The following is a 52,661-nucleotide window of genomic DNA, read 5'->3' as shown; positions in this document are numbered from 1 at the left end:
TAACTGTGGGTGAAATCGAGTTAGCTCTCCACTGCCGTCAGATTACCTCCTCCATAATTGTCTTGCCTTAAAGAAAAATTTACTGTAAAACTTCAAATTAGGTGCATTACTGTACTGTACTTTATGGTTTTCTCCAGAAATGCTGTTCTCGATGGGTACCTAGACGGCAGGTATGCCAAAGGTAACTCAGCATTACGCAGATCCAACGTTAGGCCAATATAAGAAGGCGCAAGCGTCTGTATGTCCACTGTTAGCTACAGTAACACCCCTACTTCTATCGATAAATGCCTTCCTTCCGTCGGTGGATGCAGTGTTGCGCCATCTGGCTGCATGCCTTCCATCTAATCCAGTTCAGGAGCAATTAATCATATACTGTATGATAATGTTGTATTTATGCTAGCGAACCCAATATTAAGTAAAACGATTAGTCGAGATTCGGCGATTTCCTCTTATTTTTTTGGGAAAGAACACATTCGAAAGGCAACTGATTTGTGTACGCATTAGTCCCTATGCAGGGGACTGAACACATTAACTAATCACCGCAAACTAATCAAAACTGAATAGAGCCACTATTTTCCCCGTAGGCACGTATGGCAAGTATGCATATGCGGTGAGAGCTCTGATCTACCGAACGACACAAAGCTAGCCGGAACGATATCTTTTCCGCGATTGCCTTACTGCTAAGTGCTAATTGCCGCCTGTTACTGTCGGTCGGCCAGTTTAAGACGTCCTCCTGTCCTCGTACGCATCGTACATGGAGCTCTGTGAAATGCCATTAATTACGAAATTATATGAATCGCTTGGCAACACCAGCGAATACCGCAAGCATGTGCTATAACAGTGTATAGTGGATGCGTGTACGGAGGGCTCCGCGAAATGTCGACGCCGAACATTTAGTTTAATGGACATTCTGTCTAAGTACAACTCGTTTTGTGGCAAATAATCATATGACTGGTGTCATAAAACAGTTGATAAGTTTTCGACTCCCCAAAAGGATGTCACACAACAAAACGACTGCAAAACGAGTTGTCCCACAATAAATTAGCCGCTGCGACGAAAAACGTTTTAAGTTTTATCAATGTGGCGTACGAGTGTTGTGCTATCTGCTCTGTTTTCCGTTTTACCCCCACATCCTGTTTTCCTAGCGCCAGCATGGCACCGATCGTTGTTAGAGACTTAGAGTTCACCGCTGCTTGTACTGCAAATCATTTCTGTTTTGCCAAGCTAGCGTGCAGTTGCAAACTTTTCTTTACCATCCGCCACATCCGACTTGTTAGTGGATTTTGTTATTTGTCTAAGCCAAATAAAGGGGGTTTGAGGTGCAGGGAAAGGAAACCGGCAAGCGCGCACACACCAGGGGCGCAGCCGGAGCTTCACCGATTCCCAACCCAGAACTTCCACATGCCCCCTTTGCTCTTCAGCCACGGTAAAAGATTTACGAGTAGCAACACATTAAAACGGCTGCAGAACGAGTTGTCCCACAATAAATTAGCCGCTGCGACGAAAAAAACGTATGGCGAAATGTCCCGCGACGAAATGTCCCGCGACCACTTGGGCTGTCACGGTACGAAGGTTAGCCTTGGTTGTTGTATAATTACTGTGTAGCGACATGCTGTACTGATTGTAAGAGGTGGTTGCTCCCATGTTATTGTTTTACTACATATTAATTTTTTTGTAAAAATTTCAGAGGCTGTTCCTGTAGACCCATGTCATCCTGACAGTATCATCACCACTATTGCTTTGCATTGTGATTGCTTATAGTCTCCCTCGTACTAACTTAAAGTACATAGTACTTTAAGTTAGTAAGTACGTATCAGACTTGGGCAGTTAATTTTAACTATTTAACTTAACGCGAGTTATTTTCGAGTTATAACTTAACTCTTTAGCGTAATTCGCTCAGAAGTTACGCTAAAGAGTTAACTCTAGCTTAACTTTCATAAAAACACTAAGTATATATTGTCTATGGTGGCGTAACTCGCGGTGCACATAACTCGAAACTCGGTTTTCCTGCATGAATAACTTAACTCTTAGCGTAACCCGCACGCTCCCTGTAACTCGCTCCCTGTATCTCCCGCACGCTCCCTGTAACTCTAGCGGTGGGTCAGTTTTCTATAACTGCCCAGGTCTGGTACGTATACCATCCACCAGTGGTACTATGTACTTTAAGATTTAAGTAAGTACGAGGGAGACTGGTTCGGCTCGACTCTGGTCCACTTTGACCTGCTTTGCCTTGTCTGGGTCACTGCACTTGCTGCGACGAAAGATGGCGTCCAACACGGAACTGGGTGAATTCCATTGCTTCTGCTGTACGGAAAGGTCATGTTTTGACGAAAATCGGGAAGGGGTTTGTGGCATTGGAACGCTGGTGACCCTGCAAACACCAGAATACGATTCTTCGGTGGGAAAATTCCTCTGCATCCGTCCGGGAAAGTTCGTCATTCCAGGTAAAACGGGCAGGGGTTTGGGGCATTCAGACACTAGTGACCCTGTGGGGCAGCTCACTGGTACTTCTGCGATGGCAGGGTTCACGTGGGCTTCGGTGAATGGCAGTCCTTGAGCTGCTACGGACTGGAGTTGGCCTTGTCGTCGCTGGCTGCTGCTGACATCATCCTTCACGTCCTTCTTCACCCTCTCCATCACCGCGCTTCACGGTGTGATATTCCTCCGGCCTCCGGCGGGGGTCATTCCTCCCATCCATCGTCGTATCCGGGCTGCCACTTCGGCAAAGTGAACTTTCACTGGGGCGTCAGACGTCGCACTTGGGGCTCGAAAGGGTGCACATGGTTCTTCCGAGATCTGCTACCATCTAACAGGGGATGAACGGCTAGTTCACCCCTGTGCGCGAACAGAAACGGAAACTGAACGCCAACACACTGCACACTTTATCGCTCTCTCATACAACACATCAAAGGCCACCGCAGCACCTTGCTGCGGGGCAAAAAGGAAAAAGCATCCAGCTCAGACGACGAAATCTAGCAACTGAAGAATCTACCAGATTTAGAATCTGGTAGATGGAGAAAAACACGGCAAAAACATCAAAACAACCTAGCAGCCGCCTGTGCGGAGAGGCCACTCCTCCTTACATATGTATACGAATTTTTTGGCTTCAAAAATCATAAAGCAATGCAGAAAAGTGATTGGGAGTGCGCGACAGCGAGAGTTGCCGTGTATGTATATGAATTTGGTGCTATACCGGGAAATGATCTCCATTGATCTTTTCACATGTAGCCGTCAATACAGCTTTACAAACGGATAAATTATTTCGGTAAAATCCTTTGCAAGTGTTTGAAAACGGTTACAGTTACAGCTGAATTTTGTTTTGTTTAAAGAGGTGGAGAGCTTTTACGTTTTAATTTTTTGTTTGCGCTCATCACAATTCTGTGGTATCGAATTATTCATTGTTCGTGTACCTGCAAGTAAATTTTCAACCACCCTGCGTAAACTTTCTATATTTTGTTTTCCTACGAACTGAGAAAAAGAGCTGCTTACTAATAAGAACCGAGGTGAAAACTGAAGCAGTCATGGACATCGCACTAGATGACCAAAACAAGGTGCACTTTAATATAATGTACAGAAGCTATTTTAATACCGCACGCATAACTTGTAATATCGTAATATATTCGCTAATATTTTAATGATAGTGCAACTGTGTGAATAATCAAGGACTGCGTGCATAGCAGATACCGGTACGTAAAAACTTAGAACGGGCAGTCATTAACGAAGAGACATTAACGGCAGATGTCATACCCCATGACGGTATCAATTTACACAGATAACGCTATTTCTGGGAATCTGGGGTTCCGTGACGGACGAAAGTGAACACAGTACAGGCAGTGAACAAGGTTGACACTCGCTTCGCTCCGCTCAATAAAAACGCTGAAAGTTGGAAACATCTCTACCACACTTTAATTCGCGGGTTCATCGGGGATCCCAGCGAACAATGAAATCTGCACTAAAATTTGCGTTATTCATGTACGAACCCATCACAACGAATCTGGACGGTGCGTGTAGTCCGTCGTACGATGTTGAATCATGGGTGCACCATGCCTGAAAATAATGGCTATGGCTATTTTACCCCAGTATTCTGCAGTGTGGCAAAATAGCCTTTTGCTATTTTGCCCCACACTGAGTTCAAATAGTCTTTAGCTATTTTGCCCCAGTATAGTCGGCAGAATAGCCTTTAGCCACTTTGCCACACGTTGTGTGTTCAAATGTATTGCGATGTCTCGCGAATTGTTCTGGCACGGGTACTAGCAACCTCATTGCAATCAGCATGTTGTTGCTACGCTTGCTATTAGTTGTTTGTATGCAGTCTTCTTATGCAGCAATTAATGTATAATTAAATCATTGTATTTAATTATGGTTAATTTCCATGAGCGGAAGTTGTATAGAAGTACTGCATATATACAATCCCGGTGCCTGTCACCTTAGCAACAGTTACCTCGCTGGTGATATCAGAAATGTCTCACTATACAAGCGATTGGTTTTCAAAGTTTCTTCAAGCTGCGGCTGCATTTGTCATTTTGTTGCTTAAACTGAATTGTTCTGAATTGTTCTGAATTGTGAATTGTTTACAATTACAAATCGGACTTCTTTCGATAATCAGTTCACTTTTGACCACCTTTTTTCGCGCATTTCGCACTGTGTCACCGCCAATCATGGGACCGGAGCCGATACGTGGCAGTTCGAATCGTGCACGTGGACGCGGACGACCTCGAGGAACCAGCCGTGTCAGTTCCAGCAGACCGGGCGCTAACACTCGGAGCGCACCTACTAACGCCGGTGTATCCAAAAAGAAATCGGTGTCAGACGAACTCGCTCAGTTGAAGAAACAGATTGCAGATCTCTCGGCTTCTGTGGCTACCGTAATCCCCGCGACAGATAAAAGTATTCGTTCATTTTCGCCATCAACGCGCCGGATTCGAATTCGAGATGCCGGCAAATCCGACTTACCACATTCACAAGACCGGGACCTTTCCCCAGTTTCAGAGCCAGGTAAAGATTTCACTTTAGACGGCACTAAAGGCATTGACTTTAGTAGTAATAATACTACTGCCGCTCTTAACCGTAAGGCCATTGTTATCCTGAAATCGTTGCCGGAAAACGTTAAGACTTTATTGCGACCGGTTGACGATAATGCGCTCCTGTTCAAGTTATTCAGTAAAAAGGAATTCGTGAACCTTAACGACCTTTTACCGAACAACCGCACCCCGCATGCTTCCTCCAGTTCCAAGAGCAATGCCTCAAAAATTGAGCAAATTCGCGATCACCACCAGTGGTCAAGAGCTTTTAATGTGCTGAAGATGTACCGTTGCGCCATATACCCGGAACTGTGGCTACCGATGACTAAGTATATGGAACACATCGCCCAAATTGCGACTCTTAAAGGAATTACATCTGAACAGTGGCTCGCTTACGACCGCCAGTTCCGTTTAGCGATTTGTCGCAACCCAAACGACGCCATGCAGTGGTCTCGTAAAAACGATGACGCTTATGCTGAGTACTTGTCTCAACCACTCGGGCTTGATTTTGATCAACCTGCAGTCGGTGTGGGCAAAAATATTATTCAGTGTTTTCACTGCCTTGAATATGGACACATCCGGCCGGAATGTCCATTGCTGCGTAGTGCTACCAGCAGTCGTCGGACTTCATGGGTTGGGCAGTCGTTTCTAAACTTCCCCGCCGGCAACGGGGGATCAAAACCAGACGAAATCTGCCAGTTGTGGAATAAAGGCCAACGTACTACCGGCTTGCTCTGTCGATACGGCCGTCAACATCGGTGTGCAAACTGCGGTCAACGCGAACATCGAGAGCCACAGTGCAAAGCGAAAGTGCACAGCAGTAATTCCTAAAGATATCGCAACCCCGTTGAAGGCAGATGCATTCGCCCACTTCCTTAAAGAACATCCTGATCAACAGTTCGTATCATATTTACTGAACATTTTGCGATATGGCGCTGACATTGGTTATCGTGGTCCGAAGCGTAGTATGCGCACACCAAATGCAGCATCTGCTCGTATTTACGCAAAGCATCTTCAGTCGCAGATTGATGCAGAAGTGTCGCTAACACACTCTGTCGGTCCATTCAGCAGCCCCCCTTTTCCTACATTTGTAATAAATTCGCTCGGAGTAAGACCTAAACCGGATGGAAAATTTCGCATTCTCATGGATATGTCCCGCCCAACCGGACACAGTGTCAATGATTATATTAGTAAAGAGGATTATTCCTTAGCATTCTGCAATGTCGACGATTCTGTGAATATTCTCCTGCAATTGGGTAAAGGTGCTCTTATGTCTAAATTTGATATTCAGCATGCGTTTCGTCTTGTGCCAGTCAGACCGGCTGACTGGTATCTGCTTGGCTACCAATGTAATGGCCTTTTCTACTTCGACATTGTTCTACCTTTCGGCTCGCGCTCTTCACCTTTTTTATTCTGTTTAATTTCCGATGCAGTGCATTGGGTGTTTGTGCATGTTACTGGGCATAAGTTCATGTTACACTATGTTGATGATTTTTTCCTTGCAACACAATCTAATCAGAAGCTTTGCTCTGATTTAATGGATAAATTCTCGGAACTTTGCGCTTCGCTAGGAGTTCCGCTTGCTACTAAAAAAACAGAAGGCCCGTCAACAAAACTAAAATTTCTCGGCATTGTACTTGATTCAGTTGCTCAGACTTTAAGCTTACCGCATGGCAAGTTGAATGATATCATTTTGCTACTCGGTGTGTGGAAACAAAAGACTGTTTGCAACCGTACTGAACTTCAAAGTTTGATTGGTTCCCTTATGTTCGCATCTAAATGTGTACCTGTCGGACGACTTTTTACAAGACGGTTAATCGCAAATTTATCTCTGAGTAAGAGTACCATCGACTTTGAGATTGACCTCGACGATGATTTCCAAAAAGATATTGACTGGTGGCTGGAATTTCTTCTTAAATGGAATGGTACTGCACAGTTTTTATAAATTAACTGGACACGCTGTGATGCGATCCAGTTGCTTACCGATGCATCAGCCACGCGCGGGTGTGGGGGCTATTTTAATGGTCACTGGTCTCAGTTACGCTGGCCAGTTTACATTAATGATACACACCTTTCCATTGAGTGCTTAGAAATGATACCCATACTTGTCGCGTTGACATTATGGGGAGCACAATTGGTCGGTAAAAAAGTCATCTTTCATTGCGATAACCTCGGTGCTTCACAAGCTTGAGAAAGCTACAGGTCACGCAGCAGGATTGTTTTGGAATTAATGCGGCGCATGGTGGCCATTGCAGCACGGCTTAATTTTACTATGACAATTAAGCACATATCGGGTATCAACAATACTATCGCTGACGCTTTATCGCGTTTCCAGATGGAGCGGTTTATCAGTCTAGCGCCGAATGCAGATTCCGTGCCGCAACTGGTATCCGAAAGTGTGCTTCTAGATGTGTACAATTATCACATCATGCATCCTTAGCATCTCTTGATATTGTTGTTGACAATTTGCGCTTTAATCATATAGCGCCTTCGTCGAGGAAAAATTATCGAAGTGGAATAAATAAATTCTTTGAGTTTTGTGTAAAATTCCGTTTATCCCTTTCTTGTATAACTCAGTCAACAGTCTCACGTTATATTGCGTATATGTTCGAGAGAGGTCTGTCTTACTCATCCGCGAAAGTTTATTTGTCAGCGGTTCTTAATTTACTTAAGGAACGTGATTCGACTTTTGACTCTAATTCACTTAGTTTGAGACATTGTCTAACTGGATATAAGCGTCTACGAGGTACAACGGTAGACCGCAGATTGCCAATCACCATTGACCACATGCGAATCATTAAATTTAATATCGCTAATTCGAAAAGCTAATTCGCTAATTTCATAATTCGAAAAGCTGCCGCGATACTCGAAGCTTTACCGGATAATGTTAAAAGTCTCTTGCTGCCAGTCGAAAACACTCTGCTGCCCAAGCTTTTTAGCAAGAAGGAGTTTGTCAATCTCCCTGAGCTACTGTTGAACAACTGTTCAGTTCAAATGCCGTCGACATCCAAGAATTCAACTGGTAAAAGTGCGCAGATCCGAGACTTCAATCAATGGATAAGAGCGTTTCAGTGTTGAAAATGTATCGGTGTGCCATATACCCGGAGTTAGACCTTCCCATGATGAAGTCTATAGATCACATCGCGCAGATTGCGGCACTGAAAGGAATTATCCTGACCAGTGGCTTGCGTATGACCGGCAGTACCGTTTAGCCGTTTGTCGTAATCCGAATGATGTCATGCAGTGGTCACGGAAAAACGATGACGCATATACCGAGTACTTGTTGCAACCTCTTGGGCATGACGCTGGTTAACCCACAGGCGGTGTAAGCAGAAATACTGCGGTTCAATGCTACAACTGCTGGGAATTCGGACACATCAGACCTGAATGTCCGACATTGCATAGTATCACCAGCAATCGTCGTTCATCATGGGTTGGGCAGTCGTTTCTTAGTCTCCCCGCTGGTAGCGGGGGAGCAAAAGTCGACGAAGTGTGCCATCTCTGGAACAAAGGTCACTGCACAGCCGGTCTGTTTTGCCGATACGGTCGCCAACACCGATGTGCCAGTTGTGGTCAACGTGAACACCGCGACTTCCAGTGCAAATCAAAAGCCAGCAACAGTGCCCAGTAATATCATTACCCCGTTGAAAGCTGAAGTTTTCGCGCACTATCTTCGTGAGCACCCAGATCAGGATTATGTTTCATATATTTTATGTATTATGCGCAATGGAGCCGATATCGGATACCGTGGCCCAATTCGGAGCATTTCTACGCCTAATGCCGCATCTGCACGCATGTTTTCGGATCATTTGCAGGCGCAGATCAATACGGAAGTATCTTTATTCCATTCAGTGGGCCCATTCTCTAGCCCGCCATTTCCAGTATTTGTAGGCAATTCGCTGGGGGTGAGACCAAAACCGGATGGGAAGTTTCGTATACTGATGGACATGTCCCGGCCAGCCGGCGAAAGCGTTAATGATTATATCAGCAAGGATGATTACTCTTTAGCATTCTGCAGCGTAGATGACGCTGTTCGCATGCTTATTACATCGGGAACAGGAGCTTTAATGGCTAAATTTGATTTGCAGCATGCTTTTCGACTTGTTCCGGTAAGACCTGCCGACTGACATTTATTAAGTTATCAGTGCAACGGGTTTTACTACTTCGATATCGTACTTCCTTTCGGTTCTCGTTCTTCTCCATTTCTATTCTCTCTAATATCAGATGCGGTACACTGGATATTTGTACATATAAATGGGCATGTTTTTGTGTTACATTACGTTGACGACTTCTTTATCGCAACGTCGGCTGATTATCTTCTGTGCGTGTCACTTATGAATAAATTTTCTGACTTGTGCGCAACTCTCGGTGTCCCATTAGCTGATAAAAAAACTGAAGGCCCTTCTACAACGCTGAAGTTTCTTGGTATTGTGCTTGATTCCGTTTCGCAGACACTCAGTCTACCGCATGGGAAACTAGCAGATATTATAGCTCTTCTTAATACCTGGAAACTTAAGAGTGTATGCAACCGTACAGAATTGCAAAGTTTAATTGGATCTCTCATGTTTGCATCGAAATGTGTGCCGGTTGGTCGTTTGTTCACGAGGAGGCTTATTGCACAACTGTCAGTGGTAAAAAATTTACCTGAAAATAAGATCAGCCTTGGCGACGATTTTCAAAGGGATATCGACTGGTGGCTTGAATATCTACCAAAGTGGAATGGTACAGCTAAATTTCTTGAACCAGATTGGACTCGTTGCGATACGATCCAGCTGTACACCGACGCATCAGCTACCATCGGTTGTGCCGGCTATTTTAATGGCGCTTGGTTTCAGTATCGCTGGCCAGCTTATATACTGGATGCGCAATTATCTATAGAGTTACTTGAGATGATTCCCATACTTATTGCATTAATAATATGGGGATCAAAGCTGAGCAGGCGAAAAGTAATTTTTCACTGCGGCAATCTCGGCGCCTCTCAAGCTTGGGAAAACTATAAATCTCGTAGCAGAATTGTCCTCGAAATAATGCGTCGGATGGTGGCCATCGCAGCTAAACTTAATTTTTCTATCACTATTAAGCATATATCTGGTATCAACAATAGCATTGCTGATTCTTTATCACGGTTTCAGATGAAACGTTTTGCCACCCTAGCGCCAAATGCAGATTCATTACCGCTAAATGTACCGGAAGGTGTTCTGATCGATCTGCTAAATTATCATGCGCTTCATCGCTAGACTGCCTTGATAAAACAGTCAACAGACTACGATTTCATCATATTGCGCTATCTTCTAGAAAAATTTATGGAAGTGGCATGAATAAATTTACCGATTTCTGCCAGCTGTATCAGTTATCTCCGTTAAATATCACTCAATCAACAATACTACGTTATTTGGCTTATTAGTGAATTAATATCAAAGTATGCGGCCGCGCTACTTACAGCTCTATCGCACCAAGTATGGCAGTTGCATAGAATAATTTAAGAATTATTTTCTTACGTCGTTTTGTTGCATGTTTTGCACTATTCCAGCGTAGTTTTTACTGCAAATCCAGCAACATCAAAATCATAGTCTCTGGATGTGCCAGCAGGGAGACGAGCGGTGTTTTAGAGGAGGTAGTAGCGGCCGTTTGTTTCATGCTTATGAATGCTCTTGGAAAAGTACCACCACTTAAGATTTTTGCGTGGGGATTTTAAAAATTAATGAATGATCCACAAGGTGTCCCCCGTTATTAGAGAAATCTTGCATGATCAGTGCTTGCGCTGATCTCGGAACAAATTGGTTCTCCCATAGACTTCTATGTTAAAAAGGACATACCGAGAAGTGCGGTTGCCTAGCACATGGATGTGGCGGGCCTCGAACTGAAAACTTCCATGAATCAGACGTGGACTACGTTAGTTTATCTTAAAGTGTTGACAAATGTCCACAATAAAGATGAGGAGGTATAAGCGTCGGACGAAATGGAAGAAAAAGCCATTAAAGCAATGATTAAAAAATGCTAAGACTGCTGCTTTAAACTTGCTGGAACGAGATGCCTCAAGCTTACTGTGTAAATGAGAAGTTTAAAAAGGGCGCTCAACACCTTTGGAATGAGATTTTATCAAATATTGCTGCTTGCGACAATCAGCGACTGTCCGGCGAAAGAGCAAGGAGGTCGTCCTCGTCCTTGACGGTGCCCGCCGTAAATTTGCAAAGGTCACGCAGGTTTCATGGGATTCAATGGGTGCTCTGCACATATCGCAGGAGCATTGGTTGCGAAATAGTCCAAACTTATAATTCTTGCTGTCCGGGATTAGTGAAATTTTCAAACAAATTTTAAGTCGGAAGATGGCAACCACGGCCAATGGGTCGAGCAACATTTTAATCCGGTCGGTTTTATAGTTATTACAATTATAGTTATTACATCCATTACTTTCCATCCTCCTTACAAATAGTACGTATGAGCTTTCTTGCGTGCTGTCTTCGATCGAAATTAGTCTGCTTTACGAATCCTCTGTCTAACATTACCTTTGCCGAAGCTGTGCTCAGCCTCCCCGCTTGCTTCCAAAGCGGCTAGTGCCGCAAATTGAGGCGCTGTCTGAATCGGATTTGCTGTAACCGTATCAGCGGTAACATTCACAACCACAATAACCTTTCGGCCGGTAGTTTCCTTGTCGGGTAAAGCGGTCGACGAAATATTGGTGAAAGTCTGCTGGCTTGGTGAGGTAGCTACCGTTATCGTGATGTTCTCACCCAGAACACCATCTTTTATAGCTTTCTCCAGGGTGTGCAACAAGTGCAGATATTCATCGTAGCGCTTCCCCGCATACACCGCGATACCGGAACTGATTTCTTTTGCGATACTTAGCGCCTTGTTAAATCGAGCCTCGCGCGATAGCGAAGACTTAATACCCACTTCACTATCCGCGAAATTTTCGAGGTCGTCATCCTCAAGATGACATGCTGCATGACTTATAAGTGCTGAGCGCAGAACGTCTGGATCAACACCTGAGAATGACCGGTGCCACCGTCCAATCGCGTCCGTGATCTGAATGTATGCGTTACTCGTCATTTGCCTGATGTGCATAACGTGTTTGCATGGCAAGCCAAAGGTACAGCTGAAAAAGCATGAGCAAACTAGCCGGCTTTCGCTCTTTTTGAGGCTGACGCTGTCTTGCTCTTGAATTTCCCTCTGGATGATATACACCGTGTCCGTAAGCGTGTTGGCGAGAATCCAGTTTCCTTCATCGATTTCTTGGAGGTTATAATGATTTATTTCGGTCCGCAGTTTTTTGATTTGAATGTAAAGAAGGCGAACAGCGCTCTCCGTCAACAGGTTTCCTGTGTCGGTGTGCCCCCGCGTGACAGTGTCCCATGGCCCATCCCACTCCAACAAAGGCACCCAAACTCCAACAAAGACACCCAGACAAACGACAGCCTGCTAGATCGCCTCCTCTAGATGTGACATGCATATTCATACTGCCGCGAATTAGCTACGACATATTCTGCCAGCGACCATACCGCGGCAAAATACAAAAACGCTAATGCAACGCATACTGGGGCAAAATAGCAGAAGGCTATTTAGCCGCCCATACTGGGGCAAAATAGCTAACGGCTATTTGAACTCAGTGTGGGGCAAAATAGCTAAAGGCTATTTTGCCTCGCATACTGGGGCAAAATAGCCAAAAGCTATTTTGCCACAAAGACTGGGGTAAAATAGTCACTTCGGAAAATAATTCTTGCTGTACCTAGGCCTTGTTTTTTTCTCCAAAAAATAAAGAAATGTCACCTGAGCCCCTATTAACCAGAACAGTTGCTCCTCATTAAAGACTTCTAAACCAGGCAGTTTGATGCGGTGTCCCGTGCGGCGCATAAAGTTATGAAAAGCCTGCAGAAGAATCATTTTTTGCGTACAGTCGTTCTTTCTTTGAAATAATAAGAACAATAACCAAATAAGCAGCGCGGTATCCGCCGGTGTCGGCGGTGTTCTCGATGAGAGTTTTCCGTCCATCGACACTGTCGTTCTTCGTGGGTATATTGCTGTAAAAATCCACCAAGGTGTACGTTCTCGCATTGTAATTGTTTTGTGTCGCAATTGTCCACCAGTAAAACGGTTTGCCGCGACTTGTTTTAAATTCTTTCTCTAAACACGACATTTACAGTTATGTGTCTGGATGAGATTGTTCCCCTTTAAGAAATCCGTACTTGCCTCCGATACCCAAACATGGGTAAATTCGTGACCAACAACAGCACCCAAGCGAGCGAAGTTAAATATTTCCAAGTTGCTGCCGTAGAACATTGGTGGCTGTAGCAGCGATTCCGGAATGACTGCAAGGCCAACCTTCGATGATTATTAGGTCCTTGTCAATCAACTTCGGACGAACCAAATAGAAATGAATAAAGAAACGATTACAAATAAGAAACAAAAGGAATGCAGCCGGCAAAAAGAAAAACTATAAACGGACGACTACTTTATACATAAAATACGAATTTTAACAGATTTATCCAAAAAGGAAACTAACAAATTTTAATAATTTTATAACTAAAAAAATTTGAGAAACATCTTATCGCGTATCGATACGTAATCTGAACAAGCTAACCCGATACCAATATAGTTGCTGTCCGAGTAATATGTTGCGGATGCTCGAGTAAGATCGGATGGGGTGAAAGGATCATTGCGGCCGTTAATGCGCGAGAGTTTCTGCAGGTTGATCCAGCTGTTACTTTGATCGATGCTGCGCAGTGTGTTGTAGAATGACTTTCTCACTTCAACCTTAAACATGAAACTACGTAGTATTTGCGCAGGTGTTTTTTCAAAATAAATTGCTAAACTGCAGCCACTTGGGAGTTGTTCTTCGTAATCCCAAAGAACTCTGCATTAGTAAGGCCTGCAATATGAGTTACTGTGACAGAATCATCGCTTCCAACACCAGTACTGATACAACGAACTTACTTAGACTTTCTGAGAGGATTTATCAAAATTTTGTGCAGTTTTACACCTTAAAGTTTCTTAAATGCTTGGTGGTGCGCCAAGGTCAACTAACCTTTGCGTACAGGTCATCAATTAGTGTCCAGTTGTCCAAGAATTCTCTGGGATAACCCACATTTAGCAATGTATGATTTAGCCTATCCATGGCGGTTTCTTGCGTTGCTCGGTCCATCCAAATTGTTTTGAGGATGACTGCGTCACGTACTCCGTCGGCAATTTCGGAAATCAGTTTATGTGCCTGTTGAACACAAACAGCCATTATTTGGTTTGGCAATTTTCTCTTTATGTGACTTTTCACCTGAACGCCACATTTCGCAAAACCGTTTTTTAAGAAATTTCGTTTCTCAATGAGACAAGGTTGTGCTTGACCTTTTGAACAACTCCGCTCGGAATGTAGGTCTCAAAGAACATTCGCGAAACTGTCAACGGCATAGCTGTTCTCAACAACTGCACGCAGTGATGTGCTTCCTGATATATAATGTAATAATGATATAGCGTTGTCCACCACAGCCAATCAGCCAGTGTCGCAAGTCCCGCATCCCCGTCAGATTCCAGCTGCGCCATCGTCTGATCCAGCTTGAGGAGATACTCTGGAAACGGGTCACCGAACTGTGTAGCGACCGTAGCACGAAATTTCACAGAAGTTTCTTTAAGGATGACATTGAACAGCGACAAGAGGCTTGACAGGAAATGAGAACGGAAAGGCGGTTTACTAAGATCCCCAAACGTTAAGCGCTTTAGCAAGTCCACCGTCCCTTTTGGCACCTGAAAATTATCTCCTTTAGAGAAGTAAAAACTAAACACTAAAGTTAGCCGTATGCCAAAAAGGGATAAATAAAGCAAGGAGATCAACATAAATTAACTAGCATTAGGCAAGGAAAAAAAATAAAATTAAACCAAACCAAAAGAAAAAACTTGCACCACTTCAAGGAAGAAACAACGTAGTAAAACGAAAAAAAAAATTTATTAAAGTAGTACAGAAAACTGTTTCCGAAAAACATTAAAATAGGGTTCGAAAAATATATTACTGTCAAGGAAACCATTTCAAAAATGTAAAGCAAAACATTATCGATTCGAAAACAAAAAAGGCAAAAAACTGCGAACAAAACTCCGAATTCTCAAACCACAGTTCGCACCGTTGATAGCATAAAATCCAAAATAAGAACTTTCTCCAACCGTTTCTCAACAGTAAACCACTGGGCACTGGCGTTGGTCACTTTCATCAAACCCTTGACAATCGACTTCCATACGGTAGTTAGCTGCCTAGCTGCATTGCATGGACCAGGGTAGCGGGCACACAGTCCCCACCGGTCGTAAAGGCGCCCAGGCAACCTGAGGAATAGGATATTCTGATCGGTGGAAAAGTCGTTTTTTTCTACGGAGAGGTAAAGGATGGACTGAATGTTGTTTTGCTGCAGACGGGAGACAACGTCGTCCAGGCGAAAAGCAGACACATTGGGATTGCCTTTTAATAGTGACCATCCACCAAACAAGTCATCAACAACGCGCACAAGACGGCGAATGGTCTGAACGTCGAATGGCCCGTCTGTAGAAAATATCAGATAACGGACGCCACATTCTACGTTTTTTGCAGCAGAACGTCAGCAAAAAACGCTCGGATCAAATGGAAAAAATTGCTATACATTCGCTGTACTGTTATCCTGCACTTGTGATGACATATAATGGGCATGATGTGCTGTAGCGCGATTGAGTTAAGAGGAGGATGATCAGCCAGTAGTAGTAAGTCCGGAATTTAGGTATGTGCACGATCAATGGACCCATACAACTTACGTTCGAACTTCGAATGCACTTTCATAGGATAATTTAAAACTTCCATAGGATATCTGCTTTCGCTTCACATTCATAGCTGTCGTTATAACAGTTCGTCTGTTATTACAGCCGTTGTTTTTTAGCGTTAACAACAATGGATTCTGATTTTGACGGATTTTCAGTGTCAGTTAGAAAGGCGTTTACTAATGACTGTCCCGCTACAGTAGCGGGACAAGTGCAGGGTAGGGGCGCTACCCTGCACTTGTTGGTACGGTATCAAGCCACCGTTCTGTAGGCGCATGAGAGTTAACCAGTAATGCCAGGATAGCTCAATATTCTTCAAAAATTGAGACTTACATCACTGAGTAGGATAAAATCTGAACTATTTAAATAAATATTTTGTTTTCCACGTAAGTATCACCACTTCTTTATAATAATCATCTAAAGTAAGTATGGGAAAACGTTTGATGACGTCTACGAACGCGACTGTGATTGATGATGCCGCCCAGTGCCCACGCGTATCTGAGATACCGATCTTTACTCTGAACTTGGGCGCTTGCCTGCCTGTACGGCAGATACGTTGTGATAAAAAAGTTGTATTTCACTGTAATTTTCAGCTTCACAGAGCACCGACAGATTATTATTATTTTCAATAGTTTTTGAGTCAAGAATTGTTTGATTTGCAATATTTCCTGGTTTGGAAAAACAAAAACAACAAGCATGCCGTAACTCAGAAATTATACCGCTAAATGCTCAGCAGATGCAACTCACTTTACTTCCATTCGCACTGAATTTCCGGATTATGATCTGCCAGCTGATAACCATGCGCTGCAACATATCCAGCGATCAGCGGTAGTGAAGATCGGTATGTCAGATGCGCCATGGGCGGCATCTGTGATGTGCGCATGTAAACGTGACCGAACGTTTTCCCATACAAGTGCCGGGTAGCAGTACAGTATTTATTTACCGATGTGAGTCAACATGGCAATGCAAAAAAATTTATCTTGCAGTGGCGTTTAGGTAAACTACACGAGGTTAATGTACCCCTTCCCTAAAAAATTTAGTTGCAGTTCAGATAATCCTACGTTGTACGGCGATGTTCACATATGCTGCCTGCAACTCAGCTTGAACCACGCCATACAGCCGGCTCTGCGATTAACCGTTTACCTATGACAATCCTGTAGGTGTAGACCGCACGAACACCTCACACCGCACGAAAGTTCTTTCAAGCGCAGGTTTACTTTACTGAGTGATTCCGAATACCATTCGTCTGGTTGATGCACTGGTTGTATATGTCCACTGCTTTTTCTTCCATGCGATTGGTGTAATTTCCGTTGTCGAACATCTTTAAATAAAGCAAAATTATTAATAATACAGTGGCAGCTACGTAGTATACACAAAATGCAAATGTTTGCCATGCTTGATGTGTTATATTTTATCTATTACCTGTACAATCCAAAGAATATTGTAACCGGGTAAACATAGGAACGTATAGAACGGAATGTCGAAAGAATATATGTAAAAAATGTGCACTTTTAAAAGGCAGCAAGCAACGGAATTTCAGTACTGAGAAATCTAAAACAAAACAGTACATCGCTCACGTTGTCTCACGTACCTTTGAGTTGTTTGGAAATCTTGAGACGTAGCACTTCGCTCCATACACCGTTGCTACTATTCAAACGGTTGCATGCGTAGGCGTAGAAATCCATGCACGGATTAACGGTTGCATCCATACTGGAGACGATTTCACGGGCTACAAACATCACAAACGAATTAGTAAAAGCTACCAAACGTAACTGTAGTGCCTCGCAACGACTGCAGCCATAAAGTTTTTAGTGAGGGGAGCTGCAAATTAAAATACACGCAGTGTAGAAAATTGTACCTGAACCCTTATTTTATAATTAAAATCTGATCTACGTACCAACTTGATGACAAACATCCGACGTGCAAACTTGGGTTGATAACTGGTGCAGCCCGGTTGCTTGTGCTACATTAGCAGCAATGACCAAAACTCCTACAACTTCCCAAAGTATCATCGCGTGACCACTTCTTGTGTCAGTTAAAAATCTCCCAAAACAAATAGTTTCCAGTAACAACTTTTGCAAATTATCGCAAATTAAACAAACGAAACATTAATGTGTATAAAATAGAGGAAACAGTCGCTAAAATATACGTCGCATTCTCAGATGGCACAGCTCCTCCAGACAGATTTTTCGTAGAACGTACCAGTATGAATATCAGGAAGTATTGAAACGTTGAAAGCAACTGTGTGCCCTAGAGAAAAATTATTCAGTTGCTCAATGTCTTTATTCTCTAATTAAACGCGGCGTTTATACCAAATATGGCTAGCGGCAAATCCGGGAAATTAGTATTTATATATTTATCTAGGGTTTAGAATTCATGACACTGCATGTGTTTACGTAATCTACACGGAATCAAGAAACGAAAACAATTACATAGTTCCTTGGTAGAGGGATAGCTTTTTCTTTGGTAGTATACCATTTGTTTACGTAAAGCGGCTGGCTGAAAAAAATGGCCGGGCGGCTACCGGCCACTGTGGCCAGGAAAAGAACAATCAATGTCATTAATCCAACAAAAGTAAGTACAAATAGAGCTTAACCGAGATTGACATCAAACTTAGTCGGTTGCGCCGAATGGAAAGGCATAAACTGAAAGAATTAAATTGTAAGAAACTTTTATTTATTGAAAGTATTGGCGATGTTAGATATTAGTCCATGTTGCACTGTGATGTGGCAACTATGTACAATAAGTGCAATAAAAAGTATATTGGCGCTGAATGCGTGATCATTCAAGGTAATCTGGGGACGCGACACCCGCACATTGAAATTCTCTAACTTCAACAAGGCAATTGCCTATAGCTTATTTGTTCGTTCCAAAGAATTTTAACAGCAGCGACTGTCCATGCTAATTTAATGCGCTTTGCGCATTAAATTGCGCGCATTATTTATAAGCTTAAGTTCGGCAAAGTTCCACTTTGTGAGCTAATGTTTGTTCCATTGGAAATTCCCTTTTCTGCGCTTGAGTCTGTTTCAGGTCACACCCGTTCAACTGCCCGTCTCCATGTCCCGTCAAACCGGCACCGACAACCATCTGCGGTACTACTGTTTTTTCGCGTTACGGATCACATGTGGACAGTCTAGCATCGATATGGAATGAATTGCGCCTTCCCCCCGAAGCTTACCTATCACTGAAATCCTTTCAAGCTGCACTTCAGGATGTTGACTGGAGCAATCTAACAGTGGCTAAACGACTGCTGGAGTTTAAATAACTTTCAAGTTTTTTTTGTTCCTGTTTTTGCATTAAATTTTTGTTTTCTGTTTTATATCGCTTCCGAATTATACAATTTTTGTTCGTTAGTTGTGTACGTACTGCATGTTTAAATAACCTTCTTGTCGACCTAGTGTCTGTTGCCTCGAGGGGGCTGTTCGCCCCGTTGCAAATGACATTAAAGCATTATTATTATTATTATATTAAACGCGCTGCGCGCTTGGGGGAATGCGCTTTGCGCTTGGACTCTTTGCCGGACTCGGATGACATCTCGGAAGTTTTTTGTGCAATTGTAACGTGAAACTGATATTTCTTATTACCGAAGTAATGTTTTGAATGTTTCTACCTCTCGACAGATTAGTGCCAAACATTAGAGAAGTCAGTGTATTTGCATTAATGACTGTCAATTTATATAGAAATCAATTTTCGGGATAATGGTAAATATTTCTGTTTCACAGAGTAGTTTGAAGAATACGAACTCCATTAACTATCCTGCGAATTTACGAAGCAGCAAGCCACCTGAAGCCACAATGAGGGCTTTAGCACCAATTTATTAACCCTGAAATTCTTCGACTGCAGAGTTACTACTAAATGACACAACATTCAGCAGTATAAGCACTGTATTCAGTGTATTGATAGTGTAACGTAGTAACAACAACAGTATTCTGTCTGTAGCAGAAACATAATATCCATGAAAACTGCCGTTTTCAATATATTTTGAGTACTGAGTAGTCGTGTTAGATTGTCAGCTGGAATAACGATTCAGCAATCAGCAAAACACGTTACGGCCAGTCTTCCTATTATCCGCAAAGATGGGCATTACGCTGAAACGGAGTTTAGTACCCGTTTGCAGTGGCTGACTGCTTATTTTTCGAATTTTACTCATACTTTCCAGCTTTCCGGCGTGCTTGTGCGCAGCGTGGCATGTAAAAATTATGTTTGCACATTGTAAGTTTCATACTGTTGCCACCCGCTTTTAAACAGCCACATGCTCTGTTGGTCACATGGTGTGAGCAAACACTTTTAAACTTGATATGCATTATGGCCCAGGTAAACAGATATTTAATTAAAACCAATTATTACAATTGCAGTGACATTAGCTCTGTTAACTTTGTAAATTGATGGTTCTCTGGGGACAAGCTTGCCGATGGAAATACTGATGCAACCAACAGTGCAAATACTACATGCCTGGCATTGCTTGCATAAAAACTTTGCACCGTTAATTAAGTGACCGAAGTCATCATCATGCACATGTACAGGTAACCGTCCAAAACGTCCTGTCGTCTGAGACGTCCGCCGGTCGTTTCGGCCCTTGAGACTTCCGAAACGACCGGGGGCCGCTAAAGCGGCGGCAACAAAGCAGTCTAGTGGAACTGGGATCAGCAATTCAACTTCCAGCTACATGTGAGCCCGTTACTTGCAGTTTGCATGTTTCTGTGTTAAGCGTGAGATAAAAAGTGTTACTATCGTCTACCGCCACCGGTAAGGTGACGCTAGATTAACTGCCTTTTCGACTTGCAGTGTATTTTCTGTGCGGCACGAAATCTTTATGCAGAATCTTTAAGCAGAATCTTTATGGTTTGCACAAAAGTGGTTAAAACGGCACACTAAGCGCACAGAAAAACCATTCCAGTAATTTATTCTTTATTTTCCAACCAAAGCAGGGCAAAAGAAGTCATGTTTTTTGGACAAAATATAAAAATCAAAAGAATGGGAGAACCCAGTCATCTTCAAAATTTTAGCCAAATCATGGTGCCACAACGGAAGATTCACGCTGGGTCACGCGCCGGAAATCCATAAAATCGTTTTCTTTAATCGCCTTTAACTTTGCGATTTTTGTAAGATTTGAATATTTATTGAAATACCTGGCCATTGTGATAGAAATTATTTACACGCATATCGAGATACGCGTGTTGAAGCGACCCGAAGAGTTAATTTTAAAATTCAGGAAATGGGAGCGGGAGCGGGAGCGATCAATTATCTCAATATCAAACGTTTTCAGTAAAAGCACTCGTTTGTTGAGAATTGTCGAAACTTCTATTAATATGCATATTACAACCATTAATCGTTAGAAACTTTCGTGTTTGATAAGCTCGTCAGCGAGACACAGCAGAAGAACGATATCTGTGCTGCACTCTATAAGCATTGTGACTGAAGATACTGAAGAAGCGAAACGTGGTCGGCAACTCGCGGTACGGGTGCTGCCATAAGTGTTTTGTGGAAAACTGACTGCAGTTTCCAATGCTTCAGCCTGCTAGGCCAGCGAAATTCCCGGCCGGTGTTATTCAGATTTCCCGGTAGCCATATTGGCCGGTACCATTTTGATGCCAGTCCAATACTGCCGGTACAGCTTGCTGAAATTGATAACCAGCACCATTTTTCCGACAATATTTCAAGATTCTCCAAATTGTAAGCTGAATCTGCGAAAAGCGTGTTATACTTGATTGCTTCGGTAAGCGCCGTTGGTATATAAGGACTTAAAGTACATGCTTAAATTTCGTTAATCCACTACTATCAGTTTCCTGATTTTAAAATTTTGTGCTTTGTGAAAGGTTCAACTGCAACATACAGAATGAATGCCCTGATTTACTTGTCTTGCATAAATCTGTTCTTTACCATGCAGAGCGAATTTGCTCAGGTGTCCGGACAGCATACTGGTGGTGACGTTCCCCCCAATGTCGGTGAAGAACCCAACGTAAGCTAATTTATTTTTTGCAGGTTTTTTGCTAATAACATTGTGCCCTTTCGTTAAAAAATCGTAGGCGCTGCAGTACGAGAACAAATTACTTTAGCGCGAGTACGTAGAATCTTGTTAGTTCGTTTTTTTACTGTTCAAGCTGACTCTTGAAATAAGCGTTCGTGTTTCTTTTTTTAGCCATGTTATGTGATCGGAAACGAAAACTTACCTGAGTGCCGCAAATTCTTTGCGGAATTGCAAGGCTCGCGGTACGTACTGCGTTATAATTAAAATAAACTTAATCAAAGGTCATTCGATTCCACATCATAATCCAACAAACTTAAGGCACTAGTCAAAATGCGTTTGAACAGTTATCTTATGCTAGCGACTGAACAAAACTGTAAAGAAAACCTGATGCATAAACGCTTTGTTCACATTATTTTTAAACCAGCTTTTCTGAAGAGACGCGCGAGTGTCAATAATGTACTTTTCCTGAGTGTATGATATTACGATCAATTTGTAATCTATTACTGTGGAACAGTTCGGTTCTGGACTTAAACATGATTCGCCGTTTGCTCATTGTAGGAACACGCCCTCGGAAACTTCTGGAACTGTCCTAAGTTTGCTCATATGGGGCGCAAAGGAGTTCATAATATGCTTATTTGTTCCGTTTACCGTTCTTTTGTGTAATATCACGTATTGTGTAATAGGCGGGTTTTCCCCGTGGGGCCGTGTACCCCATGGTTTCCCTGCTTTGTTGGGCGTACAGAATAAAATCAGTACGGAAATAAGCTTGCAGTTACCTAAATAAGTAGCGAAACAAACGCCATGAACAGTACTCAGTAAGAAACGGCATATGTATCTGCTAATGCTTACACAGAAGCTTCCAAAAAATTTAGAATATGTTTTTAAAGCAGACAGGGTACATTCTTCTACTTCATCTTTCAACAGCATGAAATGAGATTTCGAATATACAGAGTAGTATACAATGTAGGACTAAAAAGACGCATATCCACACCCACAGCATTTCAACGCATACGACTCAGCTAGAATATCCGATTGCCGTAAAAGTGCTCTGGGCCACATGCGTACGGATATCTGGGTATGGGGTTATGCGTTTATAGTCCTACATTGTACCCTGTATGGGATAGCCTAGTTAAAGATATTAATTGTATTGATGCGCTGATAAAAAATGCAAAGGCCTGTCTAGTGCGTGTTAAAAAAGACTGATAATAAAATACCTCGTGCCCTTGACGCTACATTCCGGCGTGCCAACGCACCCAAAGTGGATTTTCCAACATTAGCGATTCCATATAATTATTACATTCAACCATTTATAAACATGGTTTATGTTCACTGATATACACTGATATACACAAGAAGCAGCATCAGCATCTCCTACGTCTTTTTTGTGGTTAGCAGTCACTCTTGAAATCTGAACCTTTCTCGGAATCAATACACTTTTCACATCGTGTCCGTCTAACTTCTGGGAAAAATTAATTTTTTTATTGAATTTCAGCATTTTTGCTGGTTCGCATACATACATACATTCATACATTAACATTCATTCAGGGAAAAACCCCTTGGAACGTGGCTGGCCAATTGAGATTGTAGTGTATAGTGCAAGTACGCGTACGTGCAATACAAGAGCAGCGATGTGTATTCTTATGAATGTGAGTAATGTCTAATGTTCATTGTGCCGTAGCAGCTTGTAATGAAAGTCCCAGCGTTGCTGCGTTATGTCTCTTTAGTTGGTTTATGTTCGGCGTTTCACTGTAGCTTTATTTCGAAAACCTAAGAGCATAAAGAAAACGTTTTCTTTCACAAGACCCTCATTCCTTCCTTTACCAGTCTTCCCGCTTTTGTGAAAGCATGATTCAAACCTAAAACCATCTCTACCACGCCCTAGTTCGAGGGTTCATGGGAGATCCCAACGGACAGTTGTAAGCTGCACCAAAATCCACACTATTCATGTACGGTCCCATCACGCGCAATCGGTACGGTGCGTACGTTCCACCGGAATCTGATGGATGACGGGTGCACATTGTCTACAAACAATCCTCGCTTTATCTGAGCCGTAAGAAACCGGAAAGAAAGGTTACCTGAGCCCCTATTAACCAGAACAGCTGTTTCTCATTCAGGGCTTCTAAGCCCGGAAGTTTGATGCGGTATCCCGTGCGGCGCACAAAATTATGAAAAGCCTACAGGAGAACCATTCTAAGCGCACAACTGTTCTTTCTATAAAATAATAAAAATAATTACCAAGTAAGCAGCGCGGTATCCGCCGTTGTCGGCGGTGTTCTCGACGAGAGTTTGCCGTGCATCGATGCTGTCGTTCTTCGTGCTAATATTGTTGTAGAAATCCACTAAGGTGTACGTTCTCGCATTGTAATTGTTCTGTGTCGCATTTGTCCACCAGTAAAACGATTTGCCGTCGTCTGTCTTAATCTTTTTTGCTAAAAACGACATTTGTTGTTATAAACTTGGATGAAAATGCTTCTCGTTCATGAAACCGTCACCTCCATACTTGCCTCCGATATCCAAAACGTGGGTGAATTCGTGGCCAATGGCAAAACCCAAACGAGCGTAATTAAAAATATCCAATTTACTTGCGTAGAACATTGGTGGCTGTAACAGTGATTCCGGAATTACTGCAAAGTGCAAAGCCAACCATCGATGATCTTTAGGTAGTTGTCAATCAAATTTTAAAACACAAAGGAGGAATTACTTATGATGAAATCACAAAAGAATGAAGATAAAGACAGACAAAAGAATAACTGGCAAAAGGAAATAAACGAACCCACATCAATTAAAAACGCATGCATTTTTATTCAAAATGCAGAATAAAAAATTTTGTCAATTTCATAACCGTCGAAATTTGTAAAATATTCTTTCAACAACATACCAGACACAGTTGTTTGAAAGATGGTAAATTAAAAAGTAAGGGAACCCACATAAAATTAACTACGTTAACTAGTTAGTTAATTAGTGAGCTAGTTCAACTGTGTAAGTTAAGTTAAACAGAAGGATAAAAATTAGATATATGGACGATTTCGTACCACTCCAAAAATTCGACCCATTATTTTTCGATAGGTACAGGTATTCATAGTATTCTCGCGTATTCCACCGGTATTCGTTCGTGTTCTAACTATATTCCGCCTTATTCGCTCTCTATCCATTAAATGCCTCTCTATAGCAGGCCATGTATTCCCATATTCCACCGGTATTCTTGCGTGTTCTGCCTGTATTCCGCCCGTATTCTGACTAAAAAACTTAAGAATACATACTACTGTAACTAAAAATAGAGGCACAATACGAACGAATGCCGGTGGAATACGCCGGAATACATGGTCCGCTGCAGAGAAACACTTTACGGATAAGGAGAGCGAATAAGGCAGTATGCAGGCGGAACACGCAAGAATTCCGGCAAAATACGGGGAATACAGTTACCGCTGCAGAGGGACACTTAATGGATGCGGAGCAAATAAGGCGAAATACAGGCAGAATCGTATCCACATGGCGGTACTAAAAAGAAGGCGTACGCGCGCCACTGGTGACGTCACAGTAAGGCAAGCAGCCCGGTTAAAGCGCAGTGCTTTAAGTCTCGTAGGCTCCATAGACTGCTATGGTTCACGCATTTTACTTCACGTCCTGTGGGATCATCGAGTTATAGCTCAATAGAAAGAGAAACAAAATTTAAGTTTATAATGCAAATGCCTTCAGTAATAACAGCGAAGTAAGATTTTTAAAAGGTTTCGAAAGTAAGCCGAGTTAGCATACAAAGTCAATGCAACGGTTGGTTCAAACCGCGCGACCGTTGTGCGCTAATTGCATACATTTTGAGATCTTTTTAAAACATTTAATCGACTTCAGTTGCACACATATTATAGATTGAAAATCTTAGAATTCTTTTCTCTTTCTTTCAACCTATAGCCCGCTCATTTTCAACTTCTAAAACTTAAAATCGCTTAACATGGCAACCAGTGGAGCCTACGAGTCATAAAACATTGTGCAGATGGCTGGCTTGCCTACTCGTGACGTAGCACCGGAAGTAGGCGTGTCGCGCTAATGCCTTCTCTTTAGTACTGCCATGGTATCCATTAAGTGACTCTGCAGCTGACCCTATATTCCCCATATTCTCGAGAATTCTGCATGTATTCTGACTAAGAAAACCTTAGAATACAGGCTGAATACGCCTGAATACTAAAAATACGTAACGGAAAATGATGGGTGGAATTTTTGGAATTTTAGGAAACGAGCTACAGGTGAAAAACTAAGTAAAGGAAAGACGGTTCCGCCCGATACCAATATAACTGCTTTCCGAGTTCGTCTCGGCGAATACTTTCGTAAGGTCGGCCGGGCAAAAGGAATCGCTGCGAGCTCTAGTGTGGGTGAGTTCTTGGAGGTTGATCCAGCTGTTGCTTTGATCAATGGTGCGCATTGTCTCGTATATTGACATTCCCACTTGAACCTGTAAGCACGATAGCATTCTGAAGAGTTCTTTCAAGGTTATTGTTGCCACATGTACACAGTTCAGTAATATTATGTCGATAAACACAACAGCAACGCTTTCGGTATATTGAGTAGTGACCGTGTCCCCGCTGTCGGAGATTGTACCAAAGCGAAGATCACACTGAGGGGATCCGGCTTTTTTGGGCTATTCCACACTATAAAGTTTGTTTTCAAAACTAGCAAGGTTAACTACCCTTTTCGTAGAGGTCATCGACCAGAGTCCATTTTTCTAAAAGCTCTTCGGGATAACCAATTTTCAACAATGTGTTGTTTAGTCTGTTCTTGGCGGTTTCTTTTGTTTCCCGGTCCATCCAGGCTGTTTTCAGCAGGACTGTGCGTATTCCGTTGAGTATTTCGAATGCCAGCTCTTTTGCCTGTTAGACGCAAGCAGTCGTTAATTCTTTCTATATTTTTTACCTTACTTCTTGCTTGGACGCCACATTATGCAGACATTTATTCCTAAGCAATGTCCTTTTTTAACCATACAGTTCAGTGCTTGACCTTTCGAACAGCTTTGTTCGTTATGTATGCATTGAAGAACATTCCCGAAACAGTCAACGGCATGGCTGTTTTCACCAGCTGCACGCAGTTGCGCGCCTCTATATATGCAAGGTAATGGTGATAGAGCGCAGTCCACCAGAACCAATCAGCTAGTGTCGCAAGGCCCGTATCACCGTCTGATTCCAACTGTGCCATCGTCTGATCCAGCTTGAGGAGATACTCCGGAAAAACGTTCCCAATCTGTGTAGCGGTGGTGGCTTGGAATTTCACCGAAGAAGCTGTTAATATGGCATTGAACAGCGGCAATAAGCTCGACAGGAATCGCGAACGGAATGGTGGTTTACTGAGATCACCAAACGTTAAACGATTTAGAACGTTCGCCGTTGCGTTTGGCACCTAAAGAATAATTAATTCAGAAAAAATTAAACACGTCAACAGTAGAAAGAAAAGGTAGAACGATAGAACACCCAAGGTAACAGTAGGCACAAACTAATTAAATAAAATGAACATTAACAAAAAAAAAACATTATTAGTAAATTCGGCAAATAAACACGAAAAAGCCAAGAAAGATTTGAATGATTAAGGATATTTTCGAATAACGATTCACACCGTTGAAACCATAAAATCCAAGAAACTGCAAATAAACGATGAAATAAAACTGAAATTACAAAACAAATTGGCATTAAATCATAGCCAAACGAAATCCAAAATGACAAATGGAATGAGAACAGGCAAGGAAATTTAAAAAAATTGCTAGCGGAAGTTTAAAAATGTTCTTGTTACAGAAATCAAACTAACAAATAAAAAGCAATTGGAAAATATTCTACCATCAAAACAAAAAAGCCAAAAAAGTTGAAGGAGCGTTTGCATGCACATTTTAGTAAAAGTTCGCACCGTTGCCATCATAAAATCCAACAACAGAACTTTTTCCAGCCGCTTCTCAACCGTTGACCACTGGACACTTGCATTCGTCACTTTTATCAAACCCTGGACAATCAACTTCCATATGGTCATCAGCTGCCCAGTTGCATTGCATGGACTGGGGTTACGGCCACAAAGTCCCCTCCGCTCATAAAGGCGCTCAGGCATCCTAAAGAAGAGGATATTCTGATCGCTGGAAAAATCGTTTATTTCTACGGACAGACGGATGATGGTCTGAATGTCGTTCTGCTGCAGATGGAGAAGAACGTCGTTTAGGCGAAAGGCGGACACATTGGGATTGCTTTTCAGTAGCGACCATCCACTAAAGAAGCCATCAACAGCACGCACAAGCCTGCGAATGGTCTGGACGTCGAATGGCCCGGCTGTAGAAAAATCATCAAACGGAAGTCACATTTTCCATTTTTCGCAGTAAAACAATTTGCTCGACTAAAAACTGAAATGACTGTTATACGTTCACTACACAGCTGCCCTGCACTTATCACGACATTTTTACGGCGTGAGGCTACCGTTGCCACGCCAGTTTGGTGGCTGCATCAGAAAAATTTCCATGAACCCCTGGCTAAATTGATAAACGTTTTAAACTTTTAAGTGATCGTCTTTTCCTGGGCAGGGTGTAAAACCTGGCAGTGGAAACTGCCAGTGGCACTGCCAATGGCATGGCAAGACTTTGGCAACTGGCAAACGATAATTATAAAATTTGGCAGATGCCGCATAAAATGTGGCACAATGTGTAAGCGGGTCCGAACTCCGAAATGTTTGGTCAACCGTACAATTCTTAACATGTTGCCAGTATGCAGTTAGTTTTTTCGTGTAAAGCGTCAACAACGTTAGCTATCAACTAAGGAAGCAGCGTTCGCATGGAGAACTTGAAAGGTCACAGCATTTTGCCTTTCCGCAAAGTACCGTAACAAAAGAGAAAGACAAGGCAGTTGAAAGCACGCAAATGTTCGACTCACAGATGAAAACGAGGGGTCTCACTTATGGTCAGTTACAGACAGCTTTACAGAGGACAAGAATTGTTTATTATTATTTATCATCGCAGTACAGCCGCCAAACTCCACTAACAGAGATATCGTACCAGCCACCAGGCTACTGGAATTTTTTGTTAATTTAGAAATTGTTGATTAAGAAAATTTTTAAGTTCCGGCTCTTAGCATTCACGTGCATCCATTTAAAATCGAATCATTGCGCAGCTGTCCTCTGTACAACAAGTTCATACACTCGGTAAAGCTCACTACAATAAGTTTAAGGCAAAAATTAGGAAATGAGCTCTACAAAATGTCTCCCGGTGCCACTTCGATTGTATCTGTAGTAGCGAAAATCGGGTTGTTGTAATGCAACGTAACCGGCCAGGCTGCCATCGGCGGACATAGTATTGCTGTTTAAGATTCTTAGTTAGTGACAAACTGAGCAAAACTCTCAGGTTACATGCACCAGCAAAGTTTCACTATAGTTTACCCTCCAGCGGGCGGTACCCGAAGGAGTGCGAGTTTCCTTATAAAAATCAGCATTTCCCGCTGAAAAAATTCAATTAAGAAAGGGAATTTCTTGTGAGGCTCTGTTGACCATAGGTCAGCGGTGGTTACTATGTCGCATGCAGAACGCCAATGCCCATGGACGGTCTGCAGCATAAAAACATTTAATTCTGCAATAATTAGGCAAACAATTATTACGTAAAAGCAATAATTTTCAAATAGCTAAAAAAATTGCTTTAAAACAGAAGTATAGAAGTGGTCAACACATTGACCACTGGTCAGCAAAAAAATTAAAAGCTGCCAAAACCCGTTTCCATATGTTTTGACCACTAATAACCAATAAAATACAAAAAAAAAATTACGCTGATGATATTCCTTTGCCATAAGCTTATTAGAATTGCATATTATGGTACTGCATAAAGCACTCCCTATGAAGTCTGCCATTGCACTTGCTGCATTTCGACCACTTTATGATGCTGCGTCGTCCGCGGTTGCACTTCTGGGTTTAGCCGCAAGGGACAGTATCAAAAAGCGTTGAGGATGGTGCAGCTGCAGTGGCGATAGATTCAGATATAAGCGGCCACTATGCACTAGCACTTTTTGAAACGCACAAGTAGCCAAAAGTAACCAGTAAGGCTGCCGCAAAGGTCAGCATCACCCATGATAATGTGCACATTACAAGCTGCAATCACTAAAGTTTGCAAATGCCAGAGGCTGGTCGAAGTTAAAATTCTCATAATTTTCTAAAGCTACAGGGCTCCCTCACTTTGTTTCTCAAGCGATGCATCGCTAGCGTAGGAAGAAACGGGCAGAGCGCAAAGTGCTATGCTGCCATTTTATATCGTTACCGTACATACACTGTTTCCTTGAACGTTTTATTGTCCGGAGGCAGACAACGTTTGAGACAATTTTGCTTTTCGCCGACCGCCCGGTGGGGGCTGATCAGAAAAGGGGCTTTTTGCCAGCTTTCGACAATTGTAACCGTGTGGCGCACGTTTGTGTACAGAGCTTGATTCGATTACGTAATAAAGCGCTGCTGTCGAAATTGCACCCGCCCGTGTATTCAGAACCCTTCATGGGCAATGGCGTTTAACAGGAGACACACGCTTTTGACGGACTGTGCTCATCTATGGTTCAACCTACAGAACCCGTGTTAAGCGCTTTTAGATTCAGCTCTCTCAATTGTACCTTGTTGATTTATCTCCGGTTTAATTAATCATTCACTAGCAAGACCTACGGCAGCAAGGAAAGTTCAAAATTAACGATTTTCGCGGACCTGTCGTTCGTAATTAACTTGCGTTTTGCCCATGGTGTTTTCACCTTCGAATGTAAAGGTTATCTGAAAACGAAATTATCACTCTGCACAAACTGCCAGTATACAGTAAATACTGGCAATGCCACTCGATGCCAGCTGATTTGAAATGGTAATACTAATTTCGAGCCAAAACTGAATCGCAGGTACCGCTTTATCTCTGGCGTAATATTGTCGGTGTTGAGTACAGTAATTGGCAAATATTTACAATTAAATTAAATAATTCAAACCCTAAAAGCGTACAAGCATCAGAATCAGGCTTGCAGTAATCAAGCCAAAATAAAGGTTTGTAAATAGAAAAAAACTCAGAACACGTGTGCACAGCCAACACCCGTTCCCGAACTTCGTGCGCCTAGGCGAGTGCAATGACACGTGCACGCAGCATGTGTTTTACCGTTCATTGATCTAATTTTATCCCTAATTACTAAAGCATGCATGCTGATTACACTAACCCAGTGGTCGTCCGTACGTTTGGCTCACCGTATTTCAGAATAACAAGTAAATGAATTATTAACACGACCACATTTCGCGCAATGTTCCGGAAACTTTCAAAATATAGAAAGAGCAGCCGCCAGCGTGACGCGGTTTCCAAAATATCAGAAGCAGCCTAAATCGGCTGCAAGAAAACCCTTGACATCTGCGTTTCTCTTCGGTCTGGATCTTGCGACTTGTGTTGTGTTTAGGTGCGCTCTGAATGATAATAATGACAAATAATGAATGGTAACATTCATTATTTGTAGCGCTAGACCAAACGATGTTTGGGCTAGCGCAGCTTGTTGTTAACAGAGTGCAACTGCACTGTTGCATAAAAAAGTGGCGCCACATAAGCGTTATGCGTTTCTAACTGCATTCTGATTGTGGCAGCTACGCACTACACAGTACACGCGAATCTTTACGTTATTGCATACATAAATCAATCCCTGCTATGTTGCTCGTTCATTAAACATTCAGCAATCGGCAGTGTTTGAGAGGAGTACGCGAAGTCAGATGCTGTATTTGATGTAGCACTAGTGCACATTACATCTATCCTCGGTATTAGTTAGCACAGACAGGGAAGCAGTATTTCACGTCAACAAGCCCGTATAATATACGGACTTGTTGACCTAAAATATTCGACATACATATTATGTCGAATAGCGTTTCCATACGTACATGAAATTACTGTATTTTACTTGAACGTATACTTAGCTTAGTAGCCATTTTTTGTTAAAATTCAATTGTGCTGTTAAATATTGCTAAAAAGATTAACAGTAATGCATCTCTGTAGGCTCTAAAATAATGCAGCTCGGTAGATTCTAAACAGAACATTACAAAATAACGCAGAGCCAGTGATGATGCGGTATCTCAGGTACTGTATGGCATAAAGTCAGTTGAGTATCGGTTGAGTATCAGCTGAGTTACAGGTTACGAGTTACAAGTTATCTGGGAACCATTCGTACTCGTACACGGTTCGGTACTGCAAGATCAAACCGTAATGGCATAAGTGTTAATGCTGATAAAAACTTACGTAATTGCTTATCTAGGTTACAAAAAATATGCAACCTAAATACGCAGTTTAAAGTAGGGTAGCTAAATTTTCAAGCGTTTATACATTTGTGCTGCTAATATGTTTGCTTGTGCCGGCACTTTAGCAACGATGAACGTATTTACGTAGCGAACAGTTTGCGAAATTGGATTTTACTGCAAAGCACAAATCATTTACACAAACTTGCAAACATTGCGGCTGCTTAATTCTACCGTACTAACCTTTTAACTTGTACAAACCAATGCCATTTACATTCAAACTTTAAAAACCCAAATAATTAGAACAAGTAAATAACTCTTCTAACTCTCGAGAACACCCGACCGTCTCCAGGACAGAAGCCGCGTTTCCGCGCTGAATTTCCACACTTACACGTTGCCATAAATACTGAACAGCGCGCGCTTCTCCTGTTTGTTCTTTGATACGCCGGCCGACTTCATTGATCATTTACACCCACCCTTTTTACCCATTCCGCACCTTGTCATATACCGTACTTCGCATTTACGCTGTAGGGAAGCCAAACAAGCAAAATTGGTGCGATTCTCGGGTCATAGGTGCGTAGAAACAATGCAATCTTATTAGTGGCAGGTGCCACGTTTTATCGTTTGCCAGTTGCCAAAGTCTCCAGTTTTATCGCTTGCCATGCCACTGGCAGTGCCATTGGCAGGTGCCACTGCCATGTTTTACAACCTGCCGTTTTCCTGAGCGCGCGTAACATCGCGAAAATACGAAAACCTGATCAGCTCGCGTGAACTATGCGCTACAGGTCGCCTTTTCTTAACCAGATTTAATTTATCTTCCAGTTCATGACTTGCCGAACGATTCATTTTGGCTGTGAATCCCGTGAAGTTCACGTCACAGTACTAACCCAATTCAACCACGAACACGCTTCGTAAAAAGTAATGTAAAGGCCATTCTTACTGCGCTAGCTTCAATTGGGGGCCAGTGATATATACACCTGTGGCACGTTTCGTACCAAACGAAAAAATTGAATCGTTTTTTCTCCTCTTGGAGTCACAGTAGACAGCTGTATACAGGAGGCTGTAGACACCCTGTAGTCCTATCGGTAGTCACCGGGTTTCTTAAGTTTTCGTAGGATGTATACAGGGTTTCTTAGGTTTTCTTAGGATGTATACAGGGTGTCCACTACGGTGTCTACAGGTTGTCTACACTGACTACAAGGAGAGAAAAAACGCTCCAGTGTTTCTCGGTGGTACGAAACGTTCCATATATAAAAGAAAACAGCATTGTGCGGTTGCGCCCTTCTCTGCCCGTTCTATCTTACCCATATATTCATTCCCATATATTCTTTCCCCCCAAATTTTTGCAAGACGAAAGCGGCAAGCAGTCCTATCGCTCGCAGAACATGGTATCTCCGAGTCATAGGGCTCATAACATGGGTCCCAGGCGTCAGTTTATCGAAAATTACGAACTGAATCGAGGCAACTCCTGGCTCAGGTCTGCGGTTGGACCTTGTGAGTGCAAAAAATGTAGGGTAACATCCCTCACGAGTTCACCAGTGCCTTTGGGAAGTCATATATAAACACGGGCAGTAAAATATGATCCAAGCAAAAATGGGTATTAGACTTTGTACCGGCTTCCATGTCAGCACACTGTATTCAATGCCAAAAAAGAACAACTCCCACTTTTGGGACCGAGCGCTTTGCAATTAAGCAGCTCAAAGTACTCTCTTAACGGCCCTTAATCTGACTTGAGGGGGAACCGCGCTAGTAGATTCTGAATTTTTTACTAAATTAAAGGTTTCTCAAAAGTGTGAATCAATCGATCAATGCTTCAGAGGGTGTTTCTCGGCTTCGTAACCAAAAATCGATTGTTTTTATTGACTATGAACGCACAGAAAAAACTGCACTAAAAACTTTAAAGGTCTTGGTAAATCCCAAGCGACACAATCTGACAAAAAAATTGAATTCCCACCCTCCAACATGCCGTGACCAGGATGTAAATAAAAGAAAGTTACGCCGTACGAAGGCGCCTTCAACTGCCGCTATACTTTACGGTAGCTTTGAATACCTTTCGTCTCGTTAATGCATTGATTGTATATGTCCATTGCTTTCTTCTCCATGCGATTGGTGAAATTTCCACTGTCGAATAGCTCTAAACAAAGCAAAATTCCAAGAATACACAGGCATGCTACAGAGTATCTGTGTGCACAAAATTCAGGCGTTCATGGTGCGTTTTCGCTTATAATTAACGGTATGAATACAAGTTATCAAAGAAATATCTTCAACGGCTCAGTGCATTAGAATATCGAAGTGGCTATTTTACCCCAGTGTTTGTGGCAAAATAGATTTTGGCTATTTTGCCCCAGTATGTGGGGCAAAATAGATTTTGGCTATTTTGCCCCAGTATGTGGGGCAAAATAGCAAAAGGCTATTTTGCCCCACACTGCGCTTAAATATCCTTCAGCTATTATGCCACACTGCAAAATGCTTTGGTAAAATAGCCATAGCCTTAGAACATATATACCGGTAACCATGTTGTCGGTACATGGCTGAAGTGGTAATTATACGTTTGTCAATTTTCCCTAACTGATCTTTAAAGGAATCCACAATCAATGCGCCAGGTAAAAAGGCCCCAAGCAAAGGAATTTCCGTGTTAAGAGTCACTGAAATTCCTTTGCTGAGGGACGTCTGCGTTGACCAAAAGCCGGGCAGCGCACACGTAGTCGCCAGCAACTTTAGGTGGCAGGCAGTTGTCACGGGCAAAGGCATGTGAAATTCGGCGACTGGGAAGCGGCAAACTACGGCAGTTTTATTCCAACCAATCTTACTGGCGGTGGTTGTCAACCACAACAGTGCACCGAACGGACGCCGACATCAGCGGAAACTAGTATTGGATATGTGAACTTAGATGTGACGGAAGGTATGTGGCGGCCCGCGCTCAATCTCGGACTTGGTCTTGGATTTCTAAAACTTGTACTTGGGCCACACTTAACTTGGACTTGGACTGCTGAAACTTGGGCTTGGACTTCTTAACTGGACTTCTAACCTAGCCCTTCTAACTTTGACTTGGACGTCCTACTTGGACATCTCAAGTTGGACCTTCATTTGGGATTACTTAGGTTTCTTAGGTTACTTTGAGGTTTCTTAGATTAGGTTGTCTTAGGTTTTTTCAGGTTATCAAGAAAACCTCTGAAATTCAAAGAAAAAGTGGAAATCTAATTATTCTAAAAGAACATAGAAGGCTAGGAAACCTAGGAATGACCTTCGAATAACCGAAGAAATCTAAAAGATCTAAAAAACCTAAAAATACCCTAAGAAACCTAAGGGCCCAAGGAACATGCTTTCCAAGCCCTGGTAATTTAAGTTGTAAAGTCCAAGTTTAGAATCCCAAGTTAAAAAGTTCCAAGTTGAAGAGTCCAGATCCGAATGCGGTCCAAGTTGTAGTAGTCAAGTCGAAACTTGAGTGGGGGCCGTATGAGACGCAGGGTACTGGGTATGTGAAACTGAACAAGCTTCATCTGACGCTTTTCATCACGATTGTTACTTTTGACGAAGGCTTATTGCAACGTTTTGCAAAGCGTGATCCAGATTAACGGTTCAATTTTCTGGAATACATAGAACCCTTACATTCAAACCCATTTGGAAACCTTTAGACCGGCAGACACGGGTTATTCGAAAACCGTGGGCTGGAGCCATATCAAAGTGCTTTGGTACGTCACGCCAGAGATTGTTAGCACTTCTGCGGTGTGAGAGAGTTAATCGTAGACAAGATAGGGTGGAAGTACTACGCCAATCCGTCAAATCTAGAGTAATTGCAATCGAGCGTTACTGTGCGCCCTTCCCTGCGTCGCCCTTTAAGCAGCGGTCAAAAGGTTTCCAAGGGGGCTCCTTGGATTGTATGTAGGTCAACGGAATATATTAACAAAGTGCTAGGTTTAAAATGCAGCAAGCGAAAGAACTTCATAATTTTAGAGTTAATGAACACCGCTTAGCAAAAGTTGTCAGACGTACTCTTCAGCTGCTCGGAAATCTTGAGACGGAGCACCTCGCTCCACAAACCGCTGCTGCTATTCGAACGGTTGCATGCATAGGCGTAAAAATCCAGGCATGGATCAACGGTTTCATCCAGTTTGGATACGATTTCACGGGCTGAAAAGATCACAAAGCCTAGCCAAATTGTACTGCCTGATAACGACTGCCAGTAAGAAAGTTTTTTATCGGAGATTCAATGTAAAATCCAACCAATGCAGAAAATTGTTCCGAAACCATTTTTGTTTTTTAGGCAGATGTTCTGCGTAGTGCGTACCAACTTGATGACAAAGATCCGACGTGCAAACGGGTGTTGACAACTGCTGCCGCCCCGTAGCTTGCACTACATTAGCAGTTGCGACCAAAAATCCTACCACACCCAAAAGTATCATCGCGTACCAACCAACTCTGTCAGTCAAAAATCTTCCGAAACAAACAAATTTCAGTAATATTCTCTAAAAATTATTCACAAACTACAGCAACGAAACAAAAATTTGTATAAAATCAAGTAAACCGGATTATTTTTACATATTTTGCACTCTCAAAACCCGCAGAGCTTTCCAGACGGATTCTTCGAGGAATATAACAGTACTAATGCCAGAAAGTATTTAAACGTTGAAAGCGCTTGTTTGTCCTAGGGGATTATTTCTTAGTTGCTTAACGTCTTTAATCATTAATTAAGCGCGGCGTTTGTAACAAATATGGCTAGCGGCAAATCCGGCAAATTAGTATTTATATGATTATCTTTGTACATTCAGCATGCATGTGACTGTATGCGTTTACGGAATGCTTTGTGAATTCTAAAGCGGAGGTGACTGATTTGAAAGTAGAGGGGATGATGAACATACAGTAATGGCACTAATGTCTATGATAGTAGTGAAACTACAGCACTCCAGCGCTCTATGATGTCATTTGCAAATTACTGATACAAACTGACATGAGCACATATTCGCGATTTAGTTGATAATCATCACACCAAGTCTGTGATCATATTCATAACCAGCCCAAACAAAATTAAATTCAGGGAGAGAATGCGCTTTGCGGTAGGAGCCCTTTATGGCTTTACCAGACTCGGCTGATATCTCGGAAGTGTTCTTGTGGTAGTTTTGACGGATACTTCGAATATTGCCTTATATGGGCTCCCCTTGTATTACTCTCCCTTATCTGGGCTCCCGAGCAATATGAGCAACCCTCTACATGCGCGGTTACGTTATTACCCACACTTTCGCAGTTGTTATCAGTGTTATGACTGACTGAAACTTTTGATTTATTTAAAATACTTATTCTGCCAGTAGTTTTGTAGCATTTTTCAGTTTGTTCATTGGCAAATTCGGTTGAAATTAATGGAAACATGTATATAAATAATATATATAAATATAATTCGGATGTGAAATTTCGGAACTCTTTGGTGTGCTCACTGGTAAATCCGATTGAAAGAAGTAGAAAAGGGTTCCGCTATAAATCCGATAAATTTAATTTCACGGGTATTGCAAACTAGCCGGGAGCCCAGATAAGGGAGAGTAATATAAGGGGAGCCCATATAAGGCAGTATTCGAAGTATCTTCTGTTACCGAAAAGATATTTGAAGTGTTTGTGTCATTAGACCGATTATTGCACAGCATTAGCACGTCTTTCTGTATTACTAATTTTTAATTTATGTATAAAGTACAGAACCAATTTCTGGATAACACATATTTTAGTTTTCTATGGTACACATACAGACTTTAAAAATTGGGGATTGACATCCACTGTTCTGCCAAGCTACGAAACAGCAAGCCGTTTGAAGCCACAACGGGGCTATATAACACCAGCTAGAACGCTGAAATTCCCCGATTACAGAGCTGTTACCAAACAACACTACCACCAGCAGTGATAATATTAACAACAGCATTGTTTTATTAGCAGAAAACGTAGTTTTTGACATTGAAAACTGCCGTACCAATATGTTATGAAAACTGAGACATCGCAAATTGTACATTGTGAATTTTGAAGAGCGGTTCAGCAATCATCAAAACACATCGCGGCCAGTTTTTCTGTTATTCGGCAAGAAGGGCATTACGCGGAAATGAAGTATGGTGCCGTTTGAAGTGGATGACTGCATAATTTTTAGAATTTTGCTCATACTTATCACTTATCAGCTTTCAAGGCTCCTACTGCAAAGCATGGCATGTGAAAATTATTGTTTGCACATTTTAAGTGCCATAGTATTGCCAACCAAGATTCCGCTTGGTTGGGAATCACCTGCGGCAGAGAAATTCAAAAAGCAGAATTATGCAATGTACAAATTGCATGCGTTCCTTCTGTCAGATTAGGCGCTTTGGAGAATTATCTATCGATGCTCGTCCATATCGATAAGTTGTGAATACAGACTACAGAGTATACTTGAATTTTACTCTAAGGAAATTTATCTACGGTATATGCGCAGGTTTTGCAGCGCTTCCGTTATACTCGTATGTACATCCATGCAGCATACTTTTAGCTTGAGGATAGTGCAATCATAATTACCGATTTCGCAGAGTCAGAAATCTCTGAAATGAATATTCTGAGACTGTTCGCAACATAACAAAGTGCTGGAGCTGCGATCAGCGAGCAGTTCAACATCCAGCCGCTTGTAAGCTCGTTATTTGCACTAAGCAAATTTCCATGATGTTAAGTGTCAAACGAAAAGCGTTACTAAGCTAACTCTAGAATAACTGCCTTCTCGATTTGCATTGCATTTATTTCGCGTTGAAAAGTCAGAAACTTCACGATTAGCACAAAACCAGTTGAAAAGGGCACATTAGACACTCAAAACGAATCCCATATTTATTCTTTGTTTTTTGACCACAGCAGAGCAAAAAGAACTGCTTTCTCGGACAAAACATCAAAAGCCAAAAGAGATTTAAAAGAATAGGAGATTTAAAAGACTTTTAAAATGTTAAACAAATCATGATGCCTAAGCTTGAGCATCCTCCTCGCCCCGCGCCGGAGGTCCCTAAAACTATTTCTTGTAAAGCGTTTACCGCTGAGGTCGTCGTTAGGTATGGAAATCTGCTGGAATACATGGTCATTTTAAAGAACCTATTTATACGCATTCCCAGATACGCGTATGGAAGCGACCGTTAGAGTTTAATTCGAAATTACTGTATTCCCGCTTCAGGAAATTCTAACGCGGCAGACTGATTACGATAGCTAAATTACGATAGGTGCGCTTTATTCGATAGGCATTAAGTGTGAAGCTGCTAGAGAAGCGAAACGTGATCGGCAACTCGCGGTGCGGGAGCTGCCATAAGTGTTTTGTAGAAAACTGACTGCAGCTTCCACTGCTTCAGGACCCTGGGTCCGTAAAATTTTCCGCCGCTGATATTTAAATTTTCCACTAGCCAGAACAGCCGACACCATTTTGATGCTGCTCGAGTATCGCCGGTTAAGTTTGCTGATAGACGTACTGATAATAAGATCCAGTTTCCCGACCATATTTCCAGATTCTCCCAATTGTAAGCTGCGTCTGCGAAAAGCATGTTACACCTGAGTGATCCGGTAAATTTCATTGGGTATATAAGGACTTGCAGCGCACGGTAAATTTCGTTAATTCAATATTTTCTTTTTACAAAGTTTTAACACCCCTAACGTCTTCCAGTATTTCATCCACAATGAACGTGGTCATGAGTTTGTTTTTCCTAATCCTGTGTCCGGCAGATTAACTTAGATCACATTCGTTTCGTAACAACGACAAATAATGTTGGAGAATTGTCTGAAACCGGAGAGGAAAACGCATGCTCCAAACATGTTTGTTTTGAGTATACGACTGTGTACTATTCCACGGTCCATGTGACTTGGATAGAAGTGGTTGATTCGTGGGCAAAATTTTTATCCCGGCCTACTCGCCATTGTTCATGTATCTGGAAGACTAATGAAGTTGGCATGTTTATTCGGATTTCATAGTTCGATAAATTTTCTGCAGCCTACGCCACTTTTAGCAACGAGTTACTAAAGACGTACCAAATAACTAATGCCATGCTTACAATACGGAATAAATAACTACGAAAAAGAAAAAGTGTTTTTTTCGGGTTGCAGAGCAATGGGTGTTTAATTACTGTGGAACTAGTCGGTTCTCCCTGTAGTTGGTAACTCCAACTAGTGCGTACAGCAGCGTTTTTCAAATTACAGCCGTCATATGGTTTTATGTTGCATCGCCATTGCAACAGATACTATCTTACTCGAAAGTTAAAACCATCTCGAGAGACAAAGCTATCTCTACCACGCTTTGATTCGCGGGTTCATCGGGGATCCCAGCGGACAGTTGTAAGCTGCATTAAAATCCGCGCTATTCATATAGGATCCCATCACCCGAAATCGGAAGGGTGCGTGCACTCCGTCGATAGATCCTGGATTGCGGGTGCACCATGTCTAAAACAACTCCCGCTGTAGCTCTACCCCATTCTAAGTGTCAAAAAATGTCACCTGAGCCCCTATTAACCAGAAAAGTTGGTCCTCATCTAAAGCTTCTAAGCCCGGCAGTTTTATGCGGTATCCCGTGCGGCGCTTAAAATTACTAAAAGCCTGAAAAAGAACAAATTTTATTGCGCAAATTATTCATAATTAAAATACCAGGAATATGAACCAAGTAAGCAGCTCGGTATCCGCCGTTGTCGGCAGCGTTCTCGATGAGGGTGTGCCGTCCATCGACGCTGTCATTCTTCGTGGGGATATTGTTGTAGAAATCGACTAAAGTGTACTTTCTCGCATTGTAATTGCTCAATGTTGCATTCGTCCACCAGTTAAACGGTTTCCCGTCTTTTCCCCATTCCATATCTATTAACGAAATTTGTCGTTACACATACACTTAGAAAAGCAGAGATTTTTCTCTTACAAAATCTCTAAACTCACCTCCGATATCCAAAGCATGAGTGAGTTCGTGTGCAATTACAAAACCCAAGCGAGCGTAATTAAAAATGTCCATGTTGATTGCGTAGAACATCGGTGGCTGCAATGTGGCCGCCGAAATAACTGCAAAACCAACGATCGGCAATTTTCAGTTACTAGTCAAACAACTTCTGATGCAAGAGGCAGGAATTTGTGGTCATACAGACTCATACTTAGAAAAATGTGAAATGAATATTTATAAAAAAATGTGTAAATGTTTACAAAATAAAAATGCAAAAATCATTATTCAAAAAGCAAAAAACAGTGCAAATAAATTTGGAAAGGAAAGTCTGCAAAATAGCCTTTTTATGACATTTATTCGACGAAAACATCCGTTCCAACGGTAACTATCTTAAAGAAAACGTTAAACATAAACGAAAAAGGAATATACCAATATAATTGCTGTTTGGGTACATGTTGGCGTATACCACGGTCATATCGGCAGAGTCAAAAGGATCATTACGAGCGTTAATGCGGGAGAGTTTTTGCAGGGTGATCCAACTGTTGCTTTGATCGATGGTGCGTAGTGTGTCGTGGAATGATATCTCCAGTTTGACCTGCAAGAATGGCGGCTATAGGAAGAAAATAAACGGAGTACTTTTGAGCCAAAGCGCGGACCACGGTAGCTTCACACTTGTAGCCAAGACTGCGCCTGAAAACGGGAATTTACGCCGCATAAAAAACGCTGTCAATATTTTAGTAGTTTCTGTGCTTCCGCTTTCGAAGCTCAAAATAAAACAATAATCTTATTGAGGACTGTATACTGTTTTACTTTCTTGAACCATTACACCGTTACAAATGTTTTCAAAAGCTGGGCGGCGTGAAATTGTTGACTAGCCTTTGCATAAAGGTCATCGATTAGCTTCCAGTTATCCAAGAACTCCTCGGGAAAACCGACACTCTGAAGAGTGTGGTTGAGCTTATCCATGGCCGCTTCTTGCGTTGCATGGTCCATCCAAGTAGTTTGGAAGAGAACTGCATCGCGAACCGCGTTTACAAGTTCGGTTGTTAACACATTCGCCTGTTGAAAGCAATTTGCTGTTGATGTTTTAAAATTTGCTTGAATTTCACCTTTTACCCAGACGTCGCATTTTGCACAAATAATTTTTAAACTTTTTTTTCGTAAGGTATGTTTGACCTTTTGAGCGACTTTGCTTTGTATGTACGTCTTGAAGAACATTCCTGAAACAGTCAACGGCATGGCCGTTTTCACCACCTTCACGCAGTTTCCCGCCTCTTGAAATACAAGATAGTAGTGGTAGAGCGTGGTCCACCAGAGCCAATCAGCTATTGTCGCAAGTCCCGCGTCCCCGTCCGCTTCCAGCTGCGCCATCGTCTGATCCAGCTTGAGGAGGTACTGTGGAAACATGTCCCCAACCTCAGTAGCGGTCGTAGCTTGAAATTTCACCAAAGATGTTTTAAGCATGGCATTGAACAGCGGCATTAAGCTTGAAAAGAATCGCGAACGGTATGGCGGTTTACTAAGATCACCAAATGTTAAGCGCTTCAGAAAGTTCACCGATCCCTTTGGGTCCTAAAAGTAAATGCTTTAGAGAAAAAATCACCACGATCGAAAAAAAGGATAACAGCAACGGTACTAGTTGTCGAAAACGGATAAATTGAAAATCAAATATTTAACACGTGGCAAACAAAAGGCGAAATAAAATTGAAAAATAAAACGAAACACCTGGATGAAATCAAAGCAAAGTAAAAAAAAACTGAAGTACAAAAGGAAGTAATAATGACATTGTGTTAAAACATTAGAAAGACATGTGGATATATTCTGAATTGTATCTGTCAGAGGAATCAGACAACATGTTAAAACCAGAAATAAAAATAATAAAAGGCGAAACCCAGAAAATTTTAAGTGGTTGAACCGATTTTCAAGTCACAGTTCGCACAGTTGCCATCATAAAATCCAACATAAGAACTTTCTCCAGCCGCTTTTCAACCGTTGGCCAGTGGACACTTGCATTGGCCACTTTCAGCAATCTGGAGATAATAAGTGTCCATGTGTTCATTAGGTGCTCAGTTGCATTGCAAGGAGAGGGGTAACGGGCACAATATCCCCATCGGTCCGACATGCGTTGAGGCATCCTAAGGAACAGGATATTCTGCTCGCTGGAAAAGTCGTTTTTTTCTACGGAAAGATGAATGATGGACTGAATGTTGTTCTGCTGCAGACGAAGGAAAATTTCGTCCAAACGAACAGCGGACACATTTGGATTGCCTTTCAATAGCGACCATCCACCAAACAAGTCATCAACAGCGCGCACAAGACCGTGGACGTCGAATGGCCTGTCTGTGGAGAAAATCAGTAATGATGGACGCTCAAAAACGTTTAGCTCGAATTAAATGGAAGGGATAGTTTTACATTCACTGTACTGCCACCCCGCACGTGTCGGCATAAGGCAATCGTAGTGAAGGCGGGTAACTTGTTAAAGGGAGTATACTCAGCTAGTAACCGGCAGTCCGCACGCAGATTGAATTGGTGGATGAGAAAAAAAAGTATTAATGGCCTGCGACTGAATCGCTTGCCTTTAACACTGCGAGTACTACACACATCTCACGCCGTACAAAGGTGTTTTCAAGTGCAGGCATACTTATAAAAACTCTGAATACCTCGCGTCTCGTTGATGCACTGGTTGTATATATCCACTGCTTTTTTTTCAGTGGGATTGGTGTAATTTCCACTTTCGAACAGCTCTAAACAAAACGGGAATTCCAACAAGATACATGCATTCAACAGAGTATACATAAAATTTAGTGCAGCTAAGGTGGGTCGGCCAACTTCGCCTTTGACGTCCATTTGCCTTTGCCGGTTCAGTTTGTCGTTTTCAACTTTACCTTTGCCTTTACCTTTTGCCGGTGGAAAAGCCGTTAGCACAAGAATTTGCCGTTTTAAATTGCCGTCTCTAAAAGCCTTTGCCGTTTGGCAAACGAATTACCATTAACACATTGCCGTTCCCGAACATTTTTGCGAAAGTTTAACAGATTTTAGTAATTTTATTCCCATATACACTACCAAAAACAATATCAGGATAAGATGATGACATCATACTGTATTACAGTAACAGTACACGTTCAGCATAATCTTGGCGCTAGCACTAGTTTGTTCGTAACGTGATGAACTTAAGAATTTGATTCGTCAGGTAATTAATTAGCTTAAAAATTTGCGCCGGTTGACGGTAACTTCTGCTAGTTTTAATTTGAGATTACGACCTACCAATATAATTTTGTAGATCATATGGATAACCTTGTGGATGTGCTAATAACTTTAACAAAATCATGTTCAGTACTACTGTACTAGTATCAAGATTATGCTGTATATTGTTACTGTAGTACAGTGTGATGCTATTTCATGTTGTCCTGATGTTCGTTTTGCGGTTTATACAGTAAAACAATTACCAAGATCTGTCTGTAAAAGTTTCGCAGACGGACTGTGCGCATAAAGTACACAGGAAATGTGAAAAAACGTAAAACCGGAAAACACTTGAAAAATGTTCGGGAACGGCAATCTGTTACGGCAACGTGTTAATGGTAATTCGTTTGCCAAACGGCAAAGCCAAGGCTTTTGGAGACGGCGTTCTGAAACGGCAAATTGTTGTGCTAACGGCTTTTCCACTAGCAAAGGTAAAGGTAAAGTTGAAAACGGCAAACTGAAACGGCAAAGGCAAATGGGCGGCAAAGCCGAAGTTGGCCGACCCGTTACGGTTGATGCGCTTTCGTCTGGTACCTACTGACCATAACCCAACAGATATTATTTTTAAGCTTTTCAGTTCGCTAAAGTGTCATTATCGAACCGTATCTGTAATGTTGCTGTGTACAGGTTAGAATTATACAAATACAAATTTTTGTCGACGGATTGCTAGCGAAATTCACTAATAATACGCCAGTTACAAAAGTACTAAGCGAAAGAGTTCCAGTATTAACTATCACGAAGCGCCAATCGGCCTACACGTTGTCGCAAGTACCTTGAAGTTGTTTGAAAATTTTGGGATCGAGCACGGTGTGCGATAGACCGCTGCTGCTGTTCCAACGGTTGCACGCGTAAGCGTAGAAATCCTCGCATGGATTAACAGTTTCATCCATGCTGGAGATGATTTCACGGGCTAGAGAAAACATAAACGAGTTGTTCAATGTCTGCCTCACTTTACTGTAGTGACTGGCAGCGCGATAGCTTTGGGCAGCGACAGCAGTGCTGGAATTGTTATTGGAAATTCAAAGTAAAAACACGAGTACAGCAATGCAGGAAATTGTTCATGAGAATTTTTGCTCTGATTTGATGAAAATATTAAGGAACGACCGTCCAAGGAAAATGGAATTCCACGGATGGAATCCAATTTCCAAATCCGCGCTCCTCGCGGGCGGCTCGGATTTGGAAACTGGAATTTAGGAAATCCGTGGAATTCCAATTTTCGCTTGGAATTCCAGATTCCCTGTATTTGGAATTCCAAGCGCATAGAAATGTCAAGGAAAAACAATGAAAACAAAACAATTTTCGTGTTGTTTTTCGACAGGCGGCTGCAAATTTTTACATTACCTCGTCTTCCGGTCTCAAACGATTTATTTTGAAAATAGCGTAATCGCCATAGTAGTAGCCGCCAACGTTACTGTTTTCTATTGATTTTTATTTCTTTTGTATTGTCAATAGATCAGGAAGTCTGCTTGATCTATCCGGCAGAAAACAATGTTCTTCTTCAAAAATTTGCATATTTCGGTCACCTGGTGTTCACATTTCCTGGCAAAACAAATATACTAGAAAAACTGCGCTCATATAATATTTCGAAGCATGAACTTAAAAAAATCCATAAAACAGCAAACAGAGAACAGAAATTCGACCGGCTGCGACGTAAAGGAATTGCTCTTCAACATTTGCAGAATTCAGAAATTTCGAATTCAATCATTTTTAATTCTTTAATCTGTTTGGAGTTTCAAATGAAGTTTTTAATGACGAATGCGCAGTAATTAGGCAGCTGAAGTTAATCAAAATGACTTTTTTTTCATAGTTATGTAAATAGATAGTTGAATAACGGTATTCCAACAAAAACTAACAAATCCTTGGAATTACGGAAATCCGTTTGGATTTCCGTAAATCCACGGATTCCATGGAATTCCATGGCAATTTCCTTTCCAAATCCTTTCCACGGGCTCGCGCCCGTGGATTTGTCCTCCTTAGATGAAATGTTTTTTTACGTACCGACTTGGCGGCAAAGAACTGAAGTGCAAACGGATCTAGATAACTGCTGCTTCCCGCTAGCTTGTATTACACGAGCAGCAGTGATCAATCCAAGCACGCCCAACAGTATCATCGCGCGCTTGCTGGCTTTGTATCTGAAAAAGCCTTCAAAAAAAACAGATGTCAGTTACAGTGTCTGAAAGTTATCCACATATTATAGGCACGAAAGAATTTGTATGAACCGTGTTCTTAAACGAATTTGCCGCACTCTTAAAACGGGCACAGTTCCACTAGCCGGATTTTTGATGACTAAAACGGTGTCAATAAATTGCAGGAAGTAGTGAAACTTCGAAAGCACATGTTTAAAGCCTTAGGGAATCATTGTTCGGTTGACTAAAATTTTGTGTCAGCATTTAAACGCACTGTATGCAGCGAATACCGCTAGCGGCAAATCCTGGAAATTGGTGCTAATATAGTTTAACAAACTGTTAGCTCTAAAGAGAGAACATGTCTGTAGCATACACGACGCTGCATGATTATGTAATTCTGCGCGGATTTAAGAAGCATAGGTAGTTATTTCGTGGGAAAGCGGATTAGTTCGGGGTTATTATAATTTTAAGCCTAGCCATTATTATATAGAAATGTTACTTATGTCATTGCTAGTTACGGACCTTATGGAGTCGGCACTAAAAAGCTAGTGGAAATGGTTGGAAACGGTATAGTGACTTCCACTGGCCAGAAGCGGGCGAAAGAGTTTTTTAAGCAGCGAGTATCTATGCAAATACAACGGGGAAACGCGATTTGTGTAATGGGTACGATCCCCGATCAAGGTAGCATAGAGAAAGTGTCTCTGTTATAAATGCTGCTTCGTTTTGGTGCACAGTTTGTACTCGTATCATGATACTTATTAAAGGTTTAGTATTCTAGTTAATGGTAAAAGATCCGGGGTCTGTTGACGAGATTTGCAAGTTAGGACGTTGCAGTATAGAGGGACGCTTTAAAAGTACTTCTGGCGATGAGGTATTAACAGATTTTTATTCATTTATCAGAGGTAATTTAGCCATGTGAGCGGAGAAGCGGCTCACGTACAGCGATAAAGTCTGTCAAAGGATTTCAACGTATTGCGCCGTGGTGCAGTGGTACTGCCTACGCGGATCTTACGACGTAGCCGGGGTTCGATTCCCCCATCGGCGCCTTTTTCAGCCGTATCTCGGTTTCCAGTGGATAGCGCCCTGGTTTTATGGTAGCACAGCGTGGTTCGAACCCAGCCTCTCGAGTCCTAAGTGCGACTTCGTGTGCCAACCTCAAAAAAGGAGGAACGGAGCAACCTCAAACGGTCGAGGATGCGGTGAGCCGGAGCCGCCGCTTGAAGGATCGCTTAGACTCGCTACGAGGACGTAGCGAAAGCTGCAAAGGGGGTGTGAGCGGAGAAGCGGCTCACGTACAGGCTGGTACAGCGATAAAGTCTGTCAAAGGATTTCAACGTATTGCGCCGTGGTGCAGTGGTACTGCCTACGCGGATCTAACGACGTAGCCGGGGTTCGATTCCCCCATCGGCGCCTTTTTCAGCCGTATCTCGGTTTCCAGTGGATAGCGCCCTGGTTTTAGCCATTTGGGATACGTATGAGCACGACATCGCCCGTCGGGAAAGGCAGTGAATGTACTTCGGTAAACGTGTGACGTGTGTACGATATTTAACACAGCTCATGCACAACAGGCAGCAGTTTTTTTAGTATTTTAACCATAACACATAGGCCGGCTCCAAATTCAAAAAAATCCGAATTTTTTTGCTGAAAGGTGGTATACCTAGTACCTACGTAGTATATTAACAAAACTAATTTCAGCTGCTGTGATCAAGCTAAGCGTGGTTAACCGTTCTAGAACTAGTGGGGGCTTTTTGGAACTTACACAATTTCAAAAATTCTAAAACATTATTGTAAAAAAGCTTTGTTTGGTCAAACCATAATGTTTAACTGTAGAATTTGTAGCTCTATCTTTTTTGTCTAAAGTCCAGCAAAATTTGACCGGTGGTCATGGCTGTGGCGTATGGGGGACATTTGGACCCCAACTCTGACTGCCTCAGCTCTAGCTGCCAATACTTACCAACCTGTGCATTAAAAAATGAACGATAAACACGTTTTATGTGGCAACGATTTTGCTAGAAAATCAGATGATGGGAAACAAGTAGGATGAAAGCTCGCCAAAATACAGCAGGGTAGCTCGTAAGCAGCTAATGTGCTCTTCCAGTGCGAAGTGTTGGCCATGCTACCACATTGCGAGCGGTAGCGAGTGCGTAGCTGCTAACATGGCTGTGTACTAGAGGCAGGCAGTCGTAAGCTACAGGCCCAAAAAGACCCCCGTCGTGTTTAAAACTGCCAAAATTGGTAAGTGACAGAACGGTTAAACTCAAATTAACGGAAACGTAATACCACATAATATTACAATGCACATATACACAATGCGTATACCACATACACATATAAGGGGCGAAAGTAACGCGTTCCACCGATCCCCTGTACTGCTGCCGTCACCCGCCTGGAGTGTGACGTTACAGCAATACATAGGGTTAAATCAGGCGCGGTAAATAAGCGCCTTGTTCAGCCATAACGTCAGACTCCAGCCGGCTGACGGCAGCAGTACAGGGGAACGGTGGAAGATGCCTGCTTTTGCCCCCTATATACCACATATACAGAGTATAATACATATACCACCATATGCTATTCACAGCACAGGCGTTATGCGTGGAAATCGTTCTGCGGGCATTGCAGTAGACCATTGGCACCTGCCGAGCACCTAGGCAAGTAAGACCCGCGTGCGGTGGTCTCTGCCACCGCTGTTGAATTGCTAACTATCAGAAAAGTATTATTATATAATTTATTTTTGCACATCGTGCAAAAATTTGTTTAGATATTTAGCAAGCACGCAAATCAGAAATTCTGCATTTAGAAACTATCTCATGCATATTTCAGTTACTCGTACTTACCTCGGTATTAGGCAGCTGTCGGAGTCAACGGCTAATGCCAACTGAAAAGCCACAAAATTAGTGTAAGCATAAAGCCTGTTCCGCATTGCAATAGTATGCGGTTTACGTTCATTCTTATGTTTGGCTACGCCTACCTTGATCACAGCAGCTAAAATTATTTTTTAAGAATATGACGCAGGCATAGTACCTTTTTGCAAAAAAATCGCATTTTTCTGAACCTGGAGCCGGTCTATGTGCCCTGATTAAATGTCTATCTATCTATACCAAAGGCGCGGTTAGTACACGTTAAATTTTTTTCGGGCATGTGGTTTTACTTGTATCCACAGTATCCCACCGCAGCCAAAGCATCCTCCGCGCATCCTTCATGTATCCTCAAAATTTTCTACTTTTTCTTAGACAATGCAGTATTCCACCGTATCTGTGCAGTGTCCTTTGTGCATTCCAAATGTAAGTTATCCGCATACTCGAAGGATACAGCAAGGATGCGTCAAGATACATTGGGAGACTGCATTTACTGATCCCCCCAAGCCTGTATTCAGCAGGACAAATGAAGAATACGTAAAAGATACTGTGCAATACGGTGGGATACTGTAGATTTTGAATGTAACAAGCATCCAAACATCAATTTAATAGTGGGTATTCTGCACGTATTGCAGTTACAGTATTTTGTTAATGTGGTCACACTTTTTAACTACTCGTACGGTCGTTCAAATGGCCACCTATAGTGCTTTGAACGACCATCGCCAATTCACTTATTATAGGTGGCCATTTTAACGACCGTACGAGTAGCGTATCCCACAGTATCCCCGCAGTATCCTCTGTGTATCCTCCATGTATCCCGTCATCGCGTTTTCTTAAATTTCTGAGGGTTTTTAACGGGGTCATGTGGGATACATAGAGGATACTGCAGAGATATGTTGGGAAACAGCAGCAATCGCACAGAAAGCAAAAAGTGTAAGGATGCATGAGGTAAAGGTAGATAATACCCTGGAATACGGCATGATATTGTGGATACAAGCAAATAAAACTCAGAAAATTTGACCGTGTACGAAGTCGGTCATATCTAACAATAACTCTGTTCCTTAATCGAACAGTGGCGCTAGATGGATCAACGGTTACAGCGACTTGTATCAGAATAACTTAAAGAAGAGTGTTGGAAATTTGGTGCATGTGCTAAAGCCATATTAGTGCTAAAACCTTTGCTTTCGTGACCTTCCAGTACCTTTTTGCATTGTTTTGTTACCGATAAAGTATAGCAAACGGGTTGTAAAAATTGTTGCAAAAACCGTTTGTGCGTGAAGCTTGCGGTTGAACATTTAAATTAAATTTCAGAAATCTAAAAAAACTATTTTATAATATGAAAAAACCGGCAAAAATTAGGTTCTTTGTCAAACAATCTTTATGCTGATTACGCGCGTTTAAACGTTTATGAATTTTCAAATAGACATTACACTTTAACGGAAGAAGCACGTACAAAAGGTTTTCACCCCAGTCTATGCAAACCGGTTAACTGTAAAGGTCAAAGCTATGCGCATTAGTTTCTTAGTATAAAACAAACTTTCTAATTTAGAATTTTACACAAGAAAAGTTGTAGGTCGTTGTATATATCCAAAGCAACCCAGCCATTCCCTTATGCTTTGAAGTCGTGAAACCGTGAATTGGTGAAAAATCAGTACCCTGAGCAGATCACAGAGGTTGGCTCAAAATCCAGAAAATCTTTAAAAAGAAATGCTCTTTTAAGGGATTTGGCCCGGTACCTAGTACCAAATTCGGGTACATACACGGGAATTCTCGCTGTCGCGCACTCCAAAACACTTTTTTGCATTGCTTTATGCATTTTGTAGCCAAAGGATTCGTATACGTAGGCGAGAAAACCGTTTGTGCGCGCAACATCCGGTTCGGGAGTTATTAGTAAAATGAAATTCCAAAAGTTTAAACGCGCGTAGGTGTACCAAAAGTCTCAATATGAGCCGAAGCTCTTCAAATTTTGCACGAAAACACAAATTACTATAAAGATTGTTGTGGTACCGAACCAGCTTTCTACCATTTTTTTCAAATTTTAAAATGAATTTAAAAAAATTTTAAAATTAATTTGAAATTTGAAAAAAAATGGTAGAAAGCTGGTTTGGTAATAAAGCGATCTTCAAAGTACTGTGTGTTTTCGTGCGAAATTTGAAGAGCATCCGTTTATAATGAGACTTTTGGTGCACCTACGCGCGTTTAAACTTTGGGAATTTTGTTTCACTAATACCTAACTCCCGAACCAGATGTTGCGCGCACAAACGGTTTTATCGCCTATGTATACGAATTCTTTGGCTACAAAATGTCATAAAGCAGTGCAAAAAAGTGTTTGGGAGAGCGCGACAGCGAAAGCTGCCGTGGATGTATACAAATTTGGTGCTATGTACCGGGCCAAATCTTTTAACTGCACCACGCTTGCATATTACCTCTCTAAAAAGTTAAGTACAATGGTGAATATAGCCTGGGCAAACAAAGTTTAAAATTGTTCGTAATGACAGGAGCTACATACTGGTGATAATACAGCTACTAGCAGTATGTACATATCACAGTCAATGTATTATCCATACTTAACTGGGGGGTGCAAAACCTTTAATAAGTATCATGGTACGGGTACAAACTATGCATCAGAACAAAACGGCATTTACAAAAGAAACACTTCCTCTATGCTATCCTGATCGGGGATCGTACCCATTACACAAATCGCGTTTCCCCGTTGTATTTGCATAGATAATCGCTGTTTAAAAAACTCTTTCGCCCGCTTTTCGCCAGTTGAAGTTGCTATACCGTTTCCAACCGTTTCCACTAGCTTTTTAGTACCGTCTCCATAAGGTCCGTAAATTTCGATGGCTGCAGCAACGAAATCGTATCTTGCTTGCATCCAAGCGTGTTTCGCTAGTTTCTTCCTTTCAGCGAGTTCGGCTGCTGCGCCGGCGTTCACGGAAGTGCGATCGATATACGAAACCGCCAGGGTGTCTACGCAGGTGACGTCTATGGCCAGCGGTTTTCCGCGCGCCCACGGTATTAGTGTGATCACGTCCGGCCTTTTCCTATCCTTTTCCTATCCTTCCTATCCTTTTCCTATCCTATCCACAGACAGACCTTTTGGTTCCATTCTAGAGGGAAAACCGGCTGACTTCAAGCCTCGGGCAAATTCAGCGCTGATTCCGTCATGTCGTGGTAGTCTTCCGGCAGACCGCTTACAGCGAAGTCCATGCCGGCCTAACTCGTCGACCAACCCTCCACAAACGCACACATGTTTAGTAACTATCGGTGCTCCCAGACGCAACGCAACAATGATGCGGAAGGCATTGTCCTCCAGGAGATTACCAAGGCAGGCTGCGGGTAAAGCATGATTCCACACACCTGATTCCGGGATTGATACCGCCTTCACCGATTGATACCAGGTGCGCGACTTCCTCCGGTAAAGTCCGTAGCGTAGTCAGCCTTGAAAACGCATTCCGGATCTCAGGAGTATCCCAGGCTTTCTGGACGTGTCGGATGGCTTGCGCCGGAATTTCGTCGGTGTCGGCCTCTAGCTTCCAGGCGCGGGTGGCGGTAGTACCATCCGTTGCCGTCAGTTTCGGGCACAACTTG

The 52,661-nt window shown here is 42.2% G+C and overlaps 4 protein-coding genes and 1 pseudogene across 6 annotated transcripts; 1 reads left to right on the top strand and 4 right to left on the bottom strand.

The window, feature by feature from the left end:
• The first annotated feature begins 8,101 nt into the window (after window positions 1–8,101).
• LOC129594563 (uncharacterized) lies at window positions 8,102–9,500 on the top strand (annotated as a pseudogene).
• A 4,534-nt stretch (window positions 9,501–14,034) lies between these two features.
• Window positions 14,035–17,948, bottom strand: LOC129594562 (neprilysin-2-like). Its single transcript, XM_055491295.1, has 6 exons — window positions 17,680–17,948; window positions 17,374–17,511; window positions 17,005–17,103; window positions 15,125–15,534; window positions 14,358–14,753; window positions 14,035–14,226 (listed from the first exon to the last, which is right to left on the bottom strand). The coding sequence occupies exons 1-6, from the start codon at window positions 17,792–17,794 to the stop codon at window positions 14,035–14,037; spliced, it is 1,350 nt and encodes a 449-aa protein (XP_055347270.1). The 5' UTR covers window positions 17,795–17,948.
• A 5,618-nt stretch (window positions 17,949–23,566) lies between these two features.
• On the bottom strand, window positions 23,567–24,383 carry LOC129594572 (endothelin-converting enzyme 1-like). 2 transcript variants are annotated; one of them, XM_055491306.1, is made up of 4 exons: window positions 24,255–24,383; window positions 23,986–24,179; window positions 23,826–23,924; window positions 23,567–23,771 (listed from the first exon to the last, which is right to left on the bottom strand). In XM_055491306.1, exons 1-4 carry the CDS (start codon window positions 24,343–24,345, stop codon window positions 23,619–23,621), a joined length of 537 nt encoding a protein of 178 aa, XP_055347281.1. In that variant the 5' UTR covers window positions 24,346–24,383; the 3' UTR covers window positions 23,567–23,618. The 2 variants fall into 2 exon arrangements, with proteins under 2 accessions (XP_055347281.1, XP_055347282.1); XM_055491307.1 differs by lacking the exon at window positions 23,826–23,924.
• On the bottom strand, window positions 24,257–36,537 carry LOC129594571 (neprilysin-2-like). The gene is made up of 8 exons (XM_055491305.1): window positions 36,257–36,537; window positions 35,962–36,099; window positions 34,019–34,102; window positions 27,631–28,040; window positions 26,737–27,132; window positions 26,429–26,609; window positions 26,029–26,194; window positions 24,257–24,374 (listed from the first exon to the last, which is right to left on the bottom strand). Exons 1-7 carry the CDS (start codon window positions 36,369–36,371, stop codon window positions 26,151–26,153), a joined length of 1,368 nt encoding a protein of 455 aa, XP_055347280.1. The 5' UTR covers window positions 36,372–36,537; the 3' UTR covers window positions 24,257–24,374; window positions 26,029–26,150.
• A 3,442-nt stretch (window positions 36,538–39,979) lies between these two features.
• Window positions 39,980–46,395, bottom strand: LOC129594577 (endothelin-converting enzyme 1-like). 2 transcript variants are annotated; one of them, XM_055491315.1, is made up of 11 exons: window positions 46,085–46,395; window positions 44,859–44,996; window positions 43,507–43,590; window positions 42,786–43,186; window positions 42,023–42,418; window positions 41,723–41,905; window positions 41,276–41,441; window positions 40,849–40,968; window positions 40,583–40,773; window positions 40,423–40,521; window positions 39,980–40,368 (listed from the first exon to the last, which is right to left on the bottom strand). In XM_055491315.1, the coding sequence occupies exons 1-11, from the start codon at window positions 46,194–46,196 to the stop codon at window positions 40,216–40,218; spliced, it is 2,043 nt and encodes a 680-aa protein (XP_055347290.1). In that variant the 5' UTR covers window positions 46,197–46,395; the 3' UTR covers window positions 39,980–40,215. The 2 variants fall into 2 exon arrangements, with proteins under 2 accessions (XP_055347290.1, XP_055347291.1); XM_055491316.1 differs by having other exon boundaries at window positions 42,101–42,418.
• Window positions 46,396–52,661: the final 6,266 nt, after the last annotated feature.

The sequence above is a fragment of the Paramacrobiotus metropolitanus genome, unplaced genomic scaffold (genome assembly GCF_019649055.1).
Source record: "Paramacrobiotus metropolitanus isolate TYO unplaced genomic scaffold, Prichtersi_v1.0 Parri_scaffold0000069, whole genome shotgun sequence".
Taxonomy (NCBI): Eukaryota; Metazoa; Tardigrada; class Eutardigrada; order Parachela; family Macrobiotidae; genus Paramacrobiotus; species Paramacrobiotus metropolitanus.
The sequence above is the reverse complement of the archived record's forward strand: the minus strand, read 5'-3'. Positions and strand labels throughout refer to the sequence as shown.

Excerpts from the sequence above, each read along its gene's own strand:
- LOC129594571 (XM_055491305.1), bottom strand. The coding sequence starts at position 36,371 with ATGATACTTTTGGGTGTGGTAGGATTTTTGGTCGCAACTGCTAATGTA. Across the intron at positions 27,133-27,630 it reads TGGATTTTATGATGGCAACG|GTGCCAAACGCAACGGCGAA; the intron begins GTGCGAACTTTT and ends ATTATTCTTTAG. Across the intron at positions 26,195-26,428 it reads CGATGACCTCTACGAAAAGG|GTTCAAGTGGGAATGTCAAT; the intron begins GTAGTTAACCTT and ends TCGTGCTTACAG.
- LOC129594562 (XM_055491295.1), bottom strand. The coding sequence starts at position 17,794 with ATGATACTTTGGGAAGTTGTAGGAGTTTTGGTCATTGCTGCTAATGTA. Across the intron at positions 17,512-17,679 it reads GGATGTTTGTCATCAAGTTG|CCCGTGAAATCGTCTCCAGT; the intron begins GTACGTAGATCA and ends TGATGTTTGTAG. Across the intron at positions 17,104-17,373 it reads GATTTCCAAACAACTCAAAG|ATGTTCGACAACGGAAATTA; the intron begins GTACGTGAGACA and ends CTTTATTTAAAG.
- LOC129594572 (XM_055491306.1), bottom strand. The coding sequence starts at position 24,345 with ATGTTCTACGCAAGTAAATTGGATATTTTTAATTACGCTCGTTTGGGT. Across the intron at positions 23,925-23,985 it reads GATACCGCGCTGCTTACTTG|GCTTTTCATAATTTTGTGCG; the intron begins GTAATTATTTTT and ends GTTCTCCTGTAG. Across the intron at positions 23,772-23,825 it reads TCTGGTTAATAGGGGCTCAG|ACAATGTGCACCCGTCATCC; the intron begins GTAACCTTTCTT and ends GATTGTTTGTAG.
- LOC129594577 (XM_055491315.1), bottom strand. The coding sequence starts at position 46,196 with ATGATACTGTTGGGCGTGCTTGGATTGATCACTGCTGCTCGTGTAATA. Across the intron at positions 43,591-44,858 it reads AATTTTCAAACAACTTCAAG|AGCTGTTCGAAAGTGGAAAT; the intron begins GTACTTGCGACA and ends CGTTTTGTTTAG. Across the intron at positions 41,442-41,722 it reads TCGATGACCTTTATGCAAAG|GTCAAACTGGAGATATCATT; the intron begins GCTAGTCAACAA and ends CCATTCTTGCAG.